The following is a 72,089-nucleotide window of genomic DNA, read 5'->3' as shown; positions in this document are numbered from 1 at the left end:
CATCCCACATGTGCTAGCAATAGGTAAGCCCCTGGTCATAAAGATCTCAAGCAACTGCTTTCCTTCTGAGCTCTCTGGCCTACAGACTTCCTGTCTTGTTGCCGAGCCACACTGCCCACAACAGAGCCCTTTCTCCAGTCCCTACCCTCCCAAGAGTTTCCTTGCCCTACTCCCTTCCTGAGCAGTAGTCCTGTCCTTTCTCTTTGTGGAGATGCCTAAGGTGAGGGAATTCCCCTTTTGAACCTGTGGATGCAGGTTTTGTGTGTACTACTGCCACCTTGTGATGGTCATCTTTTTTCTTGATCAACTGAAAATCCCTTAAACCCCCTATAGAAGCTCAAAAAAAAAAAAAAAAAAAGGCCTGCCCTCAGGTCTTATCTAGAAATATTTAGCATAGATATGATGGTTAAGGCCCTGCAAATCAAGGACACTACTCGGGGAGTGTAGAGAAGCAAGGCAGGAGGGCCCAAACTAAATCTGAGGTTAAAATATGTGAGCCTAGACCTTTCTGACAATTAAAGTATGTGTAAAATGGAAAAAAAAAAAAAAAAAAGGAAAAACATGCACATATAATCACTCGGTTAATTCCTATTCATATTGTACCACTGAGGCCAGACACTAACAAAACTGAGGACAGGACCCTGTCTTCTTCTCCACTACTAAGCCAAGTGGCATTAGAACAGCTACCATTTTTTCCATTCCTGTCACTTTTCTTTATAATTGCACCATCACATTATTAAAAGTATCTTTATTATTTGTCCCCACCTGTTGCTGCCCTTGAAGGTATAGAACGTATTCATCTCTGGATTCCAGGGGTCAACCACAACACCTGACGAACAGTGATAAATATTTTTTGTTAAATGATATTTTCTGAGTGACTAGAAAGAGCAATGAAACAATGTGGCTGTATTAAATGGATTTAGAGAAGGGAGGTGTTGATAATGTGATAGAGGACCTCAAGTGCCTATGAGACCTCAGATCACCTTTTGTTTTCATGATAATGGTATTAGTATCCATTCTTCTTTCTCAATAAGTTAGATTCTACTCTTACTCTAAATAAAGATACTGGGATGTTGGACTTATATCTATTGTTCCACATAAACTATATGAAGTGATGATAGGATAAATATGGAAATATTTCAAGTAATTATGAAGGTAGATAGGGTCATAAAAAAAGTCAAGATAGTATAATACTGTGGACCAGTTTAAACTATATTTTATAATGTTTTCATATTAATTTGGTTTTGCCTCTTTAGAAGAAAGTTAAAGAAAAAATAGCATTTGGGTCAAGTTGTATAAGATCTGGATGAGTCAGTTCTGAGACAATTTTCTATGCTTATTTAGATCCTCTTTCTGTGATTCCAAGGCTGTTATCTTTGGATTGTCATGGAAGGGATCATCTGTTCCAAGAACATTATGGGTGTATTGGATCATTGCTTCTGTGTATCTTTTAACACTATACACATTCATTGCACGATTTGGCCTTTGAAGACAAGAACTGATGTTAGAGAAGTCTATAACCTTTGCAAAGCACTTAATGACTAAGGTAGAATAGGCATACATAATTACTTCATAGTAAAAATAAATAAATAAATGCATAAGAGATCATGGAGGTTAATGAGTAATATGAACTTGTATCCACATAAAGTTTCTGGACACATGGTAGTACAATATCCTCTACTTCTTTTACTATGAAACAAAATTGGTTGTAAGACATAAGTATAAAAGATAACCAACATTTTTATATTGGTTATGAGAAGCACAATGATTTAAAAATTTGATAAGTGTCACATGTGATTGTTTAAAAGCTGTGTAGCAGCTAATAATAAGCTGAATTCATTCTTATAGGAAGGATAAATGGTTAACAAATGTTTAGAATTCTGTATGTGTTATGTAATTATCTATAATTATATGTAACTGTAGATAATTACATATTAACTTACATAAACATTATGCTTTATTGACTTATTGATATTTGTTTGTGAAAATACTGACTGAGGTTGGTCCCTCCTTTGAGATATAAAACAAATAAAATTATAGACCTAACTACAAAAATCCCCACATACCAATTTGTTACTGTTGTATCAGTAAGCATGTTTTCATAATGATTTACCATTTACAGAATTCTTTCAGAATCATTTCTCAGTGATTTATTTTATCTTTAGATCCATAACAGCAAAGGTTATAAAGGCAGTAGAGGTTGCATATTTAAACACGTACCATAGGTACTAATTTTCTACTTGTTCTTTTCTGATAAAAGTTAGATACAAAAAGAATCCCTATACCTAATAAATCATTCTGGTTGCACAGGTAAATGAAGTGTGTTTTTCTGGAAGGTGAAGATGTTCTTATGGTTGCCAGGGAACCTCGGGGACTTCAGTTGAACATATGCAAAAGCCAAATTATAACAGCCAGAGTCTTCACAATTTCTATAACTATCTTCTTAGTAATGAACAAAAATAATATGTTTTGAGACATCGCTCCATGATTCCCAAATGCAATCCTTTTTGCATGCCTAGCATAATGCCTATGTAAATTTTTGGCTTTCTTATGTAACGCGTGATCCAGAGCTGAAAAAAATTAATTTCTTTTGAAAATGAGAGAAACAAAAAAGTTTCCAAGAAGGAAATGTGATATTTGAATAGTCCATTGGAAGGAGTTTGTGTATTTGTTTTTACCCGCAAAAAGCAACACAAGAGAAAACAGGTAGTTTAGTTATCCTCCCAGGCACAGACACATACTGTGTGTATCTGGCCCTGAAGGCATCCGCCCACTAGGCTAGATCTGGAAGGGCTTTAAACACAGTGTGAAGGCACTTGGTGTCCTGGGAACTTATTTAGTGTTCACTGTGGGGAAAAAATACCACTGTATACACTGTATGCTCATTTACATAACATTCCTGTAAGTGAAGATGAGCAAAAGGAATGATTGCCACTGTGTGCAAATATTCATGTTTCCTAGCTGGGCTACAGGAATTAATTGCTCAAGACCACCCATTACTGAGTGACTGAACTGGGTCCTAATAAGCACCTTCCACAGACAACTCATTTAATTTTCTCAATGACTTTACGAAGAGATTGAATACATTTCCATAATCAGACAACTTGTAAATGTTAAATTGAATAAAAATACAGGAAATTGATCAAGACACAACATGTGTGTTTTGTTTTTTTTAAAAAATATTTATTTATTTATTTATGCAAGCACTGGGTACAGTCAGAAGCGCGGGAGGGTGAGAGAATTCACCAGCACCAGAGCGGAGAGCAGAACAGGCAGACTGAGGAAGTACACTGCCGAGGGGAGCAGGGGGCGGCAGGAGAGGTCTGTGTGCCATGTGGGACCCTCACCCGGCAGCCAGGGATCAAACCAGCGCTGCAGAGGCTGCAGGCAGCTTCACAACCCAGCGCTCAGCTGCTGCACCACCAGGGAGGCCCAAAATGTGTGTTTTTTATTGGAAGGCATATGAGGGATAGTACCATCATGGCAGTCAATAGCATAGTTTTAGGTACACTGGAAATGAAGGGTGTAGTCAGAGGTTTTAAAAGGAAAATAAAGGAGATTCTTATCAAATGAATTGGAAACATAAAGCTAAGCATTTTGGGGGACAAATATTTTTGAACTTTTAACACTCCTTAAATCTCCAAGAAGAGACAGTTTTCTCAACAATTTGAACACCAACCTCCCCTCTAGCCTTTCCACACACAATAACATCTTATGGGGGCAGCATTCGAGAAATGCCTTGGAAAATACTAACCTGGAATATCTGTAGTTTATCTTTCTGCTTGTGCCAAAACTCCATATGGACTATTCAAATAATGTTTCCTTCATGAACACTTTTCTGTTTCTCCTATTCACAGAAGAATTTTTTTTTTCAAATCTGGAAAATTTTGATATATATTAGTAAGTTGGTAATTATGATATAAATGATAACTAGAGATATGTGAATTTAAAAACATATTTCACATCAAATTATGTATCCACACACAAATGAACACACTCTCCTGAAAGTTGCCACCATGGGAAGCCATGCATCAAAAAACTTGTTTTTAAATTCCTTTTTGGAGTTAGCTTTGCAGAACTGCATTTTAAGTATCTTCATGATCTACTCCTTTCAAGGTTGAAGAATTTTTGGAAAGAACCAAAACTATGTGGAGCAAGTTGAAATTGAGACTATCAAATAATGAAATTGATTTTCTTACAAAACTCAGAGATTGGTTCCGAGAACAAATACAAAAGTATGTTAGAACATGGCTTAGAATTCAGTGGCATTCTATGTATATATGCATATGAGCACAGAAATGTATAGAGGATGGAGAAGGGAAATGTCATCTGTTTAATTTTTTTTTTAACTTCTTGAGATATCCGATAGGTTGGGTTTCTTAAACCTTAAGAATTTCCAGAGACATTTAATAATAGGAAAATAATATTTATAAAAGGAACTAGATTTTACTTCAAGCAGACCTGAGTTTTAATCAGAGCCATGTATAGACAAGTTAACCTAAACTCTCCAAGTCTCAGGTTACTCATCTAGGAAGTTATTGAATTGAGAGAGAATTAAATATGACAATGAAAAGAATGAACTTAATGCCTGGCATAGACCCAATTAATAGTAATGATATATTTGAAAGCTAGAATTTAAATATAATCTTCAAATTTGTGAAAGCACTGTTTTGCATTTATCTGTCTGCATAAAGCTTGTAGTGTTAATTCAACCCATCCTTTGATCAATAGTTACTGAATATATTAACCAGTATTTACCAAATATGACCACTATACAAGAAAATAGGGATGCAAAGATGAAATAACAGAAATTGTGTCCTCAAAATATTATGATTGATTGGAGGGGAAAAAAAACCTCATTCTACATCATAATACCAATGAGAGGAAGTATCCCAAGGAAGATACACATGAAGTGCTATATATAGCCTTATAGAAAGAGACGGATTTTGAGAAGGTCTAGGAAACAGCTTATGCTTAAAAATAATTAAATCATTAATTAGAGGTGCCTCCAATAGAAATGTATGGAAAGAACTATTACAGATAATAGGAACACTGTAAGCCAGAGAATGGAGACCTGAAAGTTTAGGGTATTTTCAGGGAAGTGTAATTAGTTTCATTGATTTGCAGTTCCATGTGCTTAAAATAAGTCACGATTAGAATGTAGACTCCAGACAGATTTGTGAGGCCTGAAATGCTGATTGAATAAGAATGGACTCTGAAAAGTAATGATGAGTCATTGAAAGCTTTTGAATATGGAGGGTATGATAAGTGACATATTTTAGGAACCACCTGCTAGTATGTGATGGAAGGAGAACAGACTAGAAGCAAGAAGACCAAAAAGAAAGTTGTTGAAATAATCCATAGAACAATGGCGTTGTGGAAGTAAGGGCATAATGGTGGCTGAAAACTGGGAGGGCAGAGGACTTCTTCAGGTATCTTTCCATATTGAGCACAAGAATATAGCAGACCTTATTCTTTTAGAGGATGGATTTGGGCACACCAATGGAGATACCGAAGGGTAGAATTTGAATCATCAACTGAAGGAGTCATAAAGAAAAGCTTGTCTAGGAAAGTGGCAACTTTGATGAAAAGATATGAATGAATATAAGAGAAAGACTTAACAATAGCTAAGTCTAGTGATCAAATCACCAATTCATCTGCATTCAACTAACATCTTTCTTTAGCATTTGCTCCTTTGTCATGACCATAATTTGTACATCAACTTAACTGTTCTGTGGAATGTTTATTAAATGAAAACTTTCTTCACATCACCTCTTTTCAATGACATTGAGGATGAGTGAGTCCAGTTTTAACAAAGAAAAAAATTATTCTTTACTGTTTACATGAATGTTGGTCATTATCAGAATAAAAGATTGTCATTTTGAGTCATTATATTGATTCTAATCTCCTTCAAATTGGACAGTTATGAATAATAAAATTAGGTTCTTTACAAATGGGTAAAAAACCAGGATAACTAAACACCCAGTCTTTAGTACCTACAAGAGAGTTGAACAGTGTGAATCTAATATGTTTCTACATTGAAATGGTTATGTGAGTTTACATACTATAAAATGAAAATGTATTCAAGTCAATAGAATCTCTTGTAGTTAATAAGTTATGTGACTGCATGATTCTTCTCTTTTTTTTTTAAGATTTATTTATTTATTTGTACAAGCACTGGGTACAATCAGAAGCGTGGGAGGGTGAGAGAATTCACCAGAGCCAGAGCAGGGAGCAGAACAGGCAGATTGACGAAATACACTGCTGAGGGGAGCATTGGGTGCGGCAGGAGAGGTCTGTGCGCCATGTGGGACCCTTGCCGGCAGCCGGGGTTCAAACTGGCACTGCAGAGGCTGTGGGCAGCTTCACAGTCCAGCACTCAACCGCTGTACCACCAGGGGAGGCCCTGCATGATTATTCTACTATAGGCATGACTGAAAGACTATTTTCTTACAGCCCCTTGTTCTTCAGCTTCAATAATTATCAATATTTTGTCAAATGTTATTATTTTATTATCCCTCATACTTTTTTACTGTAATACTTTAAATTAAATAGCAAACATACCATTTGTCAACAACAGTATCTATTTCTAACTGATAACCACTACTTTTGACAAAATTAGTTTTTCATACATAGATCCTTCATATAATCTATTATTCCATATAATGTATCTCTAATTATGTCAAAGATGGTCCCTTATAATTAGTTTGTTCCAATCAGTGTTCAAATAAGGCCCATACATCACTTTTGGTTTTTATATCTGTAACAGTTCTTCCTTATTTTTTTTCCTGACATTTATTATTGGGGAAAAAAACAAATTTCATTTCATATTTTATAATCTGGTTGCCACATTGATTTCTAAAGAAAAGCATACTTCATTAAACATTTATTCATCTACTATACAATTAACAATCACTATGTACAGAACAATGTACTTGTGCTGAGTGTGATTCAAAGATGTCTATAAATCATGGTCTCTACCATACAACATTATGATTTGCAGAAAAATGAAAAATAATAACGCATAAATACAGTGACAACTACATTGCAAAAACTAAGTGGTATAAGATGCAGTATTTTTACAAAGAGGAATGATTTGGAGGATGAAAGTCATCTTTTTGGAAAAATTGGCATTTGAGGTATATGGTTTATTGTGACCAGCAATTCAAGAGGCAGTTGACAGGGATCATGCTCAGTGAAATAAGCCAAAAAGAAAAAGAAAAATACCGGATGGTCTCACTCATAGCAGGAATCTAGAAAACTTAAATAAGGGACCAGGAAAATGAATAACTATAAGAAAGTGAAAATCAAAATCAACAAAAAACTATGAACCAGAGACACTTTTGGGGGTGGGGGAGCGGGGGGGGAGGGATTGGGGTCAGAATGGGGGGGTTGCAATTGTATGGGGAATATAAAAATAAAATTTATTATAAAAATAAATAAATAAATAAAGTATATTCTGTGTTTGAAAAACTTGTTGGGGGTAGGGTGAGGGGAGGAAAGGAACATAAATCCTAGAGGTAAGTAAGGTCTGTATTCAGGGAAATAAAAGTGAAATAATTCAGGTGAAGCAGGACATCTTTGAGAGAGAGACAGGAGTAGCATTGGGAGGGTCTTGAATGGCATGCTAAATATTGATAGTTTAAACTATACCCTCTCTAGCAAGAGCCATAAGCCCCGTTCATTTTTTCATATAGTGGTGTCTATTGCACATAATGTAAACCTAGATATCCTGTTAGTAAGCAAAGTGCATCAACTCATTTCATAAAGAAACTTAAAAAAAAAAAAGCTGTTTTCCAATAGCAATCATTTTCAAATATTTATAGCAAGTTTGCAACATAATTTAATGCTTTATTTTGCCCAACAGCTAGATGCTCCACTTAAAGAAATGCAAACAAATTGGAGCTGATTTAACCAGCAACAGTACCAAGCAGCTGATAAACCTTCATAAAGCAAGAATAAATTGTTTGTGGCATGGTATAAAGTAACAACAACTCATCAAATCTTCCATAGGAAAGATAGAAGATGACTATTAAAAACAGACATATTAGCCCTGCAAACTTCAGACTCTACACTTTTCATCACTATGAAAAGACAGTGAACTTTGTAGTATGTCTGATTTTTTCCTTGCACATGAATAATAAATGTATAATTACCATACATTTTTTTCTTTATCAGAATAATGTTAATTGCTTTTCATCTTTAAAAGATCTTCAAATGAAAGCTGAATTATCAAAGTCATTTAAAATGTCACTTACTGGTAAGTATTTTCTTCCAGCATGCTTATTTTAATAACGGTGATCTAGGTATTCCATATCACAGAGATTTTAAAATAATTTTTAAATATGTAGTTTTTTGAGGTAATTGTTTACATTGTTGTTTACATTGTTTACATTGTTGTTTGTATTCTGGAAATATAGGGTCCCTGCCACACCTCCAGGTATGTTATCATAGCACTCCTGTCACCAAAGCATCCACAGTGCACCACATAGTCCACTGTACTCATCTCTACCCCTCCCCACCACCCCCTAATGTCTTAGTTCTATAGTCTGCATTCAAAAGCTAGTTTTTGAATTTGGCTTTATCTGACCCTTGTCTAGTTCCTCTATATTACACATTAAAGTGACACCTTCCAGTATTTTTCTTTCTCCTTCTGACTTACTTTGGTTAGCATTACCCCTTCCAGCTCCATCCATTTTGCCACAAATGGTATGAATCTATCTTGTTTGATTGCTGAGTAGTATTCCATTATGTACACAAACCACATCTTCCTGATTCACTACTCTATTTTGGAGCATTTAGATTGTTTCCATAGTTTAGCTATTGTAAAGAGTGCTACAATGAAGATAGGAGTGTACATTTTACTTCAAATTGGTGTATTTGTGTTCTTGGGGTTGATACCTAGGAGTGGAATTGTTGGGTCATATGATAGATCCATTTTTAATTCTTTTGAGAAATCGCCATACTGGTTTCCATAGGGACTGGACCTGTCCTCAGTCCCACTAAGAGAGTATGAAGATTTCTTTTCCTCCACATCCTCACCAGTATTTGCTTATGGATTTTAAAATATTTGTGTCCATACATGCTATACTTTTGAAAGAAAAAAATTGCATATAAGATGTGGTCCTAGTATTTCAGAGGCTATATTCCAATACAGATAATTAAGCAAATACACACAGACATAAAATGACGGGCAGAAGGTTAGGGTTTCTCAACAGAAACATAATTGACATTTTGGATCAGATCATAATTAGTGGTGTCAGCTGTGGGGTGTTTAGCAGCATATTTCTTGTTTTAGGATGCTGAACAGCATCCCTGACCTCTACCTACTAGATTCCAAGAACATTTCCCTCCTTCTGATAACCAAAAATATCTCCAGTTGTTGCCAAATATCCCCTAGGGGCTGAGGAGGAAATAACCTACAGTTTTGAACCACTAGATTCAATGGAAAATCCTATGTGTGTTTCCTATGTGAAAGTAAGATCTAATTGGGGAAATCAAGGAAAGTCCATAGAGCGACAAGGTGCTAATCTGAGTAGGTCAAGTAGGGGAGAGCATTCCAGGAATAAAGAAGACAGTGATAAAGTGTCTAAACAGGAGAAAGGAAGCCAACTGAATAACATAAATTATGTTCAAGTGTCCTGTTGTAGCCCATGTTTGGTGATTAGTAGGCAAAAATTACAAAGTAAAAAGCAACCAAATTATGGAGTTCCCTGAATATAAAATACAGTTTTTTTTTTCATTTTGTAGTGGTGCTATTTGAGCTCAGAAGTAAAATAAATAAAGCATCATTTTAGAAATTTAATATGGCAGTCCTAGGTACAATGATTTGGGCAAATAAAAACATCTATTTTAGGTCTGAGACTCAGTTAAGGATATAATTTGGCAGAAATTGGAGAATGTATTTGTGGAAGGTATATTTCCCAACATAGGATGAGAGAAGAAAAACAAAGAGGTAAACGCTATTATTTGCTTCTATTATTTGCTTCTCTTTTTGATCTCACAAACTTTTCTCATAATAGAGTTGACACTTCATGGTAGTGTTCTTGGGCACATGTGCCCAGATTCCGTGGGACCCCATGAAGTAGAAAGTTGTAACTGCCTTTGCAGAGTTGTGAAGAAAAAGATGATATTGTTCTCAAAATAATGTCACATAACTTACCTGTCAAAATTTATATATATATATTTAATTTATATATAGTTTAAATTTATATATATATTTTAAATTCTATATGTATTCTAAATATATTATATATCTATATAGATTCTATATATATATTCTAAATATATATTCTCTATATATATTTTAAATATCTATCTTACATCACTGTTCATTTTTAAACAATGTTCACCCATGCACCATCACCTCAGTCCCTTCTGCTCCTCCCTCCCTTCCTCTGATCCCTCTCCCTCCCCCTCCCCTGCAGGATGTCTCTGGTTTATAATTTTCTGGTTGTTTTTGTTGTGTTGCGTTGTGTTTTATATTGCTATTATTTCCCCCCACCATGTCTTATTTGGCCCCCCTATATTCTTCCTATAAGTAAAACCATCTTATATTTTTCTTTTTCCTTCTAACTTATTTCACTGAGCAGTTGAGGGAAGAGGGAATAATTATTAGATATAAATTTTGCCTACTGTTTTACTATTTTTAAAATTTGTCATAAAACATGCATATAATTTACAATTAAAAAAATAACTCTACATAAAACATGCATATAATTTACAATTAAAGAAATAACTCCACAGAGACTATGAATTCATAGAAACTGAATAAGTGTTTAAATACTCTTATTGAAGAAAAGTGTTCAATTTAAATTCTCAGACATGGCACAGAAAAGAGATTCACTACTTGACTGCTGGATGCAAATCTCTAAATTTAACAATTATCCACATTAAGGTTTTCATCACACAAGCATACTTCTGAGAGTCTCCTCTCTCATGCTTAGGAGAGTATCAATCTAATCTTATCTTCACATTCCCATTTGAAACATGAAATATTAGAACAGGGCATAATTAACCCTCCTGTGATATGCAAATATAATACAAATGCAAATATAATACCCTGAAAATCCTTTCTAAAGAGTTAAAATGTGTAATTTACTCTTGATCAGTAACTGTACTGTTTATTTACTCTGAAAAATTTACTATTTCTGATCATTAAAATCTCTCATGTAGAGATGATATAGTAAAAATAGGGAGAAAAGGAGCAACTGTCAGAGAGACCAGCTGTCACCAGTTCCCCTTCACCGCCCCCCACATCCTCTGTTCTTGCTGAAGACATCCCTGCCTAGAATGCTAGGAGGATTTTCTGAAATCACAGAGACTTCCTATTTTTTTGTTTTTCAATAGGCTCATAGGCTTATTTTAGAATTCTTAAACTTACATTTTTGGGCGATACCAAAAAGTTAAAATGCACTTTTTTGAAAAATACAGAGGCAGTGATATAATAAGAAACAGACTACATTATAAAAAATGAGAATCTAGAGAAATGGATGGAGAAAATTTAATCTCAGACACAAATTTCAATTTTGTTAAATAAGCAAACCTTACTTTCATTTGCAGGGAATTAAATATGCTGGGAATTCAAGAGTTTTTTTCTGGCAGTTAGGTACAAAATAGATAATAATTAGAAGAAACTTGAATAAGTTAAGAGGCTGCTGCAATAATCCAGATGTTGTTCATTTATCAAAAGCAATTTATAAGAATTCACAGAATTAATGGCACTTTATTAGATACAAATTAATGCTTACTCGAACTAGAGCAGTGACTACAGAAATGGAAACGATACTATTGAATATTAATAAAATGATTAACCAGCTCATTTTTTTCTTCATGCCTTTATTCTTACATTTACCAGACTTTATTTAAAATGGATCCGAGCCACAGTTTGGGGATGCTTTCCTAAAATAAATTGCATTAAAAATCATGGGCAGAATTTTGCTAATAGTTGCTCGTCATTCTGTACCAAAAAGACCTACTTTTCTGAGCTACACAGCACCAGGTTATAAAGATGAAGGCAGAAGAAAGACATGGAAAGCAATGCAACTCCCTCCAGATGTTATCAAAGACTATTTCTGTAGTCACCAGAGAATTGAAATCCATCCCCGTCCTGCAAAAATGCTTTTAGTGAGTTGTGAGTGTGTTCATTAAAAGAAATGAATGAACCAAATGGCTACCATTATTGATCATTTCTGCCCTTGTGGCTTTAGACTGGAAGTGGTTTTCGAGGGTCCCAAAAGCCATTTCCAATTTTTTTTTCTTAATTTGATCTGTAGCATGTGGATACAATGCATTCTAGCTACATCTGCTCTGTTCCATCAGGGAATGAGTGTAAATGAATAAAAGAACTAACTTTGAAAGCCTAGTTTAATCCTTTATATAATTTTTTATTTATTGAACTAAATAAAATAACTATTTAAATTAAACTACATTTTATTTTCTTAGATTGCATTTAAAAAAAAAAAACCTAGATTGTTAGAAAACTCAATTCCATTTCTGATTTTGGCTTAAAACTTGGATCTAAATACCATAAAAATCTAAAAACCTAAAAATGTGGCTGAGAAGACTCTCAGTCATTTTCCTAATCTAGTGACAACATTTGGAATGTTTAAAGTAATACTGATTACAGTTTTGTGACTTCTTGGTATTTTATTAAAACTGTTGTGCTATAAATGAGTTTTATTTTATGCAAATTCTTTTTGGAAGGATAAAGATATTTTAACAGTGATAATATTTATTTTAAACAATTGATTACTATAAAAATACCTCAATGTACACATTAATATATATGCTTTAAAAAGAATTACCTATGTGTTCATTTCATTTCCTCTTTCTTACAGTTGGCAAGCCTTTGTACTTCCAGTATGTATTAAGTGCAGTACAAGGACCAGGGATAAAAGTGCTTCGAGTTTTCAGGGAGTTGAAAATCTCATAGTGGAGAGACAAACTGGTCCATGCAGAACTATAGAAAAAGGGCTACCATACAGATGAGCACTTAGAAGAAGAGAAGTTTTTGTGTCGCAATGTTTATTCCTTTTCTAGTATATTTAAGATCCTGGCAATACTCTTAAAAGTTTCCTATTAAAAAATTATGTGACTTATAAACTGTTCAATGTCCTTATAAACTGTTCAATGTCTAACAGGCCTGAGGGAATCAATAGTCCTACTTTTCTTTACATAAGTTCATCAAAGAGTTTCCATATTTTAACATTCCTATGAAATCTTTCAAGACCCATCAAACTTTATTTTGGGGATATCTTTCTGAGACAAAATTTTTGTCTCTCTCCTCTATTCTCCCCATTTTTCCCTAAGTCAGTCAGTCAAGAAGCAGTTCTTTTCTTTGACTGGTAAATATGATTTATCTGCTTTTGGAAAGAAAAAAAAAAAGCAGCACTGAGAAACCTGTGGTGCATTTTCTGCTTCAATAAATGGGTCACACTTTGTCAAATTCTGAATATATTAAGCTTTTGTGAAGTTCTGGTTTTCTCAAATAGTAGGTTGCTGCATGGATATCAAAGGGTAATTTATTTTGTTCTAAGGAGGCTTTTACTCAGTTCATTTTTGTTTACCTCAAATCATGAATACTTCAAAAAAGATAACTCAGAGATAAATTAGGATGCTTAAGGAAGGAGAATATTGGTTTTTATTTATATTTATGCAATCACATGCTCCCCTTCATATATGGAGAAGATTATGGTGAACTGAGATCCTGATGATCTGTACTTTGTTCATTTTCTAGTGACAATGATGAATTGGAGGCAATCTAACCCTGAGAAAAATGATCCCTGTCAGAAAGTAGCTTCTAACAACAGGGAGATCAAAATTTACCATCCTCATAGGGACTAAATGTAGAACAGTAAACAAAATGTACCAACAAAATGTAAACTAAATATAAACAAAATGTAAACTATAAACAAAGGCTTCTGTCTTTGTTTATCATTATACATACTTTCTAGTATGTATAATCAAGAATATGTCATTCAAAAGCAATTGCCTAAAGGTTTTTAATTTTATCTGAACATTTACTTTTTGATTTTATTTTTGGAAATTATTGATTGTATAGCATAACATTTGTTAGGAAGAACTAATGTCAATCAATTAAACTTCCCAACTGAAATAATAAAATGTTATATTACACATTCCAGCTCAAGAATTATTTTTTGTCCTAGCAAAACACTTGGTGCAATGTTTAAAATAGCTTAAGTGCTCATTAAGTATTTTCTTCTTCCTTTTCTCCATGATATTTATCATGATGAATTACTTTGAAGTTGGTTTAATTCTCATACTGGAACTATCCTAAGTACCATATAGCATATCCTCTTTTAAGGATCATTTACTGTAAAATAATATTTATCAATTACTAGGGATATGAACATATATTTTAACTAATGAATTTCTTTCGGTCATACATTTCTTTTGGTGCCCATCTTTTATCAAAGACAGTCATCCCCATTTTCTTCTAGAACATTTTCTGAATATTGAAAACCACATCAGCAAAGGAATAAATGAACATGTAAGTGAACACTAATAGTTTCCTTCTGGGAACCAACTTTACTTTCTTCACTGTTTAAATCTATTTCCATTTCTCTTTCAAATTCCATGTTTACATCTCAGGAAAGTTTCAGAAACTGAAGACCCCTAAGATGGAAAACTACTCCCACCCTCATTTTAGGAATTATTTTAAAATTTATTCTGCCTTTAAGCATACAACACATGGTTGTCATGAACAACCTTTAAGTCATGTAGGAAATTTCCCAACAAGCCTATCTCAATCATGTACCTTCGGTTTGTTTGCAGGTTCACTTTCCTCCAAAAGCAGTCCTGTTTACCACAGAAAATGGAGCCTCCAGTGCTTGGAACTGAAGATCTTCAACAAAAATCAGTCATTCACCTATGTTTTTGCTCTACCTACAAAAAAAAATGTTCATTGGCTCACTTCTGAAGTCAAAATTGGTGAAAATACGGTTTTCAACTACCAGACCCTATCAACCACGCTAATGAACATTTTTTAAATAAAAAAAATGTTTAAAACATGTACATGTCTACATTTCTTTTGACGACTCTGATTTCTTATTAGCTTAATATAAAGTCAAACAACTACATCAAGAGACAGGAATAAGAAAGTAAAAATAACTGAACTTTTCAGTAACCATCTCATTTTATAGACCATTATTTCAGTACATACTCTGCTATCCCTTTGAGTTAATAGGAGTTCATTTGAAAATTTCCTACTGAGCACTTTTAAATGTGTATTGACCCACAGACCTGTAAATGGTTGAAAGTACTATTTGAGAGAAACCATTAATTCAGGTGTAGGGATATGGAACCATTACAAGATTATATTTGACAAAGTAAGATCTGAAAAACTGTATTTCCATTGACAGTAAGTAAAAATAATGTGGAATCTTACAAGGAAATTTGAAATGTATTAGATAAGACTTTCCAGAGAAGTAAGTTTTCACTACTCCCTTTATCTTTATTTTCAAACACATTTATCTTTATTCACAGATTAGATGCTCTGCACTTTAAAATTCAGCTGTACAACATCCTGGTTCCTCAATATTATTATTGATCAGTCATTTCCAGAACAAATAAAGCTCTTTAAAACAAACGTAGACCTAATGTCCCAGAACACATTTGCCCAAAAGGCTTCATAAACTCTTGCAGTCACTCCAGTGTTTTGATTTTTTTTTAAAGGATGTTTTCTCCCTAAAAAAGTCATTTCTTCCTAAGGCATGTCTCTATTAAAAGAATGTGAATTGTTTATTCTTCTTGATTAGAGAGTCTGGAGTCATGTTTTGTTTTGTTTTTTCTCTTAGACACAAAATGAGAAATTTAAAGAATATTAATATTTAATCTTCTGTTATATCTGGGCATAAAGTGTTCAGTGAAGATAAGCCAAATTAAGAATTGCAGAACTGCCTAAAAAACATTATATTGCTTAAATAAGTGTGGGGTTTATGTTTGGAAACAGTGAAAGCCACTTTATCATGCCAGCAGGTACATTTTTGCTTGGTTCTATGGTGAGAAATGTGAACCTTTGTTGACTTTGGAGATTCAGGTGAAAGAAGTTTGGATTAAAACAACTCAGTAAAAATCACGTGTCCTATTGAAGGGCAGGGAGTAAATACCATAATTATGCCATAATTCTGGTTATAAAAAGGATAGTATGGACAATAGGGTCTTCTGGTGCTACATTATATATCTATTACAGCATTCCCAATTCTCTGAGCTTTTTTTCATTCCAATCTGTACTGTTTACCAGGGAAACTCCTGCAGTTTTGCTTGGTGGTTGGGTCATTATCTTCTCCAGCCTTCCAATAGCCACTCCAATAGTGAATGTGCCATATCCCTGAGAGACCTTATTATAGTATTACATCCTGTATTCTATAAAGGGTCATGCAAATCAAAGAATTCTTGCATAGTCAAACTTAGTTTCTGGTCTACTTGTTCAAGCAACCACAAAATCCACTCTTCGGTCATTCCTTTGGATCTAGCTAGTATATGCTAACTAAATTTTGGAATTCCTTCGGATATAATCTGTGTCCTCCATTATGAGACTCCACTCATCTCCAGTCAGAATATACTGAGAGGTAATCCTTGTTATTGGCTTAGCAGCAGGAAGAAGAGTAAGGCAAATCCTGAAAAGGCATCCATGGCATTGCAGGGAAAAAAATGTTTCGGGTCTTTAACGATGAGGGGCATGCTATCTTTTAATCTGTTTGGGCAGTTTCTCTTGAAGGGAGATCTAAGTATCAAGACTCATGGTTACCACATTTCACTTAATATCTAAGAGGTAAATATTACTGTTTCTTGGTCATGGTAAAATTTAGCTTTGAGCAGTTGACTGACTTCATTACTGTAAGTAGCTCAGTTGGAACTTTTATCTGGGAGGCCTTGTTGCCTCCAGTTACAGACTATAATCACTATTGCATTCTCAGATTGGGCAAAAGAACTTCAGAAAGGATACAGTCTTAAATGTATAAGAGCTAAATACAAAAAATCTCAAAAATCATTAATAACTTTACTAGTAAAATAAGCCCTTGGATTCTATATGTACAAAGACCTGGTGAGAAATTCAAAACAATTGTCACAGTAGATGAGAAGGAATGCATGAAAGAGGTGGAAGTAGAAGGAAACTTCTCAAAGTAAAAATTTTTAAATAGCTTTTATCGTTGACTCATATAACTAGGTTGTATAATTTTAAAATATGAGGTTTTTTTTATTTGGACATAATTCAGGCAAATCACTAAACAAGAAGTTTGGGAGAAGGGGGGAAGGTGGGCCAACAATAATGGAATGACTATCACGTGGCAAGCATTTTCTAAGTGATTCATAGCTATTATATCTTTGATACTTATAACAAACTTTGTATAATTAACCCCATATTAAAGAAACTAGACCACTTTTATGATAAAGGATATGGACATTCTTGGGTGGGTGTTCTTTTGTGGGTGGGGTGTGTTGTGATGTACATCTGAGCACCTGTGAACCTAGTCCCCTGAATCATATATAGTGTTATAAGCCAATATTACCTTGATAATTAAAAAATAAAGAGCCTAGAGATCTTAACACAAAATGACTGACTTTTATTAAAATTTCAGTATTTTTTAATTCCCAAACTGACAAAACCTAACTAACTCTTCATCCTAATTACAGAAAGTGATTGAGTTTCTTTGGAACACAGAAAGCATTTTGTTCCTTTTGTTGTTGAGAGCAAACTAGTATAAAACAAAATGGAAACCTCTGCCCTCCTGAAGCTTATATTCTAATTGCAGTAACTAAATATAAACAAAAAAGCAGATAAGCATGTAAGGGATTAGAAAAAGAGCTATGCATGTGAAAAGGAAATACTGACAATTTGGGGGGGGAAAGTTGCTTATTTTTTTAACTTTAATGTTATATAGTACTCTTGAAAATTCAAATGCTAAGCAAAATTTGATGAAATTCTCTAATTATTTCTAGTGAAAATGTGAAAATTAATAATTACCTAGAGTCTAGACATGGGCAAACCCTTCTTCATACAAATCAATTTTATTTGTGCTTTTATAAGTTATTAGCATTCATTTGGACATAGTTTTTTGCAAATTACTTTGCTTAATGAGGTGTGCTATGAACATGATATTGCTGACACCAGATAATCAAAATAGATAAAAAAAAATCAGCGTCCTCTTCAGTTAATAAGCTTTCAGAACAAAGTAAATTAACACTCTTCTTAATTTGTATTTTTATATTTAATTCTAATCACATACTCTGGTTGCCTAACACTTCAAAATAAATGGTTTCTAAAATATTAGTATGTCATAAAACATCGCTGCAATAAAGTATTCAGAGGTAAGTACTTTTATAATAGGTAACATTTTAGAAAAATTTTAGAAAGATCAAAATAAGATAATGGCTGAAACAATGAAATAGATAACCTGACTGAAAGCATACTACCCTTCAATAGATACCCAGAATCTATGTAGACATAGATCATCGAGAAGGCTGTAGTGAATGGGTTGCTCAGCCTTTAAATTCCAAGTGTATGGACCTGTACAAAGACCACAGTTTAAAATGTGATATTGACTGATTTTATTGTTATTAAGTTTAAGACAAAGCACAACAATTGCATGTATCCAAAGAGATTACATATCTTTAAATGTATTTTTAAATCCCAATAGTCCCAATTATTTCTGATAAAAATGCTTAATTATTTCACATCTCCACTTCTCTTGTTCTGAAATTGACCTCAACTAACACTAACTTTTCATTGTGATCGCTTTCTATTTTCAGCATACATAAAAAAGAAAAGCAACTACTCAAGAGGAAAATAACTCGTCCCTAAAAATAAAAATAGGCATCATAACACTGATGGTGTTGTAGATTCAAACCTCATATAATGGAAAAGATTTGTCTTGAATATCTTAAATTTTGTTCCCACTGAAGCTGAGACATCAAGAAGGAAAACTCAACTAGGGAATACCTGAAGTTGGTATGTTATATGTCTGGTATTTATAGGTTCAGTAGATTTTGCAAGACATTTGACTCCTGTGAGCCTCAGTCTTTTGATTAACATGTTTCTCAGCAAGGTGTTAGGGCCAATTAAAGGGAAGTAACACAACAGATAACAATCTACATGAAATACACAAACATATATAGAAAAATTTACCATTCATATACGGCCTTAGCAAATGCCTAGAATCCACTCTAACGTGCCAGTCAAATTAATCAAATTACTCCATGAACTACAAATATAAAAATAGTTTAGGCTATGAATGGTTAAGAATGCAACAGCATTTAATACATACTCTTTATTCTCATAACTAAAATGTTATAACATTCTTTCGATAGGATCATCCAATTCCATTTTCCCCAGTAATCTTTCCCTTGGTCCCATACATGGTTGTTGAGTTCAAGATGAAATACTATTATGATAGCATATTTATATCTCCAGATTTCCCAGAAAGGCATTCAAATAAGAGAGGCTTAGAGCATGTTAAAGCAATGAAAGAGCTTGGTCACATTTTGAGATCATAATTCTTCTGCAGCTACAACTATCACCCTAGCCTACCCACTAGTATTCATTATTTCTGCGGCTAGTACAGGAGACACAAGATCATAAACAATGGTTCAGTGTCAACTATTTTCAAAAGAAAATATCATTTTGAGACAGAGCCATAATCTATCCAACTCAGGATTGTGTCTCTTAACAGTTATAAAAAGTGATATTTAGAAGGGAAAAATGACTGTTATCCTTGATAATAAACCTGGAACAACCTTAATGTTCTTTTCATAAACTTTTATGAATTGGTTAACTTTGAACTTATCCAACTGATGTCTCGACAATTGCTCATAAAGACGGAACAACAGAGCTGGGCAGATTTGAGCCATTTCTCTGGCTTCTTTCTTTGGCAGGCAATGCACATAGGATATTATGAATTGATAACATCAAGGAATTCAGTGATTCCCAAAGAAAAAGAAGAGGGTATAAAACTATAGAAGAGTGTGTAGAAGAAAGAGTATGAACCAAAAAAAGCAGCACTATTGCTTATTTCTCCATGTTTTTAGGTCTGATTTTTCATGGTTTGGAATTCAGAATGGTATCCACCTACAATATCTCAAATAATATGAGCAAAGGAGATTCAACAGTCTTTACTGGGAAATGATCACCAAATAATATTTGCTTAATACACTATGAGCTATATACTGCTATCTGTAGTATCTCATTTAATCCTGATATTAAGCATATGAATATATTGTTGTTCTGGTTATTCCAATTTTGAATTTGGGAAAACTGCTGTAGCTCAAGACTCACTTGCTCAAATTCACAGAACTTGCGTGTCTTGGGGATACCAATCCAAACCAAGATCTTGCTATTTTCAGCCTCCCTGGTGGTGCAGCAGGTTGAGCACAGCGCTGTAAAGCTGTCTGCAGCCTCTCCAGTGCGGGTTCGATTCCTGGCCCGCCAGGGATTCCCACATAGTGCAGCAGACCTCTCCTGCGGCGCCCGCTGCTCCCCTCAGCAGTGCTTTCGGTCACTCTGCCTGTTCAGCTCCCCACTCTGTCTCTGGTGAATCCTCTCACCCTCCCACACCTCTGGTCTGTACCCAAGCTATTGTATAAATAAAAAATAAGTTTAAAAAAAAATCTTGCTATTTCCAAAATCTGAGCTCTTCACACTAATGCAAAATCCCAAGGACACAATTTTAAAACAAAGCAAAAACTTCATTGTACTCTTTGAAAACAATAAGAGAATCTTGGTCATGATGATGCCCCTACGAAGAACGAAAAAGTTAGTGGACCAAGCAGACCCTATCTCACCATTTCTTTTACATGCATGTAGCTCAGAATGTCACTAATGGTCAAGACAATTTCACTCTGATCCTAAAAAGCTAAACAGGAGGGCACCAAAAAGATGGAACTGCTATCGTCCCACATATTAAACCACTACATTTAATCAAAGGTAATAAAGATAAAAATCCTTTACTGTGCAGTGAATTGAGATTATCATACAGGAAATCTCTGAAAATATTGTCATCCCTAGCAAGGAAGTATAGAAAAATAGGGGGATATACAGTCATTCTGACAGTCATCATGGCATGTGAATCAACAGTTCAGTCAGCTGGATTATTTATCTTAGCCAGGAATCAATTGTGATGTCTACTTCCCACCCACCATTCCCACAACCATGGGAAATCACAGGATAGAGAGGTAAGAATACGTTTAGTAAACAAATACAGCAAAGAGGCTTCAAATCCTGATTTTATTATTAATATGTGACCAGAGGCAAGTTGCCATTTGGGAACATCAGTTTTTCATGTGTAAAATGTGGCCAATGGTACTGTTGAACAGTAAATGAAATACTGTCTCTTAAAGCATCAAGCACCATTTTGGGGTTGAAATCTTTCCAACAGAATTCAAATAAATTGGAATATAAATCGTCTTTATTATTTTGGTCAAGATGATAAATTAGCCATGAAGTAGGCCAGTTAACCGAGATGACTATAATCACTTACTCGACTTCTTTTAAAGCAAAGTAACATGGGTAATCCATTTATACATTATCTTAAACATTGGTCCTAGGGAGATGCAAGAATGCAGATTTCAGGTAGATACCAGCCAGCCAATTCTTCCTATTCTCTCCCTAAGAAAGTTAATATAAGGTTTAGTGTTAATACAAGGTTTAATGTTAAGACCTTCATGCCACCTGGTCCTTGGAATGTTAATAAGCTTTATTAAGAAATAAGATTGGATACTGGTATTGTGGTGTTTTCAAAATATGGCCACAAATTCTTTGACACCCTCCTCTTCAAAAGCACAAAACTAAGCCTCCTTCTTTTTAGTATGGGTTGTGCTTAGTGACTTATTTTTAACAATGTATAACTTTGGAGACAAGATCATAAGAGGCATTAGGAGGGGAAAGAAAGAGAGGAATTGTGCCTCCTCCTTGAACTCTTGGATCACTTGCTTTAAGGGAAGCTGATTGCCAGTCACAAGGATTTTTCAAGTAACCTTCTGAAGAGGTCCACAAGGTAAGAAACTAGGACCTCTAGCCAGTAAGTGGACAAGTCAACTTGGAAGTAACCCTCCAATGCCAGTTAAGTCAGTAGGTGACAGTAGCCTGAGTTAATATCTTGGCTGCAAACTCATAATGAGTCTCTGACCTAGAAATACCCAGCTAAACTGATACCAAATTCCTGACCCAGAGAAACTGAGATAATAAATTTTTGTTGAAGTTCCTGAAATTTTGGGATTGCTTGTTACACAGCACTAGAAAGTTATTACAACTGTTAACATCAAAGAAGACCTTTTACAAGTCACACTAATTAAGTGCTTTGCTTCTCCAGAACTTTAATGTAAGTTGTTCACTACAATAGCTATTAGGGAAATATAATAGCTATTGTTTTGTTTTTTCCCCCCCAATTTTTTAACGGGAACACCTGGAAAATTGGCGTTTCTCAGGACATTTTCTGAATAAAACTATTTTAAAACACATTTACTTTCCTCTTACTATTAGAACTGCGTGAGTGTTCACAAGCTCTGGCCTGGCCTGTAAGGATTATTTAAATGTCTCCTGGCTAGAATAGCCAAAGCTAATTCAACAACTAATTATTAACCCTTTTCTAGTCCCAGGGACCAAGTTCAAAAACCTAGCAAAAACCAGTGACTAGCTAGTTTTTAAAACTATTAAAATAGCATATGCCTTTTGCAAGTGATAGCTGTGATGTCTATCGTCTATACAATGTAAATTTTTTAAGGATTTTAAATCAAATGTAATTGCAACAACATGAAAATTACATGCATTAGGAACCATCTTGGAAAAATATTCACCAAGATTAAAAATAGCTACAAAAAATTGGTTGGTATAGATATTATGCATTTTATTTCTGTTCTGCTTTTAAAATGCCTTAACGTATCTGTAAGAATTTTATGCTTTAAAAACAATTTTAGTTTTAGACAAGAAAAGGCCTTTCTCAATAATCTCATAAAAATTGTTCTGTTATCACCTTTTAGATGATATTACTACTAAATTATAAATGTAGCATAAATTGTAAATCACAGTTATTATATTACATATAATTTAGTTATAAACATATTTTATATGACATAAATACATGTAAATACAAATACACACAATATGTGTATTTTAAGTGTTTTAAATACTCAAGTAATACATGAAATCACTCATCTTTTATGTATGGAGAGAACAGAGAAGATTTTTAAAATCCTCTTTTAATTCCTATCCTCTAATCAGAGGTAACCACTGCAAGTTTGTTGTGTATACATCCTATCAGTCCCCTCTCTCTGTAGTTAGGTAATTTCTATTTTACATTTTTATATAAAAGATATAATACTTTAACCATCTTTCCATAACTATTTAAGGCTTAACTATATATTTATATCTTTCTACATTAATAACTATAGATGACTTCATGTGAACTGCCAAATAATAAAAATAAAGCTACAATAACACAGGCCTATTCAGATAGCTTGTGCACATAGGCTAGCATTTCTTAGAACTTTCTTGTAGAGGCAAAATTTTAGGTTAAAATGTTTATGTAATTTAAATGTCAACAAAGAATTCTAAATTTATTTCCAATCTTCCTTTGTCATTTAAAAATCCACAAAATATACATACTTCTCTATATTCTTTTCAATACCACATAATGAAATTATTTATATTATTTTCCAGTCTGATTAACAAAATTTTTCCATGTTAATTTCCTTCATATATTTGGTAATTTTTGTTTATTTAATCATAATTAAATTAGACAACCCCTGACTGTTTTAATGACCACATCTTACCCAGGTGCTAATATCAGGGAGAGGAGAGATCAGACTATTGTAAAGTTTGGATGTGAGTTAAATTGTCTTATTAGAAGACATCCTGTCTTTCTTGGAGACTAATTGGGTATCTTGTCTTGATTTTATGGTTCTATTCTGGCTTCCTACTTTTTTGTGTGAGTGAAATATTATCCAATACCAAACCACTGCTTGGTCAAATAGGAAAGAGAAGGGGATTTAGTTGTTAAATTTGTCTAGGTTGCCAAGATATAGCTCAGTAATGACATCACCTGTCCAATGTCCCAAGTTCCATCCAACAATTTATAGTTATTACATGGAATTTATATTAATAAGGAGGTATCTCAACCATCTCAGGAGTATTCTGCTCATCTTACGTTTTGTTTTCCATAGTTTTTCTTTTCCACTATCTGTTCATTTTTGCTCTTTATCTTTTAGGAATTACATTACGGGTCTGATTTTCTAGCAACATTCTATAATGCTTTCCGACTCAGGGATTTATTCCTTTACTCACTGATTTATTCCTTGAATAAATGAATCTTCCTTTCATTGGGGAGGCGAGTAGGCACATGTCTTTCATTTTGGTCCAATCCTCCCTATTATTAAGAGTTTTTATGGGAAAAAATATTAAATTTCACCATACCAATGAGGAAGGACTTCTAAGTCATCTTATTTTCCCATCATTGTAAGTCACTGAAGCACAAAGGGGTGACATAGTTAACATCTTGTTCTGATTCCAGCAATATCTTGCATGTAGCTTAGCTTCCCACACAGGACTTCCTAGGAAGCAAAGATGATTAGGTGATCTGCTTTCAATGTTCTAATCTCTGTGGTAATGAGTTCTTACTATAAATTACAAAGAATACATCCTGGGTTGAAACATCGGTCTATAGGTTTTGTTTAATGTGCTCTCTTCCCAACCTTATAGATGGAATATCTTTATCTGCAAGCAGATTGAATTTCCAAAAGTTCAGGCTATATGTGTATGCTTGGACTTTGGCACCAAGCTGAATTTGAATTCTGGCTCTTTCATTAAACAGCTATAACATTTGTTACCTCAGTTTCCTCTAAGGAAGTACCTTAGCAAATAGACAGTATTTTATAAACATGGATCAAAAAAAAAAGAAAAAACGAAAGAAAATGAAAAATGAAAAACATCAGAAACAAAATTCAAATAAGGTTCTATTTCCCAAAGTAAACTCTCAGTATATGACTTGTTTCAAGAAGAGAAGTCTTACTGTGTGAAACAAGGTTGAACAGAGTTATTTATTTTATGATCTTTCAGAGCTTTCAATGTGTTATAAACAACATTTCTGAGTCTTTAATTGTTGAATACAATAAACAGATAAACATATTTGACTCCAAATTTTTTTGTATTTCAAAGTAGCTCATGTTATTTATTTCCTCAGGCAAAACTTTTGGAAAAGATACAGCGGATTTGTAAATGTGTGATGGTCACTTGGGAGCCCACAGACTGTTATGTATCCAGGAGACAAGATCAGCACATCTTCATGTGTGTAGTAATGACAAATTTTAACTTTTCTGGATAGCTTTCTGTGGTAATAGTTTATACCAAAAAAATGCAGAAAATAAATGTTCCATATTTTTATTAGTTTCTATAATTGTCTACTAGCAGAGTTTATTCTTTTAAAATCCCAGTCCCCAGCCCTTGTGACTAGAATAACTAATCCATAACTAAGGAAAAAATTAATAATGAGATAATATTACTAGATGAAACTGTTGGATTTCCTCAGTGAATATTTATTTCTATAGTGACTGTGATTCTGTTTTTCAGCAGAAGCTTCTTGGATTCGTACTACCTTGCCCATATCCAGAAGGAAGCAAATCCACTAGTCAGCTTTTCTGATAACACGGGGACTATTTTGAGCAGTTGAACATTTGGGAATTTGACAGGATACCACAAGTTTACCTATTTCCACAGTGGTTGGGACTGACTGTAACTCTATAGGAAATGCAGGAGGGATTATTTATGGTTTTCTACGAGGAAAAAAAAAAAAACTCCAGGCATAACGCAGCTAAAAAGATTATTTCCTGACATCCACAAACCTTTCATTTTGTTAAACAAATTTCTCCTCTTCTAATACCAAATATCTACTACACAAAGACATATAGCATCATCCACCTTTGCTCTGCTTCCTTAGCTCTTTCCAACCAAACATATACTTTGTTGTCAAATCATATCCAAATAGTGAAAAAGGTCATTTGTGCATAAATTTGAGTGATGTAGCTAGTTGAAAGGAATTTTTATTCCTTTCATATTCCTTTTATATTGCATCATCCTAAGCAACTTGTTAATTAAGAAAAGAAAATGTCATTATTGATGAGAAGATTATGAATTTAATTGCTGGAATATACTTTATTCTCCACCATGGGAGCATATTCAGGTGTTACCCCAAGACAGATAAGCCATATGCCAGATGGTCTCCCCAATAAGTGTCATACTCTTTGAAAATCTAAACTTTCAGCCCAAAATTACATGAATCTCTAACTACAATCATGAAATTAATCAAAAATCTGAAATATCTATATATGTACACACACATATATACACACAAAGCAGTATTACAACTATGTATAATTGTAGGGCCTTCCAATTGAAATTATAGTGACCCATAAATGATCAGTCTCATCCTCAGGCAATGCAACAGTAATCATAGTTACGATAGTGGAATGAGTGAAACTGGGTGCTTCCACTGGCTCTGCCCTCACAAGCCTGTTTTCAGAGAGAGAGAGAGAGAGAGAGAGAGATTTTTAAAATTCTGTCTCTTCGTAGTCTCCCTATCACTAGCTAACTATCACTGGGCACATGGTCAGCAAAATGATGGTGAGATTTCAGTTAATCAAATCATAAGCAGCCCAGTATGTTTGATTTGGCAATATCAACAGAAGTGTCTGCTAAATTGATTTGATATGAAGCCTAAGCAGTGATTCAAAATGCCAGCTGTGGCTTCTTCCTAATGAGGAATCCTAGGCAGGAAAGTCCTAGGCAATACAGAGTGTGGGGAGGTATAAGGAGTGATATCAATTTCCTCAACACCGAGAGAGCATACAGTGCCAACATAGAGAATAAGAACGGCAAGGAGAAAGTGAAATTACCTTAATTAGTCTGTAAGTATCTTTATGTAAAATTTGAATAGATTTTCTTACTAGCTAGGTCTTGAGAAGTGCAGAAATTCTGCTTGTGCTACATGAACTTTGAAATGGAATTTATTGACCAAAAGAACAGAGACGTTCAAGGATGTAGTTAGCTTCAGGCATGTCAGAAATATGGGCATAGATGCTATCCTGTGGGCTCCCTCTCTCCTCATTTCTGCTTTTTTCTTAGGCTATCTTACTGAGTATGCACTTCCTTTAAATGACTGTGGACGATACACTTCGGAGTCGCAAATTCAAATCAGCCTGAACCTAAGCCGAAAATATCTTATCTTTCTAAATGACAATTGACCGGTGTCAAGGAAACTTCTGATTCTTCCATACACTCAGTGACTCTGCCAAAAATGTTGGATTCTTTGATTGGCCCAAGTTGTACAGGTGACTTGTATATTGATTGTCAGTGCTGGCACTGCGAGAGCCGCATAGAGCTAGGGAGTTCCCCTAAGGAAAGTGCAACCTGGCCCCAGAAGCCATGAGATAGGAAGCACGGAAGCTATTTCCAATGGAAATGGATCCATTTCATAAAGAAAGGTAATGGCAAAATGTAATGATCAAGAAGAAAAGAAATCTCTATTAAAAGGACAATGTAGTGATATTGGGAATTGCATACATGGGAACCCCATGCACTATGAAACCTGTTTAGTTATGTTTAAACAAGGCAATCCTTCAGTAAATATCTGCTGGGTGTTAATGACTATGAGTAATATTCAAGCCAAACCATCTTAGATAATAAAGAAATTTAAAAATTAAAACATATAAAGGTTTGGTGTCTTCTGGAAAGGCTTGATTTGAAAGCTTAAGCAAAGTTGACTGTTTTTGATTCTGCTTCTTCATTTTCAGCTCTTTCTCAGTATTTTCTCCATTATTAGTTAACTTCATTTTTGTGGTCCTCAAATGTTTTCAGATAGCTTCCAGGGTGTCATTTATTTGTTTACATTCATGATAAATGTGGAAATAAATCTTTCTCTAATTTCTATATCAGTTCTGGGATAAAGTATGACTGAATCAATTAGGTGATTTTTTTTTCCCATGCCCAAACAACAACTGAAATTAAGGGATGAAATCATTCAAGTCATTTTCACCTGGAGTTCCTTGCATCATCCTTAAAGCAATGAATTATTTAGGGGAGTAAAGATCCAAGCAAATATCTAAATGCTATTACCTGGAGAAGAAAAGACAGATGCTAAGCAGGCAATAGCAATAAATATTCACAAAAAAAATTGAATGCGATTTCTATGGTGACTGAAGAAAATTTCAGAGTCATTATGATGATTATGAATTACTGCAAGGAGTGGTATATAGGAGATCTAGATAAGATCTTGCAAACAATATTTTCTAAGGCCCCTATTTTAACGAATAGGAGATTCAGAATGTGAAATGGCTTCACAAAGCTAGAGTTAGTGGATTGACAGAATTAGAATTGCAGTCAGTTTCCTTGCATTTCCTTCCCATCAGCACACAGGAAGCCAACACCAACTGAATTATTATCATGAGAACTGTGTGATACTATAAAACACTTTCATGAATAGATGAAGGTTTATAAATGATGGAATATGATTTTTCTTCATTTTATGTTGAGGATTTTTCTAGTTTTTATGAGATATTTTTCGGTCTTTCTTTTATGCCGTGAATGAAAAATGGACCCAAGAACGAATCTACAGTAGTTTTTAAGTCAAAATTATTAGCTATGCGTAGAGTAACAGTGCATTAGAGTTTTGCTCTGCTGCAAAATTTGTATGCTCCATAATATCACGATTATAATTTCTACATTACTCACTTTTCCAATGAAAGGAATAGTTTAAAATGAGATCTGTAATTTTGATATAAATTTACACAGCAGTAGAGGAAAAAATCCAAAGCTTAAATGTAAACATGAAAAGAAATTTTCAACAGTTATAAAATTTGCTTTAAGGATTTTATAAAATGAAACCACAACTCAGAGCAAAATTTTGTATTGTGATTCTCTAGTACCAATATATACTTTCAATCCTCTATACAAAATTATAAACTTAGTAAAAAATGGGGTTCATTGCAAAAATGCAAGATTAATTTAACATAGGCAAATCAGTCAATATACCTTATCACATTTGCAGATTGACACAGAAAGCTCATATAATATTTATATAATTATTTCAATAAATGCTTTTGGTAAACATCATTAAAATCTCTCTTTACTGGGAACAGAATAAATCATCTTTAAACTATAAAAGGCATCCATGAGAAAAAGAGTTAAAATGATACTTAACATATACTTAAAATATTAAATGTTTTCTCCCTAACATCAAGTGGAAAACAAGGATGTCTGCTCTTCACACTGCTAGTCAACATTATGCTGGAGTGTTAACTAATATAATGAGAAATGATAATAACAGACATGAAGATTGCAAAAAAAAATTGCAGTAAAATTGTCTTTGTCAAGCAGGTGACAATATTTTGATACATAGATGACGAGATTATGATATTTAGAAAATTCTAAGAAACCTACCAGAAAGTACTAAAACTAATAACTAAGTTTAGCAATGTCATAAGATATAAAATCAAAAACATCAATAATTTATATAGCAGCAATGAAATTTTGAAGATGAATTAACAAAACCATGCCTAATGGCATTTATAACATTTTTAACATATGCATAGACTTAACAGAAGATGTACAAGACACTTACATTGAAAGATACAAAACATTTCTGAGTTAAAGAGAACTTAAATGAGACAAACACTGTTTATGAATGGGAAGACTGTATTAACAACATATCAAATTTCCCTAAATTAATCTGCAAACTAACCACTCTCAATCAAAATATGATCAGAATTCTTTCCAGAAATTTAAATGTTTATTTCAAAATTTATTTTAAAAGATAAAAGAACCCAGGCCTCCCTGGTGGTGCAAGGGGTTAAGATGCAACTATGAAGCTATCTACAACCTCTGCAGCAGGAGTTCGATCCCTGGCCAGGGAGCTACCCACATGGTGTAGCAGACTTCTCCTGACTCACCCGCTGCTCCCCTCAGCAGTGTATTTCAGTCAATCTGCCTATTCTGTTCCCCACTCTGTCTCTGGTGAATCCTCTCACCCTCCACACCTCTGGCCTGTACCCCAGTTCTTATATGCATAAATAAATCTTTTTTTTAAAAAGAGATAAAAGAACGAGGATAGCCAGAACAATCAGAAGAAAATCAAAAACTTATTCTATCTGACTCCGATTTACTATAAACCTACAATCAAATAGACAAAATAGGATGGTGAATAAAATAAAGAAATAGACTCATACAATGATCAGGTCACTTTCAACAACGGTATCAAAGTAATTCAATACGAGAAATGTAGAGCTCTTGAATGATAATGAAACAACTCATTCATAATGCTCAGAGGAGTCAAAAACTGTAAGCAGCCAGATGTTTATCAAAAGGAGAATGAATAAAGTAATTGTCATTTGATGGACTACTACTCAGCAATAAAAAAGAGATGGACAATTTATAGATGGACAACATAAATGGAGTTCAAAATATTTTGCCAAATGAAAAAAGCCAGACAAAATAGTACATGCTATTTGATTCTGTGAAATTCCAGGAAACTAACCAACGGTGATCGAAATCTGATCAGTGATTAACTCCCAGGACATGAAGGACATGAAAGATTTTCATAGGATGATGAAAAATATCTGATTCTTGATATGCAAACTTCTTTCATTTGAAAGAAAATGTGAAAACATGACTAAATGTTGACAATGAGTGAATCTGGATGAAGAGCACAGGAGATTAATATTACTCTCCTGACTTTTCTGTGTGTGTGCTTGAAAATTTTAAGTAATAATTCTTTTAAACAAAGTAATTCATTTTATCCAATCTCATCCTACAAAGGATTTGAAAAGACATATTAATGATAATATGTACAAATTATAAATTGGACAAAAATGCATATAATAAATTCTAAAATGTAAAATGAGATCTACGAAGCAGTAAGACCAAGAATATATGCTTATAAGTATGCAAAGTATATATACTTGAACTTAAAATTAATCTTTGTACTTCTAAAAAGCTCAGTAAAATACCAAGTTACATAATTGTCAGAGAGAATTTATCTTTGTCAAATTGTGAATGCTATGCTAACCTTATAAAATTATAAAAAGAAACTCCCTTTTTCTAAGTTTTGCACATTCTATATGATATATGAGTTGTATTCTTTAATGTTTGAAGGAATTGCCTATTAAACTACCTCTTCTGTGAGTTATTTTATTAATGATACTTTAAACAAGATTTTAGTTAATTGTTGCCTAATGATATATTTAAGCACCACACTTTATTTTGAGTAAATTTAGGTCATTTATATTTTCCCAAAAGCATATAATTTATTTTTAATATCTGCTATAGTTATTTGTTTATCAGTTTTTCTTTTCCTGCACTGGCCTTAAAGATTTTTTTTTTCATGTATAATTTTCTGAAACGCACACAAAACACAATAAAAAACCAGAACTTTTACATTTGTTTATCCTATTACATTGTCCATGATAAATCAATATTTTCTGCTTTTATTTTCTCCTTCTAAAAACTGTTCTTATATTTTCTTTTTTTGGTCTAACACTGCTTATTTTTGAGCTTCTTTTTCAATATGAACTCTTAGGTAATTTACTACAGACTTAAATGTTTCGTTTGGTTTTACATATATAATGATAACTTGTTGAACTAATATTTATTTTTTCAAGATCCCCTTTTTAAAAATATCTGAGTTTTGGGCCATTCCTCCCCCTAAACTTCGTTATTCATGTCTAGGTTTAAAATTGGAGAATGTGATTGCTATAATTTCTAAATTTTTTGAGTTTTTTAAGAAAAAGTTTTGAAGATGGTCCATGGACTTTTGAAAATTATGTATGTTCTTTTTGATTTTTTGGTTGTAAAGTTTTCCATGTATCTCTTAAAGTAGACTTTTTATTATTCACATTCTCCATTTCAATATACTTTGGTTTAGCAGCACTGTCATAAAAAGGGAGTGAGAGTGATGTTTTCAGGCTTCCCAGGTCACTTATATTTCTGCTAATGTTTCTTTATAGCTCTATGTTTGTTTATGTGTTTTTATTATTTTTTTAACTTCATACATTACATTCTGTAAGTTTTATGTGTTTGCTATTTGTACTTCTGAATGCTTTTGACTTTTAATTCAAATCTGACATTTTTGCATTTTTCCATTGTGTTTTGATGTATTTGGCTACACAAATTATTTAAAAATTATAGCTGTTGGAGTCAGAAACACTGATTAAAAGATAAATCAAAAAAAAAGAAAAGTTTGCTAGATGGCATTGAGGTCTCTCAGAAACGAAAAGAAACAGCTGAACCAGGAAGGGAGAAGGGACACACACTCCATTTAGAGGGCACAGAATGAGGACAGACCTGGGAAAAGGACACGCATAGGATTTGAAAAGTTCAGCTCTGAGTGAGGCAGTTTGTGACATGCGTGGCAAAGGGGGAATCATGATGTCAGTCTTTGAGTCTCAGGCTGAGGTTTGCGTTTCAAGTCTCTGTGGCAGCCTTGACAAGAAAAAGTTGACTTTGGGTTCTTGGTACTTCTGTATTTTCACTGCACAAGACTAACAATCTTGATCTGGTATTCGCAGTCTATCTCGGAAGAGGTACAATATTTCCAAAAACTGAGTGCAGGTAGTCTGTCCTTGATTAACAAGGGTTAAACTAACTGAGGTCAGAGTTCCAGAAGAGGAACTGAGCTGGACATAGAATTAAGAACTGGTGGAGGGAAGCTTTTTTTTTTTTTTCACTTTATTTTGAGTAGAAAAACTGGGATGTAGGCAGGGGGTGAGAGGATTCAGCAGAGATAAAGTGGAGAGCAAAACAGGTGGCTCTACTGAAATACACTGCTGAGGGGAGACTCGGGAGAGACAGGAGGGTCTGCTGCACCACATGGGTCAGCTCTCTGTCTGGGGATCAAACTAAGGCTGTAGCAGCTATAGCATTGAGATTTAACCCTTAGGCCACAAGGGATGTCCTGGAGGGAATTTTGAAGTAGGTAAATGGAGGAAATGAGATTCCCAGCAATGGTATAAACAGTATTTATAACTGCCTATCCCAATCCTGTGCTTGTATTTTTCACGGTTAACATTCCCACCCTCATCCATAGTCTACATTTAAACTTAGCACTGGCACCCCACCTCCTTCTCACTCTGCTTCAGGGACTAGCTAAAACTAATATTTGGTGACATGCTGTCACACTCCATGCTTGCTCAAATAGGGATAAAACTATTACCAACCTTCCTCCTGGGCAGAGAAAGGAAATTACCAATAACATGTAAATCCCAAGGAAAGAACAAGGTGTTAGATGCAAATGGAAGGTACTAGATAAATGCTAAAGAAGATGAAGAAGAAAGAACAAAAATCCTTTCCTTATTGCCCTCAATAAATTGGAATCTCCTTTATTTAATTGGTAAGGATAGTTTCATTGTCCAGGCATCTGACTATAATAGCTTTACCACTCACAAATCTGTAAAAAGATAATTTTATCACATTAAAAATATCTTATCACTACAAGTATGTTACGGATGCAATGGAGCAGCCACACTTATTTGATGAATCCAATTTGTTTTTTACAAGGTGAATTTTTTACTGGCAGATAAAAGCACTTTTAGGTGAACCATACAACGCAAGGGCAAGGATATCTGTGATGCTTTATCTGACAGAAAGCTTTACTGCTCCAGAGATATAAGCAGCTGACCTAATAAAACAGAGACTTCCAGAATTCATTCTATAAAAGTTGGAGTTTTTACAGCCACACTGCCTTTTCAATGCCAAATACAATCATGACATACAGTTGCTGTAATCGCTCACACACATAATTTTCACAACTGTACTGTTTTTTTTTTTATTTCTCAGGATAATCACCTTGAATTTTAGTGACAATAAACAACCAATACCACAAACACTTGTCAAAATGTTGATGTGATAAGTGACTAATGAACTCTAAAGACTGTTTTTTTCCATGACTTGACCCCCTACCCAACTCCACCATCTTCCTCTGTTCTTCCTTTTGCTTTAATCCCACTGAGGACTCTATATTCCTTTTTATCCCAGAAATCCAACGTATTTTACCTTCATAACATGAGGCACCTTTATGTCTCAAAGGTCATGAATATGTATTTGTTCAGTAAAATGGTAAAAGTGAAGTTTTATTAACAAAGTAAGAATTTATAAGTAATTCTCAAATGTTGGTCTAAAGTTTGATGATGCTACTTTGCTGTCAAATTTAACTTTCATGAAATACTAATTGAATTAAAAATCTGGGGATATATGCTTTTTTCCTTGACTAGTCATGTGTAACTCTCATGTTTGTCATGTTGACATTGTATAAACAAGAACAATGTAATATTTCAGCTGTCCCAGAACAGTTACGCTAACATGTTCATAGGCACTTTACTACAAGAATACTATCTTTATGTTTTATTCTTAATTCTGAGAAAAAATATATTGTTAAAGAACATTTTTCTGTTGTTAGTATGATTATTATTTTAGTACTATTAATCAATATGAAATAGTCTGGTAAAAAGGTCATTTTTAAAAAAGAAATCTTTTCCTATAGATTTTGGGGGTAAAGCTCCTATTATAGCATATGGAATCTTGAAAAGTTCAATAAAAAAGTTTTTTCTGCTCAAAATCAAAAGTCTGAGGTCAGAATACAGGTGTTACGCTGGTGCTGGATTTGTGACACTACAATGGCATTGTTAATGTCTCGGACTTTCTCTTGGCCTTTCACTCATGACAACAAGATGGCTCCAATGGGTCCGTGTTTATTTCTTCAGTGGGGGCTGAATCCAAGTAGTTACTTTGAACAACCTTTATAGTGCACACAGTCAAGGAAAGTGATTTGCATGAAGTAATTAGTGCTGGGTGCACTGACCCATAGTGTTTATCTAGTAATAAACCAAGTCAATACTTTACCCAGAGACTAGTTAGAAGAATTTATGGAAGAAAAGAGCATACTTGCAAAAGTAATGCAACCATAAGCATCCAAGAATAAACTTAAGAAACAATTACAGACACTGACTAATGAATTAAAACACTACCAAGGAGTATGAAGGATCACTTTATCAAAATAAAAAGGTTTACTATGGTTTGGATAGCATGACTCAGCATCTTACAGATACCAGCGTTTTCACAAATAAAATGTAACATGAAGCCAACCAGGTTTTTATTTTGGTGATTAAAAAATATTTAAATTTCTAGACAGAAAAATAAGCAAAGTTAAAAATGAAATTTCTGAAAAAATTAAAAACAAAGTAATAACAAAGTAAGAATCCAGCATTACTATTTTATAAGTCATTATATTAAAACAGTGTGGAATTGGTTCATGAATATAAAGCAATTGGAAAGTAGGAAGACAAGAAATATACCCAAATGCATACTGGAATTCAGAATATGACAAATAGCTTTTTATTCAATAATAATTTTGGGACAATTAGTATTTATGTGGAATGGGAGATGATGGAGATACTGTCTATACTGTCATATTTTACTCCAAGATAAATTCCAGAAAAATTAATAATCAAAAATGCTATAAGAAAGTGTGATTTTTTTCAAAAATATGAATGTTGATGGGCATCCTGGTGAGAAATAAATACAAGATGCCACAAGAGAAATATTGTGAATTTTGATTACATAAGATTCCACCCAAATAGAACAGTATGAAATAGATTTATTGTCCATCTGAAAAACTAGACACAGGGCCTCCCCGGTGGCGCAGCAGTTGAGCGCTGGGTTGCGAAGCTGCCCGCAGCCTCTGCAGGGCTGGTTTGATTCCTGGCTGCTCCCCAGCCACCAGAGGAGGGACCTGCATGGCGCACAGACCTCTCCTGACACCCGCTGCTCCCCTCAGCAGTGTGCTTCGGTCCTTCTGCCTGCTCTGCTCCCTGCTCTGGCTCTCTGGTGAATTCTCTCACCCTCCCGTGCTTCCTACTGTACCCAGTGCTTGTATAAATAAATCTTTAAAAAAAAAATCTTAAAAAAAAAAAAAACTAGACACAATATATGAAACAAAAGTTTTCCATACACTAGAATCAGGCACAGAACACAATGTCCCTGAGAAATGGGAAACAAACTAGGCAGATAAACCTTAGTCTCTATAAAGGTAAAATTAGAAATTATTATCAACAGAATAAAAACTAAAATACAACACATCAGATTTTGTAGAAGGCTGCTAAAGAAGTCCTTAGAAGGTGCATAAAGAAACATGTGTTCACTGACTTGACTGAGTGATGGTGTCACATATGTATTATATTAAAATTTATCAAATTGTTTCCTTTAAATATGTGCTGTTTATTGCATGTGAATTATGCCTCAGTAAAGTTAGAGAAACTCCAGGTTTCAGAAAAAAATATATGAAACTCATATTCAAACATGGTCTAATTTCCTTAATATATAAAGACTTGCTGCAGATTAATATGAAAGACAAACAATAGAAAATGGAAAAATATAAAAACTGATGGTCCAGAGAAAAATAAAGATGGATGCTAACAAATGAACTGTTTCTTAACCTCCTTCAAAATAGAAATATACAAGTTAAAACTTTAAAAGTCAATGAGAAAGTCTAATAAGTACCCTGTTTTAATGGGAATGTAAGGAAACATGGATTTTCATATATAGTTGTTCCATGGAGGAATAATTATCAATACTACTTTTTGGAGAGAATTTGCCAATAGCCAACAACTTCTAAAATTTGCCATAGTTTGTGTCTGTGTGGATCTGTGTGTTTGTGTTATAGAAATTATATGAATATTATATCCTATATAAACTCTATATAAATATGTATATGTGTTACAGAAATTCTTTATGTGTCTAGAATATAATTTATGGATCACTGAAGGTAGGGCTGCACACTATCAAAAATAAATTTTTTTTTGCAATTTGCTTATGTTACTTTTTCAAAAAGCATGTTTAATAGTTGTTTTTTGAATCCTCTGGGTATTTTTTTAAAGATTTCTTTATTTATTCATACAAGAACTGGGGTACAGCTCAGAAGTGTGGAAGGTGAGAAGATTCACCGGAGACACAGTGGGGAATAGAACAGGTAGACTGATTGAAGTACACTGCTGAGGGGAGCAGCAGGTGAGACAGGAGAGGTCTGCTGCACCATGTGGGTAGCTCCCTGACCAGGGATGGAACTTGTGCTTCAGTGGCTGAAGATAGCTTCACAATGCTGTGACTTAACCCCTTGCACCACCAGGAAGGCCCCATCCTATGAATATTTTAAAGTAAATAAGCAAACTTAAACTCTGGGAACAATTTTTAGGTTTCATAGCAATTAATATTTTATTTTGCACATGACCAAATTATGTGATGTGCTAAATATATTAATACATGTTACACTTAGATAAAAATAAAAGCAATGAATCAGCATAAAATGCAACAACTACAATTACTAGCCTTAAATCATTTATATTGGAAAAAAATAAGTCATTTTATTCCACAAAGAAAACTAATTTTGTTGTTGAAATAAAATGAGAGTAACCGCAAGTGTCTACAAATATGAGTGGAAATCAAAAACAGAATTTGTGAAGATGCTTCAGAAATGGAAAAAAGAGAATTTTTATACAACTATTCATCAAACTAGTAATCAAAGATATTGTGAATAACAAAGAAAATAATTCTAAAAATTCCATCAGTACTAGCTTGAGAACTTTTATCTTGGTGACTAAACTAGCAGCCAAAGTGGCAGAAATATAGTGAGAGGCTTTTATTTGAGTCAATTTAGAAAGAATGTGAGAAAGAAACTTTTCTGTAATTTATAGAGTCAAGATCAATTCTTTTCCCTAAGCACGTTAAGCCACTATTAACTTCTGAAGACAACTTTTTTAAGTTAAAGTATGTCTTCCACAAAATCTCCTATTACCATGCCACTGGCAGCCAGGAATATTCTAGCTTCTGTTGTCTGAAATGCCTTCTTCACTTTCATTCACCTATTTGAATTCTATCTACTTTAAGGATAACCTGTAAGCACTTAGGTTTTTACCTTTATCTTAACGGCAGCATTGACTTATCCCACAATTTAAAGTCAAGGGTCTTTTATTAAGTGTGATAATAGTGGGCATGTATTTTTTTTCAACTTCTCCCTTGTTATACGTGGGATTATAAGTGTAAGATTTTAATAGTTATAAAAGCTAGTAACTCTTTATACTATTTAATATGATATAAATGAATAAAATCATTTTTCTTGCCATAAAATTCACATATTCATCCATAAATTAGAGCTCGCAACACTATAAAAGTATATGAGTTTTTAAAACAATCATGATACCTTTTCTAAGCACTGAAAAGGGAAAAGCTAAATGCCAGGTTTAGGAATATAGACATAGTTGCACAGGCAATGGGGGACTATCATCTTTCAATTGGGCAAAAATCCAAATGTAAATCAGGGCATGGTGGTACTGACACTAAATGTCTAAACTTTGCCTAGAGCCTCTGAAGATAAAATTACTTATTGAGGTGGCTTAGAATTAATAGAGACCTCATTTATCATCTGTAGACGAAAAGGAAAACATCTTATCTGAAGAGCTATCTTAACAAAATGCAGTTTAAAAAGGGATGTGCTGGAAAAAGAAGTGTCACCCACATGGCCAATATGTTGAATAAAAGAAACTTTGGTGATTGATGAGAAAAGCAGATATCAGAACCACATGAGTGCCTGGATTTTCTTCTTCATTATGTTCAGTTCATTATACAAAATAAAAAGTTGACATAAAGCATTTGCAGAACTGAGTTTCATATGGAAGAATCATAATAAAAATAATTTAGTATTCACGTGTGAATACATGGATTATGCATTCATACATTCAACAAATAATAAGCAAGCATCTATGAAGCCAGGCACTAAGCTAGGACTGGGAAGACTCAGCAAAGTCTCTATATTTAGAGGATTCTTTCATATTACTATTTGTGTCACTGTCACCATTATATTTCAAGTTGCCCTCCTCCATTTACCTTCCAGTTGCTAAACAAATCTAAGATAGAGGACTGACACTCTCTCAGAGAGGAAACTTTAGGGGACACCAATACACAAAATTTGAAGGGAGAGAACAACATCCAGTCCCTGGGGGTACAGAAATGAAAAACACCTTCCTACACCTTCCTCCCCAGCCTTCACAGAGTGGAGGGTGGGTTATCTTATTCATGGAGCTTATGGACAATCACAACAACTCTGCTCCATCATTCCCTTCTCCATTCTCTCTATAAAAAGAACTAATTTTATGATGAAACTTAAGATGGTACGTTTTGGAGGTGGATTTTGAATATTAGCTTCAAACCTGAGCTATTAAAACGCACCCAGGAAGAAATAATTGAGAGGTGGCTACTCAAAGCTCGCTTTGGGAGTGTGTTGAGGGAAACAGGGCAGTAGCATAAAAGTTTCTTTCTAACTGCTGAGCCTCATTCCCTAGATTATATAAGCAGAATTCCGGGTAGTAGCCCTGTTCATGGAGATATAGCATGCATTTGCCCTAAATATCCCTTTTATTATATTTATGTTTAGACTATTTAGAACTCCACAGGGCCAATGTCACAGGTGATCAAATACTAGCCCTTTTTTCTTCTCATTACATGTCTCTTTTTCCCAAGCTCCATATTGTGCTTTAATATTTCCATATGTAAGTACGTATCTAAAAGTTAGTTGTACAATTTAAAAGTTTCATGTGGAGCACGGTAAGTTCTTAAGAGGAGAGGTGTTCTATCAATTCAATAATGAGTAAATATTTGATGAGCCACATGTAGTTTGCCAACAGTGCTGCTGTCAGCATGAATAAAATACAAAGGCTCAGAAAACGAGTGGCCCAAAGGGAGTCACTACCAATCATGTTATAAATATGTAGGACTCAAGTCAGCAATAATTACATCATCCTCTCTGATATCCTTAGCTCCTTGCCTCCTCCATTTCTTTTTATTAAAACAGTTTCTTTGAGCAAGAGGCATGTACACTTTGATTATCAGTGTTTGTGCACTAAATTCTGTTTCTACTGCCATCACTGTATAGCAATTCACACAAGGGTGAAGAACATCCATCTTCTCTTCTTTCTGATGGAAGAAGAATTTTATTATACTCCATGTTTCCATTGAAAGTCAAGACTACAATTTATATGCTTTGTGCCTCCAAATCTTGTGCTCTTCTTTCTCCCTGTTGGCACATTAAATTCGTCAAGATAGAAAAAAAAAAAACTGTAGGGTATAGCTGAATTTCTAATAACACAAGAAATTTCCAGGTTTGGGGGTTATAGGTATGGAAAGATAAGCATAGCCACAGTGTAGAATGATATAGATGTTCGCATACAAAGTATACAGGTGTATTTTTATATTCACCTTGTCAGAATTGGGTTACTATAACAAGAGTCTCAAAAGATCATTTTATTAAACAACCAAAATTTCACACTGCTATAGGGTTAAAGTGATTACTGAGAATGGCTATAGCCACAGCTACAACACAGTGCATGAACATAAGGAGGCTGCATCACAGTTTGATCTAGAGTCCAACACATGCAGGAATTGATGAAAGATGAGAATAAAGCTGTCAAAAATCCAGAAATACACCAACACGGAGTCAACTGTGCATCAGAAAGTGGTGATATAGACACCACCATACTATAAAAGATTAAAGCAAAGTGGTGTTTCAAAATGTCAGATAATCAACGGACAAAGAAGGCAGGGAACACCAAAAATGAAGACCTTTAAAATGGGGATTGCACTTGAAATTGTTAAGGAGTTTTTATGCCCTGCATGTAAAAATTGAAACAAATGCCCAAGCATGGTTAACCTAACAGATTCAGGTCCAAGTTTGTAAGTGGAATCATTAAACTAAAACAAAACAGAATAAAACAACTAAGAGAAAGAAGTCTCATGTTCGTTCAGTGCTTCTTATGTGCCAGTCACAGCTCTAACTGCTTTACATTTGCATTGTGTCTATTGAACAGGATTGACTCGAGGGATATAATCAGAATGTAACTTTATTTTTTATTTCTTTTCCCCATGAAAGGTATGCATTTGGGGAATTTCTTCCTCCCCTCTTGGGAAAAAAAAAAAAAACACATATAAAAGCAAAACTGTAGGCCTGTAAGTTTTCCATCAGTGAAAATATAAAAAGTCTTGTCATCTCTTTAGCATTATAAGGACATTCTCAGTTTAGTAAATAAAAATCTCCCCCATCCAAGTAAAAAATCAATTTTGTGAACTTGATAGGTAGGCACATAAAGGCAAAAAGAGCAAGCAAGTCCTTACAGGAACAGAAGTCTCATAAAATAATGTCCTGCCATCCATGCCTACCAGGGTGCCACCTGACCTCAGTCATAGGCTACCAGCAGTTACTCCTTCAAAGTGCCCTGGTCTCCAGAAAAATGAACTCTCTAAGATCACTTCCTCTCTCTTTAGTGTCTAGAAATCCTGTGGTCCATATTCAGCTTCTCCCTTCTTGAAGCCTGATGGAAATTCAAGCCACCCACCTGGGTATGTCACTCACAACACATGTAGACCACATCTGGTCCACAAGGAACATTCTTGCATTTACTTCTAGAACAAGCATCAGGTATGCAGGAAAAAACCAAAGAGTTCAATTTGACTTTATTCTGCCACCCAAGTTGACCAGATTTCAAGTGTAGGAAGAAGGTGCCAGTCAGTTATATTCCCCAAGTCAGACAACGCATTTTAGGTTCTCACAATGTTATGAAAAGGCTCTCTCCCCAAACTGGGACAAGTGTGGATGCATTCAGGCAGTCACCCCTGGGCAAGGTGATGACGGTAGATAAAGGGCAGTCGCTTTTCTTTAGAAGGAAATTCTGCTCACAACTATCCTTGGCCCCAATAATATGACTCATTTTTGCCTTTTTATATATTCTCATCTAGCCTATTTTGAAATTCCTACTGAATGCTCTAGAAAATCACTTTAGCATCTCTTTTCTCCCTCAGTGCTTCAGCTGATATTCCCAATGTGATATTGACAACACAGTTATTACTTCATTTAGTCTTCACACAGACCCAGACCTATGGGCACTTTTATCTCCCTTTTGAGAGATCAAGAAGCTGAGGTTAAGTAACTTATTTAGGTCATGAAGTTAGTAGGTAAAAGGGCTAAAATTTACACCCAACCATTTATCTATCTCCAAAGCCTGTGCTTTGATACAGGCTTTGGATACAGATATTATTTTGTCTCTCAAATATCTGACTGATGATAAAACTGGGAAGTGACAGTATCAGAGTCTTCCCTGATATCATTTTTGAAAAAGAAAGCTGCACTACATCACTGTTAGCACTGGCCGGAGAAGGGATTGAGTGAAGTGAAGTCCAGAGGGCAGGCCCATGCCTCGTCTGTCAGCTAGTAGATGACAAAAGTGAATTCTGCCCTTAGGCTTCATTACAGCACTAGTGCTACTTACCCCATAGCCTTGTCTTAATTTTTCTTCTGTAACTGTTGATTTATTCTTTCTTGTTGCTCTCAACGTTATTAAGTAAAATCTTTTAGCTGGCTTTTGATCATAGCATTTCTCTGCTTGGATTTCTCCTGGTTAAAGCTATATTAATAGGCAACAAATAATCTAATACCAGCTCTTTAAAAACTTACATAGTATCATAAGCTTATGTTTGCCAGCCACAGAAAATAAAGGGAATTTACAACTACCTTGGTCAAGGTGATTATGAATTGTTACATCTTCTGGTCAGTCAAAGTTAGAAGTAATTCTGAAATAGAAAGGTCATGTTCTTTCAGAAAGGTATACCTAGTTTTGAATGACAAGACAAACATTAAAATGAATGAGTCAGTATATGAGAGTATATGATGGCTATCTTGGAACATACTTTATTGAACTATTGCTTTGACACTAAATCTTACTTGGAATCTCAATCACATTTTTTTTAAGAAAGTTTTTTTTTAAGATTTATTTATTTATGCAAGAACCGGGGTACAGGCCAGATATGCGGGAGGTTGAGAGAATTCACCAGAGCCAGAGCGGGGAACAGAACAGGCAGACTGATGAAATACAGTGCTGAGGGGAGCAGCAGGCGAGACAGGAGGGGTCTGCTGCACCATGTGGGATTCTTGCTGGCTGGCAGGGATCGAACCCGCGCTGCAGAGGCTGCGGACAGCTTCACAGTGCGGTGCTCAACCACCTGTGCCATCAGGGAGCGCCTCAATCACATTTTTAAAAAGATTTATTTATTATTTATGCATGCAAGAACTGGGGTACAGGCCAAAGGTGCAGGGGGTGAGAGGATTCACCAGAGACAGAGTGGGGAGCAGAACAGGCAGATCCACTGAAATCCACTGTTGAGGGGAGCAGCAGGCAAGACAGGAGAGGTCTGCTGCACCAGGTGGGGAGCTCCCTGGCAGGCCAGGGATCGAACTGGTTCTGCAGAGGCTGTGGATAGCTTCACAGTTCTGTGCTTAACCCCTTTGTGCCACCAGGGAGGGCCTCAATCACATTTTTATACTTAGAAATATTTTAACCTTTTATATTAACACTAACAAAGAGAACGTCAAATATTACATAACATTTAGGAAAAGAGACTTGTTACCACAGCATTATCTTTCACAAATTATGTTACCAAAATAAATGAATTACTTTGTATATCTATTCTAAACCACTGATATCATAAAATAAAGAAACTTAGTTTAGGCATTTAAATATTATGCAGAGCCTCTCTGCTCCTCCCATTTCAATATCCACCTCTTCATGTGCAGTGCCAGCTGCATCCCTGAGTCACTAGGATTGATCCTGAAGAAGAGTCAATCAGGATTGACTTGTGAAAGCTGAACTGATTGGACTTGGCTAGATCTGGCACAGGGCCATACGGGCTGCTTTTAACTCTGGCAAAGTAATATTGTTGCCATTAATGACTCCTTCATTGACTTCAACTACAGAGTCTACATGTTCCAGTATCACTCTACATGTGGTAAGTTCAATGGCACAATCAGGGCTGAGAACAGAAAGCTTATCATGTATAGAAAACCCATCTCCATCTTCCAGAAGCAAGGTCCTGCCAACATCAGATGGAATGATACTGATGCATATGTTGTGGTAAATATGTTGTGGAGTCCACTGGTGTCTTCACTACTTTGGAGAAGACAGAGGTTTACTCTAAGAGTGGCACCAAAAGGGTCATGATCTCTATCTTTTCTGCTGAGGCCCCATCTTTATAATGGGCACAACCATGGGAAGTATGACAACTCCCTCAAGATTGTCAGTAATGCCTCCAGTACCATCAACCACTTGACTCCTTTGGGTCATCCATGCCCAATTTATGACCATGATCTATGACATCACTGCTCAGACTATCTTGGGCAGCCCCACTAGGAAGCTAGAGGACCAAGGGCCTGTTCAGAACATCATCCATGCATCTACTAGTACTGCCAATGCTGAGGGTCATCAAGTCATCCCCGAGCTGAAAGGGAAGCTCACTGGCAATCCATGTCCCTACCCCCAATATGTCTGTTGTAATCTGACCTGTCCCCTAGAAAAAGTTGCCAAATACAATGGCATCAAGAAGATGGTAAGTCAGGTGTCACAGAGCCCCCTCAAGGTCATCTTGGGCTACATTGAGGACCAAGTTATTTCCTGCAATTTTAACAGATATCCACTCCTCCATCTTCAGTGATGGGACTAGCATCCAACTCAACAACGAATTTTTCAAGCTCATTTCTTGGTATGACAATGAATTTAGCTATCAAACAAGGTGTTGTGAATTATGGCCCAGATCACCTTCAAGAAGTAATAGCCCCTGGACCACTAGCCCCAGAGAGAATACAAAAGGAAGAAAAGCTGTCAGCCAGCTGCTGGGGAGTCCTTCCCTCCAACATATTAAGAACCTTCTGAGACCTCTTCACTTGTCTACCTCCCTAGAAAAGAGGATGAGTGCAGGGAACTCTACCTTGTCATATACCATCAATAAGGTACACTGTACCAAACAAATAAATAAATTGTATGCAAGTTAGCAATTTTAACTTTATCTTACAAAACATTTCAAATAGGGCCTCCCTGGTGGTACAAGGGATTTAAGTCTCAGCTATCAGCAGCCACTGCAGCATGAGTTTGATCCCCGGCTGGCCAGAGAGCTAACCCACATGGCGCAGCAGATCTCTCCTGTCTTGCCTGCTGCTCCCCTCAGCAGTGTATTTCAGTCAGTCTGCCAGTTCTGCTCCCCACTCTGTCTCTGGTGAATCCCCTCACCCCCTGCACCTCTGTCCTACACCCCAGCTCTTGTATGCATAAATAAATAAATCTTTAAAAAAAGGATTTCAAATATCTCACAAGTTCAACTATTTGTTATGGTTGCAATAAATTTATCATCCTTGAATTGAGTATTGCTATATTTCATCACACTCTAATGAACTGTTGTTAAATTGACGATTAATATGATAATTTGCTCTTGATCCAAATGTCCATTTTCACATCATTCAGGTTTGAAAAAAAGTTAATGTACTAATGAAGTAGTTATCCTAAGATTTGGCAGAGGGAGAGCAGCATGGAGAGATAGAGAGTCAAAAAAAGAAAGGTTAAAAAAAATCTCAACCATATTTCCTAATTACCTTTGTGGCCAGGACAGACTTAACATTCCCTTCAGTTTGACTAAACTTTAGATAGCCTTCTTGCCAACTCTTAGTCCACTACCACCCTTTTCTTAGATTATTTACTTTGGAAAACTTGCAAGTATTTTTTTTTAAAGATTTATTTATTTATTTTTACAAGAACCGGGGTATAGTCCAGATGCGTAGGAGGGTGAGAGGATTCACCAGAGTCAGAGCGGGGAACAGAACAGGCACACTGACAAAGTACACTGCTGGGGGGAGTAGTGGGCAGCAGGAGAGGTCTGCGCACCATATGGTACCCTCACCTGGCCAGCCGGGATCGAACTGACACTGCAGAGCCTGCGGACAGCTTCACAGCGCTGCGCTCAACCACCTGTGCCACCAGGGGAGGCCCCGCAACTAATTTTTTTTTTTCTCCACTCCTTTGATAGTTAAATCTTCTACAACTGAGAAATGTCTTTCTTCAGAACCTGGGTCCCTTTGAAATGTAATCATGGAAAAGACAGGAGTCCTCTGTGGGAGGGTAGAAGTATAACAATTAGTAAACACAAACTGCATAATCACACTAACCAATCTCTCCCTAAACCCCAACATCCTCGAGTATTTTTCCTCTAGCTCATTCTTGCCAAGGATATGGCCACTCATCTTTTTCAAGAAGAAGAGTTCAATCTCTCTCTTCTATTACAATACTACTTTTTAATTGCTTTATTTTTTTTTTACCCAGTAACATTGATTTACAACACTCTATATGATTTAGAGGTACATGTTCACACATCTTTAAATGTATGTTGATGAATCAGGCCTTGAGGGTCTTAGAACCCCCAGGGGCTGCTCTCTTAGTTCCTGTCTTCATAGAGGAAAGATTTCAACATGGAGACCAAAGTTACAGAAAAGCAAGATTTTCTGATATATAAGAGGAAGGACAGGAAAACTCTCTAGGCAGAGAGGGCTTCCGAGTGGGTAGCTGCTGAAGGGCGAAAAGCAGGAGTCTATACAGATAGGTATATTGGGAAAGGAGTAGGGGAGTTCAGCTGTTGGGTGACTCCTTGTTGTGTCTCTCACAGGTTAGGGACCATGGGGTCGCCTAGGTAACTGAGAACTACTGAGTTTCTGCTTTACCCGGCCTGCTGTAGGGTAAAGGATTGTCAGCCTTTTCTGCCCTCCTGCCATTAGGATGGATGATGGATCCCTGCGGTCCCGAATGCATGCCTGATGGCGGCACCCGGAGTAGGGTGTGGGCATACATAGGTGGGCTTCACCTGGGCTGAGACAGGGCTTATAAGGGCGGCGAAGTGGCAGAGAAGTGGAGGCTTATAAGGGCGGCGAACAGGCAGAGAAGTGGAGGCACATGAGAACACCGGAGAGCCCAGAAAGAGAGAAGATACGCTGGGGGCTAGGAGGCCTACCAGCCTCCTGGGGCCCCGGCACCCTATCTGCCCTGTACCTGGTAAAACTCAATAAAACCCTGAAAAAACCACAGAGAGCTCCAGGACTCCCGTAGGGTAAGGTAAAAGCATCAGGCCTTTCTGCCCTCCTGCCATAAGGATTGATGAGGGAACCCTATGGTCCTGGATGCATGCCTGATGGCGGCACCTGGAGTGGGTACACCTGGGCTGAGAGACTGAGTTTAATAAGGGTGGCATCGTGGGGACGCCAGCAGAAGCCAAGAACGAATGGAAGCCAAGAGAAGAGAAGCAGAGAGAACACTAGAGAGAGCCCAGAGAGAGCCCAGAGAGAGTGAGAATTTGCTGGGGGCTGGGAGGACTGCCAGTCTTCCGGCTCGCCAGCACCCCTGCCTGCCATATGCCTGGTAAATCTAAATAAAAGACCTGCAAAAGCCACTGAGGACTCTGATTCCTCCTTTACCCGGTCTGCTGGAACAGAAAACCTGTTCAGTGCCCCTTCCTGCCCCGACACTCCTCTTTTACCCCATCTGCTTGGGTCACTGCAGGGTAAGGAAAAATGTTAGGCTTTTCTGCCCTCCTGCCATCAGGACAGATGACTGAATCCTGTGGTCCTGAATGCATGCCTGATGGCGGGCACCTGGAGTAGGGTGTGGGCATAAGTAGATGGGATTCACCTGGGCTAAGACTGGGCTTTTAAGGCGGCATCACGGGGACGCCAGGAGAAGCCAAGAATGAATGGAAGCCAAAAGAAGAAAAGCAGAGAGAACGCCAGAGAGCCCAGATAGAATGAAGATTTGCTGGGGGCTGGGAGGCTGGCAGTCCTGCCTGCCACGTACCCGCTAAATCCCAATAAAAGAGCTGCAAAAAACCACTGAGGACTCTGACTCCTCCTTTACCCGGTCTGCTGGATCATAGAAAACCTGCACTGTGTCATTCTTGACCTTACAGTCACAGAGATCCTGCTCTGTGCCATCCTTCCCCTACACCTGCCTTCCTGAAACTAGCTTTGGTTGTTGCTTTAGCATTGTGTTATTGTGTTGGTGTTCTGAATATTCCATTTTTAATTGGGCTGGGGGACACCCTGACTCCCCTCAATTATTCCTCATTTAGTTTGAGAAATGGGTTTCAGACACCTGGGCTTGGGGGATGCCCTCCTGGCTCCACTGATTGTTCCTTATTCCGATTGATAAACAGGGTTGGGGGCTTGGGGTATCTTATTCCTGACTGCCTGTATCCACTTCCTAACTTCCTCATTCATTACCACACCCTGCCCAACACCAAAGCACCCATAATCCTCCACCATAGTCCACTGGGATCCCACCTCTCTCTTCCCTGTCTCCCATATTCCCTTTTTGGTAGCTTCAATTCTACAGTCAGATTTCTAGCGTATGTTTTGGTTTAGTTTTGTTTCACATTTAAGTAAAATCATCTGGTATTTGGCTTTCTCCTTCTGACTTATTCACTTAGCATAACAATAGACTTGAGTAAAATCTTCCCTGCCTTTTTAACTAATCTGGTGCAATTTTTCTTTTTCATTTGCCATCACTGACTTTGCTTAGCATGTCTTTAATGAAGACTCTAACAAGTGAATGTCAGGACCCATTTATTCCTCCCACAGCTGTAGCACCTCAGGTCTCTGAATAATTTACTGAAGCAGTAGTTCTATTGGGCTGAGGAATCAGGACTTTTTTTAACCATATGTGATCTATCAGAGACAAGACTAAAGTAGAGAGGGAAAATGTCACGACCAATTGAGAGGCCCCCATTCAATGTTAAAACATTTTATACAATAGCCTACTAAATTTACTAGGCTAATCCCCGTTTCCTTTAAGAAACAGAACAAAAGAAATAGGAATTGATATTTCTTTCTTCTGTTTTGAACGTTTCTTCTTTCAGGTATCCCAGGATCATGCTGTTCTCAAGTTCCCTGAATCAACTTCAGCTTTATGCTTTCAAAGATACTAAATCACCTACATTTTTCATAAAAGGAGTTATTCTCATCATAGTCGATAAGACATGCTATATATAGATAAGCAATTACTTGGGACAACAGAAGAAATAAAAGGAAAACCATTATATAATTATAAACTGTTTAAAACTAGTTCCACCTAAACAAGATAATATAAACCACTACTTTGTACTTCAAGAATAGTTATAGAATTATTTCTGGACTTTTGCTCTGTTCATTCCAATCCTGATTAACTACTGTTCTCTTTTAAGGAGAGGGAACTATAGCTTCTACTTCCTTTAAGGTTTTCAGAGCACATGGTAAAGGCATGCAGTCAATACTTACTAAAATGCGGGTTGACCTAGAAATAATCACGCTGTGATAAAATCAAGAGAGTGATATTTTAGAATAGGAATCATGATTCAGATCCACAAAAAAGGAGTTCTAATGTGTGACTATACTGTCAGGGCAGACAGAAACTTTAAATAATCAAACAGGGGAGTGACCTAAGTTTTAGATCATTTGTTTAGAACTTTCTGATTGGGAGAGGAATCTTCAGACAAAAAGCTGCAATGTGGGGGTCTCTCATAACAAACAGCAAATGGCCTTCCTAAGAGAATGGGCTGCTGTGATTCTTTCACAGTCAAACTATAAGGAGAAAACAGTGAGTTGTTCATAGTTGCTGATACAGAGTTTTGAGCCAGGCTGCTGAGTCCAGTTAAGTCAGTTGTATCAGGCTGCTGAACTGCTGTACTTAGTAATTCACCCAGCGTTCTCAACATGGTAACTAGAGACAAGATGGAGTCTATTTGATTTAAAGTAGTTTCCACAATGCCCACTAAATTGAATTTAAATGAGTTGTAATGATTTTTTTTAAAGTTAAACATATGAAGCAGCTGATTAGTGCTTTTTAAGATTTTGACAAAATTTATTTTGTATATGGCTGAGGTATTTAACGCAGACAGCTACTTGTTTTCTCCAAGCTGATGTTCTTTTCATAGCAGTAATCACAGAGTAGAGTCCTTTCACTTGACCTGACTTCAATGAACACACATAGAAAATAAGACAGAATACTGGTTGCAACAGACTAAGGGCACAATCAGGTACCCATTCCTCTATTGCTGCAGGTTTCAAAACTTTAACAGGTAGCAGCAGAGAACAAACTCTCCATTTATGTGCAAATACCCTTCAAAATGCTATTTCACATGCTGCAGTGAGCTCCTTTGGCTCAAGCTAAATATTCCATTCTCTCCTAGGTTCTAAAAGACATTTTCCAAGACTGAGTGTCAGTATTAATAGCTTTGGAATCTATTTTAATGAACATTTTCTGTACATATTTTGTCTCAAAGGTACAGCTACAGGTCAGTTTTGAAGAAAAACCCTTTTTTAAAGGTAAAAAGTTGGCATTGGCCTAGATTATCCTTGATTTCTATAAATCCAAATTATATTGACCATGACTCTTAAATGCCTGTACCTTCCTTCCATTTGTTAGTAAGTTAAATTGATCTTATCAGTATTAATATTTATAAAGATCAGCAATCTTAGTTAAAATTCACCAGGGATTAGCAAGTAACATTTATTCCTTGCAACTAAAATCTCTGTAAGGCCACAATTCTTTTTCTACCTAAAATTAAATAAGTTTAAAAAATTCCTTCTAAGTACTATAGAGAAGATGGAATTTCACAGGCGACACCGACAAAGCACATTCCCATTAAAGTAGAGCTGCCTAAGCACTCTATGTTTGCACATGTTTTTAGTTGCAAAGAGAAGTACATATGACAAGAGCAATCAAATGCAGTTTACAAAGTAATAACTTGTAAGACTTCATTTTGAGCCATGTCAGACCAAACCTGAGACACTAGTTATTATTGACCAGAAATGACCAATATGCATCAACTGGATAGAAGGAAGATTTTGGGGAACCAGTATTGAGGAAATATAATTAGAATCAAAAATTCTCCGAAACTAGAAATCCCCTCCACAAAGGTAGCTGAGAAATGCAGTGCTTTCATTATTGATTGAATAAGAATAAGCATAGCCCAGAAGGTAATGTGCAGCACAGGCATAAGACAAATACTGATAGACTCTCGCCTGTTTATATAGCAAGATAGACACAATCCATCACACACATATTTTCAAGAAAAATAATAACTAGTCCTCAGGTAAGAACATTTGACACCACCATTTTGTCATCCTAACTTTAACTGGTAAGTAGGGTCATCATCTATTTTAATTGTCTTTATCTGGAAGAAAGTCAAACTTCTTTTTTCTTTATGACAGGAGATAGTATGGCCACTTGGAGTAAGTGCCCACTGAAGTTAGTTTCCTACCCTCCCATGGAAATCGGCAGGTAGGGACACTTTCTTCCTTGATGCTTGCCTTTCAAAGAGATGTCTCCTAGGTCTTTGAGAAAGACATTTCTGGATCTTAAATCTGACAAAAAGCCTATCTACTTTTCTAAGGACTTACATAAAATATAAAGAGAAGAAAAAATACTTTCAAAGTTTCCTAAAGACTCTAAGAAAAGGAAGGGAAATAAATCTTTATCCTTATTCTCAGCAGCCAGAACAAAGCCCTCATTTTTAACTTGTGTTTGTCTATATACTAGAAACTATATACTGTGAACCAGTGTATGGGCAGATCTCTAAAGAACTAGGCAAGTACATTACTTTTGTGGGACATCGCTATTGTGTGTTCATCCACCTAAGCCCAAGGGAGGTGGATAGATTTCCTTCCCTGCTTGTCTCTCAGGTTCTGGTAGTCCCTGATCTTGTTTAAAGTCAGGATAATCCTGACACATCTTCCAAAACTGATGATATGTCTAGAAGACTTGAAAAACTGTTAACTTTTAAATTCTTGTAATATTTTGTTCCTACACATACATATATCAGAAAAATGAACTGAATATGACATGGTAGATGGTGTTATGGGAATTTTATGATTGTGTGAGGTCAATAATCTCGAGATTTCTTTATAGTCAGTTAAAACATGGTCAAATTGGTCATCTTGTTTGGTTTAAATAAAATGACTTCATCTGTAAAGACATTACATAAAGTGTTTGGCCATGAAATAATTGGGAGTATAGTTTTGACAAAAGAAATGAGCTTTTACTGGTACAGTTTGGTATTTAAGGGAAGTGGGGTGGAATTAACTAGGAATGTACACACAGCAAGTACCATATTATTTTTAAGAAAGACAAATTATAGATCGATAGCCTGAATTTGGTTAAGATTGCTCTTAACCAAATCCACCAATAACTTCAGTAGTACTTACGATTAGCACCTTAACCCAGAACTCATAGAATTGTTTTGTTTTTTGGCTTTGGTTTGTTTTTTTTTTTTGTGTGTGTGTGTGGCTATGTTATATTTTCTCTCTTTTTTCATAATTTATTTTGTTATCTATATCTTTTACATAATTATGTATTCCCCATAAAATTCCTACCACCAGTTCACCCGTGAACCATTGTAAATCTCATAAATGTAAGTTGAGTTGCTTTTGAATTTGAAAACCTGTGATCTACCATTCGTTGTCTTTATTAGTCACTTCATTTTAAAGTAAAATAGCACTCACCTCAAGGCCAAAATAGGAACTGAGAACAAAAGGCATAGATCTTCCATTAATTAAAATATTCCTCTTCCCATTGTGCTTACTTGAAAAAGATGATTCCAAGGATGTCTGGGAATATTCTTTAGTGCCTGATTCTCCAGATATTATAGATCAGATTTCCTGGACACAACATTAAATAAGTGGCTAAGTAGTAAGTTAGCCTTGAAAATCCAAGGTGCTCAGCAGTGGATCAATATTTTCAGCAATTTGGTGGGAGCATAAGTCTGGTCTAAAATGTGATAGTCAGGATCTAGACCATCATTCCCAACTGCTTGATCCTTTTTCCAGAGTTCTTCAAGAATCTCCCAGACTATTCTTGGTATTATGATCTGCTGTGTTTCTGACATAGCGTTGCTGGAGGACAAGAATAGAAAGACTGGAAAGGAGGCCTCACAAGACTAAAACCTGACTCACACAAGGAGGTGGGGGTCGAGGGGAATAACATGACCATTAACCCAGCTGTAGAAGTAGTAACCCTGAGGCACCAGTGCCTTATCACAAGGCATAAGACCCAAGCAGGATCAGATGCTATAGGGAGTGGAGCACAGGCCTGAGGGTAAAGATATGGAGATTGGGCCCACCCTGGAATCTCTGATCCCTTTCTAGTTTTGCCTATTACCCAACATCAGCAACAAGTAGGCCACTCCAGGGAGGAGTGACCCCTCCCAAAGAGAAGAGGACTGTGTCAGTGCAGTCTCTGCACAGGCTCAGGGCAGCACTCCCACTGCCCACCTGTGACTATGCAGGTGCTTCTTTTCACCAACTCTCTCCCTCTGTAGGGCAGCAGCTTCCTGCCTGCCCGTGCCCTGTACCATGCCGGGACTTCTCCTCACTGACCTCCCTCAGTGGAGGCTGCTCTCCTCAAGGCTGCCCGCCTGCAACCATGCAGGCCTCTCTGAGCAAAACCTGTCCCTTTTCCTTTTCCTAATAAACTTGTTCTTTAAATATGACTAATGTCTCTGTCTCATGGAGAAACTCGCCTGGGGAACTCGCCGAGTGCTGGGGGAGCTCTGGTGACACCTTTCCCAGGGTGAACCCAAGGACCCCACACTCTGCAAAACTACAACAGTGTTTCAGGTTATCAGGTCAGCTTAGAGGTAGTGAGTACCATTTTTATTTAACATCTCTCTCCCTTTTTCTCTTTCTCTCTTTGGATGTACTTCTTGCTAATTTTCACACCTATCGATCCCTACTCAAAACCAATATTTCCAGGATATTGTACAATGTATATTTTGTGTTAGAAAGGAGGGGTATGGGATAAATTGAGAACCTCTTTGTAACAGACTAAAAGTTTATGGCCCTGCTAAATTCATATGTTGAAGCCCAAACCCCCAGCATAGATGTATTTGGAGTTGGAACCTCAAAGAGAGGTTAAATTAATAAGATTAAGTAAATAAGGGGGGTGTGTCCTAATCTAATAGGATTAGTGACCTTCCATAAAAAAAGAGACAACAGAGGACTCTCTCGCTTTGTACAGAGAACCCACAGAAAGAAGGGGCCATCTATCACCCAGAGGGAGAATTCTCATCAGAAAGAGATCAAACTGGCACCCTTATCTTGGACTTCTAGCCTCCTGAATTGTGAAAAAATACATTTCTGTTGTTTAACTTATCCAGTCTGTAGTATTGTTATGACAGTCCAAACTGACTAATATGCTCTTTCTAAACATTTATCCTTTTAACAAATATGTAAAGGTAGATGGCACAGAATGGAAAAAAATAATCCATCAGCCCTCTGACTTAAGCTTAGAAAGCTGCTGATGAAAAGCTTTCTGAGGACATTTTAGCATATTAATATTAAAATATCTATTATACTTTGAATGATATATTAATAAGTAGAAAATACATATTTCCTCATATACTAGGTATATGCAAACTTTAAGACATGAAACCTTAAAAAAAATCTTCAAATTACTGCAGGTCATGATACTAGGCTAATTTGTGTTTATTTCTGTAAGTTTGCCTGACATTATATATTTACATTCTGCCTTACTAGGAAAACAAGGTTGAGGAAATTGCCATATATGAGTGTGTGTGTGTGTGTGTGTGTGTGTGTGTGTGTGTTGTGTATGCACATCCTTATTCTTTTTAGTTTAATGCATGCCAATTTAATTTGAACTTAGATATATATTAATATATATATGATTTATAGTGTAACTTTCAAATTTTTGTCCCATCATTTTGTCACCATAAGGCAAGTTAAAAACAAACATTTCAGCATGTCAGTAATTCCTGAAGGTATGTAACTCAATTTGTTGGATCCAGCTGACAAGTTTAATCACCATGCCATGATAAGTAGACCCCAAGAGGAAAGAGAATGGCGTCAGCAGAGTGCCTGGCCAAGGTGTTCTGTACAGCAGTGTTTGGCTGTTCTGTACAGCAGTGCCTCAGCCCCTGGTTTGTGCCACTTGGAGGTTCTGTTTTAAATACCAACTCAGGAAAACAACTCTATATCAATTAGACCTGACTCTCTGGGGAGAGGACTGAGTCTTACAGTTTTTTAAAAGCTCCGTAGATAATCCTAAGGTACAACCTGGGTAAGATCAGCTGCTTTACAGGACTTGTTTAAACTCCTATAAATGTGTTACTCTATCTTATATGTATTCTCCTTTCCCAAAGATGTCCATTTCATTGTCAAGCTCTTGAATATATGATAATAAATTACATTAGCCTTTATAGCCAGGAGGCTGAGGATGATTCAGAGAAGTCAGAGACAGGACATTTTAACACTATACTAATTTAGTAACACATAAAAGTGAAACTCCAAGTCAACAAAGAAGAAAAATATGTATCAACCCTGGTTGATCATTCCGCAGAGTAAAGAATTTATACATCAATATTTTCAAGTAGACAAAAATGTAATAGGAACTGAAATGATGAATGGGATTCTTCAAAAATGAATCGAAATTCTGTTTTAAAGAAAACGGATTTTCAAAACACACAGAAACATGTTAGCACTTGAAAAGAGATTTAACTTCAATTAACTAGAGAAAAATAACATTGAAAACTAAGAGATTAGGTGGATAGAATATTTTGGCTAATACCTTAAAACATGACACTTTATGAGGGCTGTATTTGCATAGTAACCATTTACCAATTATAAGGCAGCAAGTGAGATTATTAGGGCTCGAATTACCCTAAACCAGTACTCACAATCCTTGTGTCTGTAAAAGTCACCTGCGGATCTTTCTAAAATGCAGATTTTTATTAAGTCTAGAACAAGGCCTGAGACTGTGCATTTCTAACAAGTTCCCAAGAGATGTGGAAGCTGCAGTCTAAGAACTGTACTTTCAGTGGCATCTTTAAAGTTCATTTTGAAGATTTTCACTGATAAAGTTATCAGATAATATTCAATAGTCAAATTTAAAATTCAAAGTACATTATGTGAATTTGGTTTTTCCAAGGCAGAGAATATCTGATTCCTTTTACTACTTTGTATAATGACAAGTATTTCCACACAACTGAGGTTCCAAATTGTTCACTGCTGGATCAAATAAAACAAAACAAAATTTAAAAAAAGAGGCAAAACAAAACCGACTCTAATTTTTGGCAAAGATGTCAGTACCATCACCACAGATAATTCCACACTTCCCTATTTTTCCAGGACTCATCTTTAAAAAAAAAGGAAACAAAGAAAACAGAAATCACTTGCTACCATACTTTCATGAACTAGGGGCCTGTTGGAGTCAGTCTCTACCACAGAAGAGAATATGTCTGTGTCTCTTCCCAACTCCAGCTCTGTGGAGAGTCAGGTCAACTGGCTAGTGTAAAGGGAAAGCAATCGCTTCAAATCAGGGCCATTATTTTTCCCAGATTGGGTTTACCATTGTACCAGAGCACATGGCTTCTGGCTTACCACATGATTCTGGAAAGAAAAGTATCAATAATAGAAACAAAATGTGAAAGTGAGAAATGCAATGACCTTGGGAAGCATCATGACTTAAAAAAGCACAGGAAGATTAAAGAGGCTATCTTATCTGAATGATGAAAATAAATATTGGAAAAAACAAAATACAAAAGTATGGGGCATGAGGAAGAACACAAGTAACACATGGATCAAAATCTACACTGTACTCAGAAATGCTGTCATGTTAGGTGCATGTTTTAGTGATTTCTTCGTAGCGGTAGCTCACAAGTATTGATCTCAGGAAACTTTGATAGTCTTAAGAATTACTGAATGCTCAATGAACAATTATTTATGTGATTGTATCAGTTGATGTTTGCCATATTTGAAACTGAAGTAGAAAAATATAAACTTTTTAATTTATTAGGCTACTTACAAATAACAATAAGCCCATGCTATGTTCACAATCAGACATATTATTTGTAACAATGACTATTTTCCAAGACAAACAAATGTAATAATAATTGCACTGATTTGCAAACCTAATGTCTGACTTAATTGAGAGGGCTATATTCTACTCTTTGCTTCTGCATTTATTCTTTTGCTATATATTATATTGGTTGAAGTATATGAAGGAATGCTGATAAGAAATTGAAAGAAATATTTTAGTAGCCTTTTCAGAAGATTGTGGATATTTTTCTTTGTTTCTTCACTAGAACTCCACAAATGATACTTCTGAGTAAATCTTGTGACTAAATTGTAAGAAACCTTGTCAATGAACTTTTTGTAATGTAAAAATATATAACTTTTTATATTAAAATCCAGCGGTCTATCTTACAGATTAAATGTATCTTTTACTCATTTCATTGGTCATTTGCAAAATATCATTTCACTTATTTATGTAAAGCTTCCAAATACTGACATTTTATGATGCAATATCAAAAGATTGTATTCCTTAATATCACTTCGGATTTCATCAGAAAAGTTAGTAAATTGGAAAGCAGTCAAGTTCATGGTGGCGTACAAAATATTTTTTAACTTCTTGTGTTCACTTTTTAAAGCTCATATGTTCATTGGCAAAAACACTGTAAGATATTTTACTTGAAATGAAAGAATCATGTCATTTATTTGTAAGAAAACATTTATCCCAAATCCTACTACCAGAGTTTTTTCAGTTTATCTTTCAGGAAAAGACAGAATTCAAGTGAAGGATCAGCTCATTCAACTAATAACACATACTTTTCCTCAAGACAAACCAAGAGTTCAGTGTATAGCACAACTATTTTTATCATACAGAACATTAAAAAGACATATATTCAAGGATTAGTATTTTAAAATGTTGATAATATTTATTGCTTTATCAAGGACATACCTAAGTGAAACTGGTATTTCTTTTTGTATCACAATTGCACGGTGGCATAAAAAACAACAACAACCAGTAGTTGGTGCCAATACCTTGATTCATGGTAAAGTGCCCATTTTTACCCCTACTATTTTGCCCCTGCAGTTCAAGTATCAGCACAGTAAATAGGATAAATAATGTTTTCATATTATTATGAAAATCTTTTGCTCTCACATGCTGTTGAGAGCAATATATATTTCTTAAAAGAGACAGAAGGTAAAAATGATGAAGTTATTTATACAGATAAGGAAATTAAGGCCAGTTTTAGTTATATAATTACAGTGCAAATCTTAATTGGGAGAAATTTTTAAGAGAGAAAAAATCAGCCCAATATACTCAGAAGACACATAAAACTCAGCTAATAATATTTGAGCTAGAGAATTTGTTAACCTTAAGTCTCATCTATTTGAGGAAATGCTTCATTTTCCACAACTCTTCTGTCCTCATTTCATTTGCTTTTCAAAAAACATTCAATTAAAGAGCAGTGATTCTCACTGTATCTAATAGAGGAAGAATAGTTTTGATTTTTTTAGAAAGTTTTTTAGGAAGTATTTTTTAAAAGATTTATTTTTATTTTTTATGCATATAGAAGTGGGGTATAGAGAAGAGGTGTGAAGGGGTGGTGTGAGGATTCACCAGACACAAAGTGGGGATCAGAACAGGCAGATCTACTGAAATACACTGTTGAGGGGAACAGAGGGTGAGACAGAAGAGGTCTGCTGTGCCATATTTGGGTTAGCTCCCTGGCCAGGATCTAGCTCAGCTGCAATGGCTGAAGATAGCTTTATATTGCTGAGGCTTTAATCCCTGCGCCACCCTACACCCCAGTTCTTGCTTGCATAAATAAATCAAAAAAAGGAAAAGAAACAGCTCAAGACTTAAAAATATTGCTTACACGTTGTTACATTTGCTAATCAATGTTTTTAAATTGTGTCACGAAATCCATTGAATGGGCCATAGTTAGAGCTTTATAAAATGGGATAGAATATAACACAAAAGAATAAAATAGAACAGAAACAGAGTTCATCACATAGTAATATTTTGTCAATGAATATATCAAGTTGTCCACTCTATAAATATTTATTGAGTAGCCACTAAGTTTTGCATGTTGATTTATGGGTTCATATATAAATCGAACCATGTAAATGTATGTTACTACTGGTTACAGTAGCATTTATTTCAAATATCTGAGATCCCTCCCCATAAAACCACTCTTATGAGAGAATTATATTTCTTTCCCTTTGACACAGGGTTTGGCCACATGTTTGGCCAATTAAGAATGAAGAGAAGCGATATGTGATCCTCCAAGCAGAGTTTTTTTAAATTATCTATAGTTCCATCTCTGTTCTTTTATCTCCAACATAAATTTGATAATATCCCAGATAGAAACTGATCTATCAGCCTGGGTCTTGTAGTGAAAATGACATAGAATAGAATTGGTCATTTAACAACCAAAGAACATAGAATAGGAGCAAAAGGCAAAGTTTTTTTTTTCCTAAAAAAAGACAAAAACTTGAGAGTCATTTATTACTACAATCTAACTTGTTCTAAACCAACTATTATCTGTTGATCAGATACTGAATAAGAATTCTTTAGTTTGGGGCAAAAACCTTGACTGTAAGTTCATGAATTAGAAATCTGATTCTCAGAACATGGGACAAAGGATTCCAAGCAAAGAAAATCCAGTTATAGAGAATAAAGTATATATAAATACAAATGAGGGTGAGGGTATAAAAAATTTATGCCTTTGTGGTGTTAATAGTCATAAGGTAATATTGTCATCACTAATGTCAATTATGGGTATATGCAAAGTGAAAAGAAAAAAATCTGAAAATTGCCATGTGTTTACATATGACAATTAAAAATAAAGTGATAATTGTGAACATCTTGCATCTTCAACTACTGATTTTTCAGCACAATTGTTATGTATAACATTACAAATATGTCAGGATAACTTTGTTGTTTTATTTAATTACCAAATTAAATTCTGAACATGTACAACCAGTGTTCATACATTCTGGCTCACATTGCTTATTCTTATAATTATAGCATGAAAAAAATCTTCAGGGATAATCAGCAGATCTGAAGATTTTCTCTCAATATACAAAAGTCTGTATTTCTTCTTCCTTGAAACTAGTAATATATGTCTTTTGAAAAGGTTTACTAGGACAACTCTTTCAATCTGACAGGTCTCCAAATTTTCTCTGATATAAGAATTCAGTTAATGAAATTTAAAGAAGCCTCATTTTTATCCTTTTCAAAAACACAACTATGTATTAGAAATCTGGCAAAGGGTTCTGTCAAATTGAACTATTGAACTCGGGGCAGTAAAAATCCCTCCCCAGGCAAGAGATTTAAATCATTTTCAAAGTTAATTTCCTGTTCCCAGATGGAGAACAAATCTAATCGGGTTTACTTCATTCTTTGGATGAACAGGAAAATGTCACTTGCATACTCAAAAAGCAAAACGAAAATCACAGGGAAGGCAGTCTCTAACCCACACCATAGCGAACAAAGAAGGTGAATCTAAAGTTGAAGGCAGAGGGTCATTTTAAATCTGGAAGCAGATCTGAATTTAATCTAGACAAATTTTCAAGCTCTAGTTCTGTTCAGAATATGCCTGTTTACACCTAAAACATACACATATGTCTTTAAAATGATTCACCTTAAATGTGAAAAACAGTTTCTGGGGTCTAAGAAAGAATCTGAATAAACTGCTTGAACTTCATCTGTATAATGAGGTTAGAACCTTTTGAAGCACTGTGGAGATTGGGGAAATTTTGCTTCTTTATTGGCTTTCACTTAAAAATAAGAGAGGATAAGGTAATACTTGTGTCACAGAATAGGGTTACAGAAAAGTAAAATATTCTTAATATAAGAAATCAGATTCTATTTAAAGTTTTGGCGCTATGAATGTATTAGGAAAGATTCACATCCACTGTCAGACCGACATCAAGTACTTACATCTGTCAATTGAGTTCCTTCTTGGTAACAGAAGCACTCTCAGCATAGAAGCAGGTATATCATTAATGCTTCATAAAGCAGGATAAGACTGGCTGGGTGTCTCTCAGTTTACTCTACCACATATGGCTTTGCATGCTTTCCAGTGAAAAGCAAAGCGGTAGGTTGCAATCTAAAATGGCAGACATTTTCCTATGTAACCTATTTAACTTTATCTCTGTTTAAAGGACAAATTACCCCTGAAGTGAACAATACAAAGAAATCTTTTCTGAAAGGGTTGCATGGACTTGATAATATTAAAGTTCATCTTTTCTTATGAAAATAAAGCAGGAAAACAGTTGTGCTTCAAATTGATGGCAAGGAAAAGACCTTTAGAGTTTAAAGGAGGGTTGCATTCATCCTTTGTTTTAAATGTCAGTTCAAGTTGTGGGATTCTATTTTACTGTGTAGAATAAGTCTTACTCCATTGCTTAATATAAAGCATGTCCAGACAATTAAAAGCAAATTGTCTTTGTCTAACAAGCAGAATACTCAAAATCAATAACATACAAATTGATAGATTAAAAAGAGGACATGAGGTATCTAGTCCCTTTTTTGAAACACAGACACTGCTCAGTCAAAATAAGTTAGCTATTAAGGCATGACATGAGCCATGAATCATCACGAGCACTTCTGCTGGAGCAAGAATTCCAAAACAGAGAGAAAAAAGTAACTTAGCATTTTTGAAAATCTCATTCTGTGCCAGGTAGGGGGTGAAGCACTTTTCTCCCTGCAAAATCTCATTTAATCCTTATTGCTATCTCCATTATACAGAATTCAGTGAGTGGCTCCAGGGTCATAAAATAATGAATGGTGAGTGTAGCCCAGCTCCTTACTAAAAAGCAATTATACTTTGTATGGTACTATAACTTTTTTTAGGAATCATAAAATAGAATATTTTGTTATCCCAGAAGCCATTAGAGTACAGAAATAGGGAAAACAGAGTAGACATTAACTTATGAGAAATCTGTGCACCAACATTTGTCTCTTAGTTAGTGCTATAAATTAATTAACAAGCTGATTCCTCATGATTTGGGTTCTAATGCTGGATCCTTACTTGGTAGCTCTTCCGTTTTGTTTGTTTGTTTGTTTGCAAAGTAATCTATCAAACTCATCTATTTTATTTATGGCAATATATACAATAAAAGTATGAGCAAAAAATTAACTTTCACATTGAACCATAAAGGTATGAGACTTTAAAGGAATAAAGTGGAAAAAATAGTGACAGTTTCTCATTTATCAGTAGAGTGGAGGCCTACTCTAGTGGACACCAGTGGAGGACATGAGGATGGTCTCACTATGTCTGTTAGCTCAGATTTTTATTGTGTTTAGGTTAATAGATTGCTCTTGCTCTTCCATAGTGAAAACCTAAAATTTCAGGATATTAAAAAGGATTATTGGGCCTCCCCTGGTGGCGCAGCGGTTGAGGACTGGGCTGCGAAGCTGCCCGCAGCCTCTGCAGCACCGGTTCGTTCCCTGGCCACCGGCAAGGGTCCCACATGGCGCGCAGACCTCTCCTGCCTCGCCCGCTGCTCCCCTCAGCAGCGTATTTCATCACACTGCGTGTTCTGTTCCCCGCTCTGGCTCTGGTGAATTCTCTCACCCTCCCGCGCTTCTGACTGCACCCAGTGCTTGTATAAATAAATAAATCTTAAAAAAAAAATGCTTAAAAAAATGATTATTAGAAAGGATTGTAATTTGGGGAGCACAGTTAGGGTAGAAACCCAAAACATATCCTGAAAAGGGTACCTTTTAAGAGAAAAAAACTCAGGGTACTTTTTAAGAGAAGAAAAGAAGGATAATGTAATAAATGAAGTCAAGTGAAGCAGTCACAGGTAAAATTTCACTTTTATCAAGTTCTTTCACACAGAACTTTCTCATTCCTGCTGACTTCTTAAATGTTCATGGCCTGGCTTGGTTGTTGTAAGACTGTTTATCAGAAATGGCTGCCTGGCTCCATTTTACAATGACTGCACTTACAGCAGCTTTTCACAAGAGCTGTAATTACAACTATATTTTAATGAGTATCATTTTAACTAGAGAAATTTTCAAGATGCCAGAGATTTAGCACTAGCTTTGTCACAAGTAGAATCTAGCCATTACCGACTAACAAAAGAATAACTAACTTAGGAAAATATTTTTAAGCATGCCCATAACATTCCCAGTGGACACATTCTAAACCCTTTGCAAGTACTATTGGTGTTTGGGCAGGATAACTCTTTGCGGGTGGTGGCTGTGGGTGTCACGTGCTTTGCACAGTACCTCTATAAACTAAATATCAGTAGCATCCCTGCCAGCGTGACAACTAAGAATGCTTCTAGATATTGCCAATTGCAAAGCTGTCCTCAGGTGAGAACCATTGATCAATATGTTGAAGAACATTTTTTTTAAAAAATAACATGTGAGCATTTAAATTAAGTGACTTTTCTACTAGTAGAAAATGGCTAGGCACTCCGAAATTTCTAAAAGGTTTTTAGCCTATTTTCCATGAAAATCACTTAAATTCATCAAGAAGGTAGAGTAAATATATTCTGTTTTGTTTCCCTTGGAATCATTTTAAGTCTCTATTTCCCATGTAACTATATGCTATTGCAACTATACGCTGAAAGCAAAATTATTTATCTAGAAAATGACAAGTTAGAAGTATCCAAAGTAATAAAAATGATCTGATCATCCTAGATCCCCTATCAGTGACAGCATGTACCCAAACTGGGCTTCATTGCTCAATGATATCATGAAACATACAAATCCTTTCCACTTCTTTTCTTTCCATGGTGAGTGTCCAGTGATGGCTGTTGCATCAGGATGATATTTAAAGAAGGTGGAAGATGGAAGCAGACAGGGGCTATGGGACTGTGCCTGCCATACCTGCCCTCTTTTGCTAAGTAATTAAATACCTTTTCAGAAACCTCATCAGAAAATCTGTGCTTATTGGCCTAATGTGGGTCATTTGCTACAGTACTTGTAAGGGACACTGGTAAATTAAGAAAGGATGAGAAATATGATTGTTATATTTATCTAAGACTAATCATGACCTATTAGCCAGAAGGAACATATCACTGCTTTGATTCTGTATTCAACTTTTGTTAGCCAGCAAGAAAGGGGAATTTGTAACAATTAGCTGCACATGACACCAACAATACTCATAATAATAATTACTGCAGTACTAGAAGGTACTTATTAGTATGGTATGACAGGAATTCCTCTAACAAAGGTTTGTTAGGTTCTATTATTTGCTTTATTTTATAAATTAGGAAAGATCTTTAACTGAGCAACTTGCCAAGGTTACACAACTGGTCTATTTACAAGTCTTTGAATGCGTGTGAAGCAAAGGTTACTTTTACAAAGAATTAGTGCTGGTGATTCATCACTAATAAAATGGTTACTTGTGATTTAACTATTAATTAACTGCTAAATAAAATTTATATAAGGGGGTGCATAAATATATTTTAAATAAGTAGAAACAAATGTATGTACCAGAAAAAGACACATGAAGAGTCATATAAGCAGCCGACATACATTACTTAATTATAATGCAAAGGTACATGCACATTTTAATGATATTATTTGGAAATAATTTTGGAGGGTTTTTTTTTTTTATTAAGCGGACTAAAACAAGATAAACTATATTAATTCTTAAAGATTACCATCTTAGGCTGAAGTACCCAGCTGGAAAAACACAGACTTATACTTCATGCATATAATTAGTTGGTGATTGTATATGAGACAAGTAATAGCCGCCATGTGTGTCAGTGGAGTAATCACAAATGTTATGAAAAAAATCTTCTCAATTGTAAAAAAAAAAAAAAAGAAAGAAAGAAATGCCAGAGAAAGAATAGAATATCTTTTTAACAGAGAATACTGATAAAAGACCTTTTTGAAGTCAAAATATCTTGCCAAAACAAGGAAGACTAGCTTGGGGTTCAATTCTATTTTAATAGGAGGCTTAATTAATAGAAAATTCATTTTGCCAATGGGAAATGTAAGATGATGAAATTTAAAAGAATTAAATTCAACGTTCTACACTTTAGAAGGAAGAAAAATTGAACATACAACCCCAAAATCTTGAACATGTGGGGTCAGAATGGGAGACAGGACTGAGACCAAAAGGAAAGGAATTCATATGAAAGTCAGGAAGAACTTGCACACTATAAGCTCTGTGTCAGCCAAAGGAGTGAAGATATATGAAAAAAACTGATGACAACCAAGGATGCCTGTATAATTTGTGGGACCCAGTGTAAAATGAAAATGGGAGACCTCTTGTTCAAAAAGCAGAAACAAGTTACATAAAAGGTATTAAAAATAAAGATACTTCCTCTGTGGTCTCCCTCAGAGATTGTCACAGTGATTTGTTAATTGCTCTTTAATGTTACTTTATGTAAGAAAAACTGGAAATGTTTATTATTAGCATAAATTTTACCACCCTCTTTAATTGACCAATGGCAGCTTTAATGCAAATACTTAAACTTATATGCAGAATCACTGAAATTATACAATTTGTATTTCATAGTTTCTACATGCATATGTATTTTGTTCTTACCAAACAGTGGAAATGCTGCATAAAACAAACTCAAATGTTTTTATTTCAGTTCTTGATGTGCATATATCCTAAGTACCTTCTCTACTTTTGGTTGAGTAAGGAAGGGCTGAAAAGAAAAGGATCTTTGAGTTTCTTTCCCTTTCCCTCAATTTCATTTTTGTCATAAGCAATTGGCTAGTACAGGAAAGTAACAACACTAAGGAAGAATATTGCAGTGTTTCATGGTCATCAGTGTTTCTAAGATGTCATTTCCTCCTTTCTGCACTTGAAGCAAGTTTTGGGTCAAAGAGAAAGCATGGCCTCCCAGGACTTTCAGAGGTCCCACTTACTCGGTTGATGTAGCATGCCCACCTTGTACTTGTTTTGAGTGTCTCTAAACTTTTGTGCAATGTAAATCCACAAGAGATCAGTGCTCGTGGGGCATCCAAACACTCTATGTGAATGGGGTGACAAGAAATAGCACATATTTTGCTAGAAAAGCATCTCCTCTGCTAATGCACATTGCTCATTGTCCCTTTAGACTTCACTTATAAAACATACACTCAAAGACAATATTTTTAAGACTTTCAAGACCTTCTCAACAGACCAATAACCAAGTGTGAGCTTTTCTCAACACAGGACTGACCTTATCCAACTGCACAGGTCACAAACCTATGAAGCCAACTTGGATGACAGCTTTGTTTTGGAAACATAGGAGCTTTTAAAATAGTGTTTATCTCAAGAAGAAAAATGGAAAAATCTTAAGCCACTCTGGATTACAATGCTTTTATATTAGAAATTCAACACCTTTCAAATGTTAACAGTCAAGGATTCTTAAACTGGAGCCTTAAATAGAAGTCATTTCTTCCCCTTCAAGTGATTTTACAAAGCTCTGTCCACTATATGTAAAGTAATTAAAGTTCTCAAAAATACTGCTTCCAGAAAATTATCAGAAGGGGCAGAGAATGAGGTTTAGAGTTGCAGCTTGTACTATATAATCTAACTTTAAGGTTTTCTGTTTCTTAAATTCATCTTTCCTTCCCTTTGCTCCCTCCCTCCCTCCTTTTCTTCTTCCTTTCCTTCCTTTTTATAACCCTACAGTGTTATATAAGTTTCAGGTAATTTGTCCTGTCACTGCTAAGTCCAAATCTATCAATATTATAGCTATTACCTTATTTTAAGACCTACCACAATAAAGTCTTGAAATGCATATGGACTCGGTGTCCAAATTTATGAAAAAGCCAGAATTAGAACACAAAACTCTTTATGTCTCCTGCTACTGAAACACAATATATAAATCTACAACTATATCATGATATAGTTGTATAGAAATGATAAAGGCATTCTGAGTCATTAACAAAGAGCAGCGGTTATGGTGCCTTTGAATAAAATATGAGTCAACTGATTGGCTTCCATTTAACTAATTTAGTAATTTAAAAATTATCTTCCTGTTGTCTGTTGCAATTGCAGCAGGACTGATCAATAAAATACCCATATAGTCAATTTTTTCCCCACTGTCACCACTTCCTCCCTGGGGAAGCACTAATTAGAGAGAATGGCTAAAATTTTTAAGGTTCATTACCCACAATGTTTCAGTGAATATAAAAGGTTTTCCCTGCCTCTAAAAGTAGCAGTAAGATGGAAGTCATAGGAGGAAAAATATTTTCATTCAGAGATGGTTGTGAATCTTTTATCTCACAAATAAAACACTAAATTGAAAAATAAAATTCACTTATGGAATTGGAATACGGAATATCTGTCACCTAGAATCAGTGTCATGAATGTAGACAGTTTACAAATATCAGATAAAAAGCTACTTGTTCCTACATTAATATCTAAGCATATCTCAAGTCATTTTATTCTTTCCTTAACTAATGGCAGCTATTACAATTAGCACAGGAAAATATATAATGTAATTATCACAAGAAAATATATTATTCCCATGGAAAGTCAGGTTCAATGGGAGAATATGAGATAAGCCTCACAGTAAAAGTGATGAGAAAATTCAGAAATTGAAAAGAACAGCCTGCACTGCAGACTCCATGCTCTCTATTGACTGTCAGGATAAATAAATCCCAAATCTTTTCAGTCTTTGGATCTCATAAACAGTTTTTATTGCAATAAGAGAAGTATCCTTTCCATTGTCCCCCCTCACCTTTCTACTCAGGGATAAAATCTTCAGGGCTTAAGAGCTAAAGCAAAACTAAACATCTACTGTGTCAATTAGGGTTCTGCAGAGAAACAACAATAGGAGAAACATGATTTATTTTAAGGAATTGGTTCACATAATTGTGGGGACTGGCAAGTTCAACATCTGTAGGGTAGACTAGCAGGCTGAAAATTCAAGCAAAAATTGCTGGGGGAGAAATCCGATACTGTGAAAATATTGACAAGGATGTAAAACAATGGCACTTCATTAATAACAAGTAATTTTTTAAATTAATGTTGCCATTTTGAGTTTGATATTTGTAGGGCAGGTGGGCAGACTTGAAAGTTATATAAGATTTTTATATTATATTCTTGAGGAATAATTCCTTCTTTTTCAAGAATACTCAAGTTTTTGCTTTTAAGGACTTCAACTGATTAAATGAGGTTTATATACATTATCAAGAGTAATCTCTTGACTTAATATCAATGGATTGTATATGTTAACCACATATCTTCATAGCAATAACTCTATCAGAGCTTGAATAAATTACTGGGTGCTATAGTTAAGCTGACACATTAAATTAACCACCATACCAGTATAAGAGATAGAAGTTTCTAGTTTATGCTAATTATATGCAAGCCCTTGAATGGAGACAAATATCTTCCATGAGAGACTCACTACACCGCATTCTTTTTCAGATTCAACAAGGTATTTCAATGAAACAGTGAGTATCAATTGCTGAGCAAGTTGCCTGGACCCTAGTAAATGTACAAAAATATGGATCAGTTGTTGACCATTTTATTTTTTTAATTTTTTAAAAGATTTATTTATCTATGCATACAAGAACTAGGATACAGGCCAGAGGTGTGTGGGGTGAGAGGATTCACCAGAGACAGAGCGGGGAACAGAACAGGCAGATTGACTGAAACACACTGCTGAGGGGAGCAGCAGCAAGCGAGCCAGGAGAGGTCTGCTGCACCATGTGGGTAGCTCCCTGGTTGGGGATGGAATTCATGCTGTAGTGGCTGTGGATAGCTATCATAGGTTGCATCTTAACTCCTTGTGCCACCAAGGAGGAGGCCCCAGTTGTTGATCATTTTAAACCTGGTGAGGCTTTGAGATAGCCAGGCAATAATATGTGATTAGATGTATGGCACTAGAGTTCAGAACAAGGTGCTACATTAGCCAGTCAGATCAGCTCCCTTGACAACTGGATGACAAAATATGGAATACAGCGAGGATAATTTCATTATGATGAAAGAATGACAGAGCCCAACCTGCATATAGAAGCAGTGATGACATTATCTGGTCTGGAGACATAGAACAGTGTGTAAAAGCAAAAGACAAGGTCGGGGAGCAATTAGCATGAAGACTTCATCATCCTTGTGCTTTCATCCTCCTCCATCTCTGTATTCAGTATCTCAATGAATCGTGCCTATCCTCCCTCAAATCTCTGACACTGTGTCCTCTCTGCCATTAACAGTATAATTATTTTAAAACAAAAAGATCCCAGTGTCATTCCCCAGTTTAAAACTCCTCAATGGCTCGCCATAATGTTCTTCCAAACCCCAGGGCATGTGAAGCTTGTGTGGCTGTCAGGCCTTTGCACACTCATGTAGCTTAATTTCCAGCCATTTCTCTCACCTTTTGCCCTCTGTGTACTTCATACATATTGAATCATTTCCATTTCTGCAAATAGACTTTGTCTCTTTTGATTCCCATCCTTTGGACATTCCTGTATTTCTTTCTGCCTATTCCAGTACCCCGCTAACATTAAACTGCTTAAGGGTAAAAACCATTTCTTCTCTCTGTATCTCTGGTGTCTGGCACATAATAATACCAGTTCTCTCCTTCAATATGTCAAATTCTTTAAGCATAGGAAACTATATCTAGTTCATCTTTATGCCTCTCACAGTGTTAATAGCAAAGTATGTTATACTTATTTTCCTCAGTAAGTTCTTCCTGAATTCAGTGGAAATAGTGATAAAACTTTAAACCCCTATAATCATTTAAAAAAGGGAAATAGGCATAAGTGAGGCTACGTGTTGATTATATATGTGGACTGAATATGCTGTAAAGTGCACATATGATAGTAACAACAGGATCTCCTACATTACTCAACATGAGTCCTGTAAAACTAATATGCTAGCAATAGACGTCAATTGACGTCTGAATTAGACATTCAATTAACACGTTGCTTGTCCTTTTGAAGCTTAGGGTGGTTCGAAGGGGATTATTTGAGTCTTTTAAAAGCTCTTCCTGGTAAATTTAAATAGGTATTTTTACTCTACATTAATTTCCATAAAGTGTAAAGGCAGTAAAATTATTCTATTGACCTCAACGTTTGGCACTTTCACTTGAAGAAGAGGTATTACATAGTACAATATTTAGAGTCCCACACACAAAAACATAGAAAGTTTTGGATCCCCTGCTCTTCAATTAGAATTCTGGGTGTATATACTATATCATCTAATAAACTTATAGGGACAGCACCTGAGAAAAGAGAGCAAACATTGTAAGGAAAAATAAATAAATATATTAAAACTTAAGTACATACACTTATACATATGCACACAACTCCAAAGCTGTTTGATGAAGACTGAAGTTATTCTAGAATATTTTTAGGCTTGTTTCAGGTTCACATTCATAATAATTTTAAGGATATATCTTGGGAACCCAAGCTTTCCAGACTACCCAATAGTGCCTTAGCATCTCATACAGACTTTGTGTAGAATAAGTCTGTATAATCTGTGAGGTCAGAAATTTCCTACTTGTTCGTTGTTATCTCTAGTGCCTGTGATTACTTATGATATACAGCAGGTGCTCACTAAACATTTGTTCACTGAGGAAAGGGAGCATGGATACACAAGGTTGAGAATACTACTCCCCAGGATTATTAGTACAGACTAGTACATACTCACAGGTAATATTAGCCCCTCTGAAAGATATTCTGAAGAATAAAGATGATTCTATCTAGTCACAAACAAAGAAAGCAAAAAGAAGCTGTGGTTGTACTTACGCAGTAGCTGGAAATTACACATAGGAGGGAAGATCCAAATGATATCCACTCTGTGATAACAGAATCCCATTAAAGTCTTGGTACTTTGATTTTAGCTGGAGTAAAATAAATAGAAAAGGAAAATCACATAATAACAGACACTTTGTTGCATCAATTCTAAGACATATTTTTCCATAATTTAACATCTCTAAAATAAGAACATTTTGAAATTAATGATTTTCATTGAAATCAACCAGATCAAGGAATGGAAGAAAGTTCCTTAAAAGCTAAATAAAGGAAGAAAGAAAATCCTTCTTTAAGAAAAAAATAAAGAAATCATGAAGGGAAATAATTTTATAGGTTTTGGAGGGGCAGAGACCCTATGACAGCAAGCAACAAAAATTCTGAGATTGGCGAGCATTTGCAGGTGCTCTAACAAACACGTTTTTATCAAATAGGTTTCTTCCTGTGACCAAGAAAAAAAGAAGCTCTGCTTTTCCTTGAGGGAGCCTTGAACGTTTTTTCTCAGTAACTTGACTGTAACTCGGGGATAGGTGGAATTTTCCAGCTGGGGTGAATAGGCCTGGGAAAAATGTTACAAGAACACTATAAAGATGAAATCTCACCACTTGCTAAGTCAAAAGGAAAAAGGACAAATACTGCATTATTTCACTCATATGTGGAATACAGGGGAACACCGCAAAGGAACAGACAAAAACAAGCCCTGAAGTCTAACTGCAGAATTGAAACTACCAGAAGGGAGAAAATCAGTGGAAAGGGGAGGTGGGGAGAAAAGGAGGAAGGGAGAAAGTGAGGAGAAAAGAGGCGAGAGGGCCCAATGGACTATGGTGGAGGATCATTGGTGCTTTGGTGGTGGATGTGGTGTGACAGCCTACATTTGAAGTATGAACTGCACCCTGAAGCATATAAATAGGGTCAACCAATGTTATCTCAATAAAAATAATTAAATTTAAAAATAGAAGTCTTGGGCCTCCCTGGTGGCGCAGCGGTTGAGCGCTGGGTTGCGAAGCTCCCTGCGGCCTTTGCGGTGCTGGTTCGATCCCCGGCTGCTTCCTGCCCACCGGAGGAGGGTCCCACATGGCACGCAGACCTCTCCTGCCGCCTGCTGCTCCCCTCAGCAGTGTACTTCGGTCCTTCTGCCTGTTCTGCTCCCCGCTCTGGCTCTGGTGAATTCTCTCACCCTCCCGCGCTTCTGACTGTACCCAGTGCTTGTATAAACAAACAAACAAACAAATAAATAAATAAAATACGTGCCTCTTTAAAAAAAAAAATTGTTAAAAATAGAAGTCTTACCATTCATGGCAACATGGACAGAACTTGGAAGTACACTAAGTGAAATAAGTCAGAGTGTGGCAAATGCCCTATGATTTCACTCCTGGAGAATATAGAGAAACAAACAAGTAAACCCAAAAATGTCTTCAACACAGGAAAAGATTGGTGGTTCCCAGAGCAGAAGTGGGTAGACTGGTGGGTGAAATTGGTGAAGGGGACATAGTGCATGGGTGGAAATCAGACTTTCAGTGGCAATGGTGGCCCATACATACAGATGTCCAATTACAAGGCTACGCACTTGAAAATCACAAAATGTGATGCACCCATGTGACCTCAATAACATTTGATTAAAAACTACAATATCAAATAAAATATAACAAAGGCAAAATGAGATATTTCAGGAATATTTGATTTTTTTA

At 35.7% G+C, this 72,089-nt stretch overlaps 1 pseudogene; it reads left to right on the top strand.

Moving 5' to 3' along the window:
• The first annotated feature begins 41,719 nt into the window (after positions 1-41,719).
• On the top strand, positions 41,720-48,877 carry LOC119251445 (glyceraldehyde-3-phosphate dehydrogenase-like; annotated as a pseudogene).
• The last annotated feature ends 23,212 nt before the right edge of the window (positions 48,878-72,089 follow it).

The sequence above is a fragment of the Talpa occidentalis genome, unplaced genomic scaffold, assembly GCF_014898055.3.
Source record: "Talpa occidentalis isolate TD23 unplaced genomic scaffold, MPIMG_talOcc4v2.1 talOcc4.2, whole genome shotgun sequence".
Classification (NCBI taxonomy): Eukaryota; Metazoa; Chordata; class Mammalia; order Eulipotyphla; family Talpidae; genus Talpa; species Talpa occidentalis.
Note: the sequence above shows the minus strand (reverse complement) of the source record. Positions and strands in the feature narration are given on the sequence as shown.